At 44.1% G+C, this 60,948-nt stretch overlaps 1 long non-coding RNA gene and 14 other non-coding genes across 15 annotated transcripts; all 15 read right to left on the bottom strand.

Moving 5' to 3' along the window:
- Nucleotides 1-362: 362 nt before the first annotated feature.
- LOC142385505 (uncharacterized) lies at nt 363-2,232 on the bottom strand. Its single transcript, XR_012770194.1, has 3 exons — nt 1,863-2,232; nt 1,536-1,745; nt 363-461 (listed from the first exon to the last, which is right to left on the bottom strand). It is a non-coding gene; the product is annotated as an uncharacterized LOC142385505 (long non-coding RNA).
- A 10,833-nt stretch (nt 2,233-13,065) lies between these two features.
- On the bottom strand, nt 13,066-13,139 carry trnan-guu (transfer RNA asparagine (anticodon GUU)). Its single transcript has one exon. It is a non-coding gene; the product is annotated as a tRNA-Asn (tRNA).
- Nucleotides 13,140-13,605: 466 nt separating this feature from the next.
- Nucleotides 13,606-13,679, bottom strand: trnan-guu (transfer RNA asparagine (anticodon GUU)). Its single transcript has one exon. It is a non-coding gene; the product is annotated as a tRNA-Asn (tRNA).
- A 12,179-nt stretch (nt 13,680-25,858) lies between these two features.
- On the bottom strand, nt 25,859-25,930 carry trnah-gug (transfer RNA histidin (anticodon GUG)). The gene has a single exon. It is a non-coding gene; the product is annotated as a tRNA-His (tRNA).
- Nucleotides 25,931-26,434: 504 nt separating this feature from the next.
- On the bottom strand, nt 26,435-26,523 carry trnay-gua (transfer RNA tyrosine (anticodon GUA)). The gene is given in 2 exon segments: nt 26,435-26,470; nt 26,487-26,523. It is a non-coding gene; the product is annotated as a tRNA-Tyr (tRNA).
- Nucleotides 26,524-27,238: 715 nt separating this feature from the next.
- trnah-gug (transfer RNA histidin (anticodon GUG)) lies at nt 27,239-27,310 on the bottom strand. The gene has a single exon. It is a non-coding gene; the product is annotated as a tRNA-His (tRNA).
- A 504-nt stretch (nt 27,311-27,814) lies between these two features.
- trnay-gua (transfer RNA tyrosine (anticodon GUA)) lies at nt 27,815-27,903 on the bottom strand. The gene is given in 2 exon segments: nt 27,815-27,850; nt 27,867-27,903. It is a non-coding gene; the product is annotated as a tRNA-Tyr (tRNA).
- Nucleotides 27,904-28,618: 715 nt separating this feature from the next.
- On the bottom strand, nt 28,619-28,690 carry trnah-gug (transfer RNA histidin (anticodon GUG)). The gene has a single exon. It is a non-coding gene; the product is annotated as a tRNA-His (tRNA).
- Nucleotides 28,691-29,378: 688 nt separating this feature from the next.
- Nucleotides 29,379-29,452, bottom strand: trnai-aau (transfer RNA isoleucine (anticodon AAU)). Its single transcript has one exon. It is a non-coding gene; the product is annotated as a tRNA-Ile (tRNA).
- Nucleotides 29,453-29,926: 474 nt separating this feature from the next.
- On the bottom strand, nt 29,927-30,000 carry trnai-aau (transfer RNA isoleucine (anticodon AAU)). Its single transcript has one exon. It is a non-coding gene; the product is annotated as a tRNA-Ile (tRNA).
- A 504-nt stretch (nt 30,001-30,504) lies between these two features.
- Nucleotides 30,505-30,577, bottom strand: trnar-ucg (transfer RNA arginine (anticodon UCG)). The gene has a single exon. It is a non-coding gene; the product is annotated as a tRNA-Arg (tRNA).
- Nucleotides 30,578-31,311: 734 nt separating this feature from the next.
- On the bottom strand, nt 31,312-31,385 carry trnai-aau (transfer RNA isoleucine (anticodon AAU)). Its single transcript has one exon. It is a non-coding gene; the product is annotated as a tRNA-Ile (tRNA).
- A 14,461-nt stretch (nt 31,386-45,846) lies between these two features.
- On the bottom strand, nt 45,847-45,935 carry trnay-gua (transfer RNA tyrosine (anticodon GUA)). Its single transcript is given in 2 exon segments — nt 45,847-45,882; nt 45,899-45,935. It is a non-coding gene; the product is annotated as a tRNA-Tyr (tRNA).
- A 2,846-nt stretch (nt 45,936-48,781) lies between these two features.
- Nucleotides 48,782-48,870, bottom strand: trnay-gua (transfer RNA tyrosine (anticodon GUA)). Its single transcript is given in 2 exon segments — nt 48,782-48,817; nt 48,834-48,870. It is a non-coding gene; the product is annotated as a tRNA-Tyr (tRNA).
- A 710-nt stretch (nt 48,871-49,580) lies between these two features.
- On the bottom strand, nt 49,581-49,652 carry trnah-gug (transfer RNA histidin (anticodon GUG)). The gene has a single exon. It is a non-coding gene; the product is annotated as a tRNA-His (tRNA).
- Nucleotides 49,653-60,948: the final 11,296 nt, after the last annotated feature.

The following is a 60,948-nucleotide window of genomic DNA, read 5'->3' as shown; positions in this document are numbered from 1 at the left end:
TACGATGGATCCTGCAGAGGCGAACAAAGATGGTCTCCACTAGGCGGCAGCAGTCTGGCCATTGGGCAGATGGGGCTGTGGTTGTTAAGGCATGACGCTTCACACTTTCCACCCCAGGGGTAAATTCCTGTCTCTTTTTGGGGGACCTAAACCTCCCAGTGTTCAGTTTGTCTTGGTGCCTTGCAGCAAATACCACCCTCTGCTTGTCAAAGTCCAGCAGGCTCTGCCACAGAGCAACAATGCTGCTCACCTACACAGGGAAATAACACAACTGTACATGAGGACACAGCAATGTTCAAGTGAGCTGAGGAGTGTGCATAGTGCATGTATGCAGCAAGCAACAACACGTTACTGACCTCCTGGTTGCTCAGCGTCAGAGAGGTTTTGTTCCTCAGCTCCACCAGATACTCAGCCAAGCTGTCCACTTTGTCCAGGCCTGGTACGCCTGCCTCATCTAAACCCTAAGACAACACAACCAACAGAACAGATATTAGTTAAAGGACATTTTGTTCAAGTTTTCTTTCATCTATCTACTATTCTACAGTTTACTATATATTTCACACCTCAGACATACGGCCAGCTATGGCAGGCTGGGTGGAGGGAGCAGGCTGGGTGGAGGCAGCAGGGTGGGTAGAGGAAGCAGGCTGGGTGGAGGCAGCAGGCTGGGTGGAGGGAGCTGGGTGGGTAGAGGAAGCAGGCTGGGTGGAGAAAGCAGGCTGGGTGGAGAAAGCAGGTTGGGTGGAGGGAGCAGGCTGGGTGGAGGCAGCAGGCTGGGTAGAGGAAGCAGGCTGGGTGGAGGCAGCAGGCTGGGTGGAGGGAGCAGGCTGGGTGGAGGCAGCAGGCTGGGTGGAGAAAGCAGGCTGGGTGGAGGGAGCAGGCTGGGTTGAGGGAGCAAGCTGAGTGGAGGCAGCAGGCAGGGTGGAGGGAGCAGGCTGGGTGGAGGCAGCAGGCTGGGTGGAGGCAGCAGGCAGGGTGGAGGGAGCAGGCTGGGTGGAGGCAGCAGGCTGGGTGGAGGCAGCAGGCAGGGTGGAGGCAGCAGGCTGGGTGGAGGCAGCAGGCTGGGTGGAGGGAGCAGGCTGGGTTGAGGGAGCAGGCTGAGTGGAGAAAGCAGGCTGGGTGAACTCCGATTCATCCATCCACAAAGAGGCTGTAGACAGGTTTGTGAACTGGTGCGACAACCATAAACTACACATTAACACCTGTAAGACTGTAGAAATGCTCTTTGATCCCAGGTCAACTGGTGACCGTAGCCCTTTGACCATACACGGTAATAACATTAATCAGCTAACCTCATGTAAGTACCTAGGCATTCACATTGACAGCGACCTGAGCTGGCAGACACAGGTAGCCACTGTATGCTCTAGAATTCATCAGCGCCTCCACTTCTTACGCAGACTGCGGTTGTTTGGTGTCAGCAAAAACATAATGTTAATTTTCTACAGGGCAGCAATAGAGTCCATCTTACGGTACGGTATCACCAGTTGGTTCGGAAATCTAACTGTCGAATGTAAATCACAGATATCATTTTGAAATACCTGTGTATTTTGCTGGAGGTGTGAAGTTGGGGACGTATTCTCGGCCGAGCACCTTCAGGCTGTTGTTGTTAATGCATCGTGTCGTGTCTCCAGCATATGTGAGAAGACACGACGGCTTGCCGCTCACTGCTGCAGCGCCCCGATCCTGATTCCACCTGTTAAGGCCTTCCAGGAGATAGAGCTGGAAATTCAGCAGATTTGCACTGGTTCCTGAAAAAAAAAGCGAAAAAACAAAACAACATATTTATGTCTTAGAAAAATTGCTTGTTCATCCAGTTTTGATATTAAATACAGCTCAGAGGTGTAATCATGTAGAGAGGGACTTACCAGGAATAAAGCTGTTCAAATGGCAGTGAAATGACTCGAGAGATGTTGATCCTCGGGCACAGCGGTAGCTGGTGAGCTTGATGCCACTCTTGTTCCTGCTGCCTACTTCAGTGTACAACGGAATCCCTGGAACATCCTGGATGCATTTTATGTGCCGTTTTTGCACACGCCAGATGTGATCCATCCTCACTTCATCCAGCAGAGGAACACCCATCAGGTCTCTCCCTTTTGGACCCCTTAGCTCCTCCAGCAGCCGTTCTAGTTGTACAAGAGTTGCTTCCTCTCCCCGAGTCCTCCTACGGCAGAAAGTACTCAACTCTTTTTTAGATATTTGGCTGTCCACCATGGATCTGGTTATACCAGGTCTCTGTTCTTGCTGGAGCTGGTTTGTTTTTGATCTCTGGAGGAGGTCGAGGTCCCCTGCATCCCACTCAAAGATGCACGAGGACAGGGCCCTCATGAAAGCAGGACACAGGGGATGAGCATCTGTCGTACATCCCACAGCCAGCCGCCGCATGAAATGCCAAATGTCAAGTCGTATGTGGAGATCTGGCCACTCCCCAAACCTGGCCTGCAGCTTGCTCAGCCCCTCAGTTATACAGCAGCCACAGTCCACATAAAGCACCTTGGGAGGTGCAACCCCAGCCTGGCGGTACTGCTCCATCAGGCCAGCAGCCATCCTGTCCAGTCCTGGACCCTCCTGCACAGTCAGGACACTATTTAAGATTTGGCCCAGCTCGTTGCCCACAGAAGACACCCACAGGGCCGTTCCTTTGCTGTGTCCTGCCAGCTTCTTTGTGATCTACAATTAAAAAAGTGATGTTAAATCTCACAGTTTGTCTTGTCATTAGAAACCACTGTATGCCATAGATTTCATTGCATTTTTATGCACTTTATACAATAATGTCACACCGCGGTGAGGTCAAGTGGGTTTTTTTTGTCTCGTCTCCATGTCATGTCTCGTCATTTCCTGTTTTATTTTGAAAGAGTAACTCCCTTCTCGTTTCAGGTCACTTGCCCTTCCTCTTGTGTTCCCGTCTGATTGTCGCATGAGTGATTCCACCTGTTCCCCGTTAACCCTGTGTGTATAAGAGTTGACGTCTCCCCTTGTCTTGTGCCAGTGTGTCGTTATCGTTGTTGTCAACATACCTCACTCTTGCGTTCCAAACCAAGTTCATGTCCTATGCCAAGTTTCGAATCTCGCTAAGAGAGTTTTTGTTTCTGATAACTTTTGTATTTATAGCCTTGTTAAGAAATAGTTTAAGTTTAATAGCATTTTTGCGTTTTCCTCCTAGTGGAGTGAATTTTTGTTCCTAGTAAAGTTTCATATCTTAGTGCCTCCTATTTTTACAGGAGAGGGTTTTTTGTTTTCCTCCGTAGTTGGAGTGATTATTCGTTTAAAATATAAAGTTTCGAAGCCTTTGTTTTTCCTCCTCAGTGGAGTGATTATAATTTCTATAAAGTTTCATAGATATACTTCCCTCATTTTGGGAGAAGTATATGATAGTATCGATAACTTATATATAGTCCTTTTTTGTTCTCTCTTGGAGAGTTTTGGACAACCGTGTTCCTCCTGAAATAAAACCTTGGAATTACATCACCTGCTCCTGTGTCCTGCTGATTCTCTGGGTGTGACAGTACACACTGGCCAGAATGGACGCAGCAGGTTCCGAGTTTTTGAGCGCAGCTCTCGCTTCGCAGGGAGATCGTCTCTCCCAACAGGAGGAACAGATGGCAGCCCTCGGCCAAGGGCTCGAAAACCTCGCCCGGAGCCAGAGGGACTTCCAGGACAGCGTCTCGGATTACATGGGGAAACTTACGGATCAGATGCAGCGACTTCTGGAGCGCAATGATCAGAGCGCCACTGCATCTGCCCCCCTGGATCCCACGCCTCCACCCGCTCCGACCCACTCCGTCGTCGGAACCCGCCTAGCCTCTCCGGAGCGCTTTTCAGGAGAGGTTGGTCAGAGCAGATCATTTATTATTGACTGCGAGATGCATTTTGAATTAAACCCCCACCAGTTCTCCACAGACAGAGCCAAGATCGCCTACATGGTTACCCACCTGTCTGGAAGAGCGAGAGAGTGGGCCAGGGCCGAGTGGGAGAAGCGCTCACCACTTTGCAACTCCCTTCTGGGCTTTAAAGAGGGGCTGCGCCGAGTCTTTGACCCGGTCTCTTCGGAGCGTCAGAAGGCAAGAGAGCTGAGCGGACTTAAACAGGGCCGAGAATCAGTGTGCGATTTTGCCATTCGCTTCCGGACTCTTGCAGTGGAGAGTGGGTGGAATGACCGGGCCCTCTACGACGTCTTTCTGAAGGGGCTGGCCGGCCCCATTCAGGAGCTGCTGCTCCCTCTGGACCTCCCTGCTGACCTGGACTCTCTCATCGCACTCGCTGTCCGGACGGACAACCGACTCCAGGAGTACAAGACGCAGCGGGGAGGGCACCACCTGTCAGCGGGACATCCTCCGCCCTCTTTCTCATCTCCACGTACAGCCATCCGCGGAACCCCGTCGCCTCATCGTTCTCACGCTTCCTCTCCTGTTGGAGGAGAGGAGCCCATGGAACTAGACAGAGCCAAACTCACGCCTGCAGAGAGACAACGCCGCTTTAGGGAGAGACGGTGCTTCTACTGTGGAGAAACCGGACATCACGTCTCCTCATGCCCGGTGAGACCCTCTCAGGTGAAAACAAATCACAACAATTCAAGCTCCACGCCACGCAAAAGATTCTACACTCAGGTAAAACACAACAACACCACCTTAGACCTGGAGGCTCTTATTGACTCAGGGGCTGACGAAAGCCTCATGGTCTGGGAAATAGCCAAAAAACTGGGGCTAAAAACCAAGGCTCTACCACAGCCGATTAAAGCCAGCGCTTTGAATGGCAGCGCGCTTTTTTCCATCACCCACGTGACAGAACTCATAACCCTGGTCACAGAGGGACATATTGAAAAAATAACCTTTTTCCTGTTCCATTCACCCACTCACACCCTGGTTTTGGGACATCCATGGCTTATAAAACACAATCCTCACATTGACTGGCCTTCGGGCAAGATTCTGGGGTGGGGAAGAGATTGTGAGGGCAGGTGCCTGCAGACCAAGGCTGGCATGCCTGTTCTAGCCATGTTAAACACTGTCTCTGCTCCTGTCACAGAGTTCCAGTCCCCAGACCTGACGTCGGTTCCCGCCTGCTATCACCATCTAAAGGACGTTTTTAATAAAGACAAGGCCATGTCTCTCCCCCCGCACCGCCCATATGACTGTGCAATCAACCTCATTCCAGGAGCCACCATTCCCAAGGGCCGCTTATATTCTCTGTCAAGACCCGAACAACTAGCCATGAAGGACTACATCCAGACATCATTAAAGGCGGGTCTCATCCGTCCTTCCTCATCACCGGCCGGAGCAGGGTTCTTTTTTGTGGACAAAAAAGATGGGTCACTAAGACCCTGCATAGACTACAGCCCTCTTAACGACATCACAGTAAAAAACCGCTACCCGCTTCCCTTGATGTCAACGGTGTTTGACCAGCTTCAACAGGCTGCCATATTCACTAAGTTGGACTTACGCAATGCATACCACCTTGTTCGCATTAGAGAGGGGGACGAATGGAAGACCGGTTTTAACACCCCTAGTGGCCATTACGAGTATCTCGTCATGCCTTTCGGACTTACTAATGCTCCAGCTGTGTTCCAAGCTATGATCAATGATGTTCTTAGAGATTTTCTGGACCTTTTCGTATATGTGTATCTTGATGATATTTTAATTTACTCACCTGATTTAATTACCCATAAGCACCATGTGAACCAAGTACTCCAACGTCTACTAGAAAATCACCTGTATGTCAAAGCAGAAAAGAGTGAATTCCATGTTAACACCACTTCCTTCCTAGGTTTCATTATAGCTCCCGGCAAAGTCCAGATGGACCCAGCTAAGACCAGCGCGGTAGCCGAGTGGCCAACACCAGACAGCCGTAAGAGGGTCCAACAATTCCTGGGCTTTGCAAACTTTTATAGACGCTTCATCAGAGGGTTCAGCACTATCGCTGCTCCTCTTCACGCCCTCACCTCAACACAGGTTCGGTTCCACTGGGGGCCGAAGGAAGACGAGGCGTTCCAGCGACTCAAACGCCTTTTTACCTCCGCACCCATTCTCTCCTTGCCGGACCCCCAGCGCCAGTTCGTCGTGGAAGTCGACGCATCCAGTGAAGGCATCGGGGGTGTTCTCTCCCAGCGATCCGAGACAGACGGCAAAATGCACCCGTGCGCCTTCCTTTCACGGCGGCTGAGCCCGGCGGAGAGGAATTATGACGTAGGTAACCGGGAGCTGCTGGCGGTCAAGGTCGCCTTGGAGGAGTGGAGACACTGGCTGGAGGGGGCACTTCAACCGTTTATTGTCTGGACAGACCACAAGAACTTAGAATACATAAGGAAAGCCAAACGGCTCAATTCACGCCAGGCCAGGTGGACTTTATTCTTTAATCGTTTCTGCTTCACGTTGTCTTACAGGCCAGGGTCCCGGAATGTCAAGCCTGACGCCCTGTCCCGCATCTACGACCCTGCGCCTGCTGCCAAGGAACCTGAGCCCATCCTCCCACTGCACTGTGTGGTTGGAGCGGTTACCTGGCAAATAGAAAAGGAGGTGAAGCAAGCAAACGGTGAGACCCCTCCACCTACGGGTTGCCCAGATAATTGTCTTTTTGTCCCGGTTAATCTGCGCCCACAGGTGATCCATTGGGCCCACACCTCGCTGCTCACCTGCCATCCGGGAGTACGGAGAACCATGTATGCCATCTCCCAGCGGTTCTGGTGGCCATCCATGGAGCCGGGGGTTCGGGAGTACATTGAGGCTTGCTCGGTCTGCGCCCGTAACAAAACATCCTCCGGGTCACGCAGGGGGCTGCTGCACCCACTGCCGATTCCCTCCAGACCGTGGTCTAATATCTCGATGGACTTCGTCACGGGGCTCCCGGTCTCAGCAGGTAACACCACGGTTCTGACCGTGGTGGATCGATTTTCGAAAATGACTCACTTCATTGCTCTGCCTAAATTACCCTCTGCCAAAGAAACGGCTAGCATTATGATGCAACATGTTTTTAGAATCCATGGTTTCCCCAAAGATATCGTTTCTGACCGGGGGCCCCAGTTCATCTCCCGGTTCTGGAGGGAGTTCTGCCGGCTCATTGGTGCTTCTGTCAGCCTGACCTCAGGGTACCACCCGGAGGCCAACGGCCAGACCGAGCGCCTGAACCAGCAGCTGGAAACCGGCCTCCGGTGCTTGGTGTCACAGAATCCGACGACGTGGAGCAGCCACCTGGTCTGGGTGGAATTTGCACATAATTCTCTGCCCACCTCCGCCACAGGTTTCTCCCCCTTCAAGTGCGTATATGGGTACCAGCCTCCCGTGTTTCCAGATGCGGAACGTGAGGTCACGGTTCCCTCCGCCCACGCCCTGGTTCGCCGTTGTCGGCGCATCTGGACTGCTGCACGCCAAGTTCTCATCCGCCAGGGGGATCGGGTCAAAAGGGCCGCAGACCGCAAACGCCAACCTGCACCACCATACCAACCCGGACAGAAGGTCTGGCTCTCGGCCCGTGACCTACACCTCCAGGTCCCCAGCAAAAAGCTGGCACCGCGGTTTGTGGGACCCTTCTCAATTTCAAAGGTCATCAACCCAGCCGCCGTCCGTCTACGCCTGCCTCGCTCCCTCAGAGTTCATCCCACGTTCCATGTAAGTCAAGTTAAACCTGCCAAGGAAAGTCCTATGGTCCCGACCACCAAGCCCCCACCACCGCTGGAGTCGGCCGACGGGGGAGTATTTTATAAAGTAAAAAAATTACTAGCAGTACGCAACAGAGGGAGGGGCAAGCAGTTTTTAGTGGACTGGGAGGGTTACGGCCCAGAAGAAAGACAATGGGTTCCAAGGAGCTACATAGCCGACCCCTCCCTCATCACGGACTTCTACAAAGACCACCCTGAGCTACCTGGACCGTCAGGAGTCGGTCCTAGAAGGGGGGGCTCTGTCACACCGCGGTGAGGTCAAGTGGGTTTTTTTTGTCTCGTCTCCATGTCATGTCTCGTCATTTCCTGTTTTATTTTGAAAGAGTAACTCCCTTCTCGTTTCAGGTCACTTGCCCTTCCTCTTGTGTTCCCGTCTGATTGTCGCATGAGTGATTCCACCTGTTCCCCGTTAACCCTGTGTGTATAAGAGTTGACGTCTCCCCTTGTCTTGTGCCAGTGTGTCGTTATCGTTGTTGTCAACATACCTCACTCTTGCGTTCCAAACCAAGTTCATGTCCTATGCCAAGTTTCGAATCTCGCTAAGAGAGTTTTTGTTTCTGATAACTTTTGTATTTATAGCCTTGTTAAGAAATAGTTTAAGTTTAATAGCATTTTTGCGTTTTCCTCCTAGTGGAGTGAATTTTTGTTCCTAGTAAAGTTTCATATCTTAGTGCCTCCTATTTTTACAGGAGAGGGTTTTTTGTTTTCCTCCGTAGTTGGAGTGATTATTCGTTTAAAATATAAAGTTTCGAAGCCTTTGTTTTTCCTCCTCAGTGGAGTGATTATAATTTCTATAAAGTTTCATAGATATACTTCCCTCATTTTGGGAGAAGTATATGATAGTATCGATAACTTATATATAGTCCTTTTTTGTTCTCTCTTGGAGAGTTTTGGACAACCGTGTTCCTCCTGAAATAAAACCTTGGAATTACATCACCTGCTCCTGTGTCCTGCTGATTCTCTGGGTGTGACAAATAAACATTTCACAAATAATTAGAATTAAACAAGTTTAGTTGTTTGTGAAATTAGAAAAAAATGAGTGTGATCTACCAAACCTTTTTAAATTAGTGTACTTAATACTCTCACATTACAAAGTAGTTTTTCTAGGAGCATATGATAATAATAATTGTTATTATCATTACATTATTACTCACCTTTTTGGTGGAGTCCAACTTTAAGATGGTGCCCAAGGTGGATGTGAGGCTGGCCTTGATGTGGTCTATGCGTGACAGGATGTCTCTGCCATACACAGACAGCAACCAGCGATCAGTGGGGACGTCAGCGGGCTCTGGGGGCTCCTGGCACACAACTGGGAACAGGCTGGGCCCATTAACAAAGTTAGAGCACTCTTCAAAATAGTGCCCCAACCTATCCAGCCATTCCTCCCCGTGGTTTTCTTTCAGCTGTTTTAACAGCGGTGCAGAGCTGTTGCCCTGAGTCCGATCCCGCATCAGGCGGATGACAGGTATGTCACAGGCATACCTGGAATTCAGATTCATAAAGTATTTAGTTTACAGTTACATTTACAGATCAATTTATTTTCTATGCCTCAAGTTACCATTTTACAAAATGTTTTACTCACTTCTGGGTCAGGATAAGCCGGAACAGCTTTTGGTGCGGCAAGTCCAGCTGATCCCGGATGGTCTGGGACGTTGATAGGTATGTGAGATTGCACCCACTGCACTTGAGTGTCTCCGTCACCAGCAGGTAAAACCTATCAATATCCAGGACCTTCCGAGCCCTTTTGTGGATACCAGCACCTGTAAGATGCTTCCCACAGGCTTGGCAGAACACCCTGACCTTCCACTGATGATAGGGCATCCACACCAGAAGCCGATGGGGAAAAAAACGGTCGGGTGTTGGTACCTGGTGGTAGATCAGGGCTGGCACAGGAGGCTCATACCAAAGCTTCCAATCTGGGTGCAGTTTGCCAGAGCGAAAGAGGGATTTGAAATCCATCTTTGGTCCTGCACAGGGATGGTTTTCCTCATTTCACTCGGCAACCAGAAAGAAGCTGCATCCCCGGCTGCTGCTGACTGTAACAGTGACGTTCCAGGCTCCCCCTGAAAACAGCACAAGAGATTTGGAAATGTACATAAATATGTCTCATTAAAGAAGACCTAGAACTCCATTACTTTAATGAAGACATACTACTGTACTCACAGATGAAACAGTCTCGCAGGTGTGTGCCGGGGAAGATGGAGCAATGATAGGGCTCCTCACAGAGGACGGAGAAGGGCTGGAGGTCCTCACATAGGATGGAGATGGGATAGGGGTCCTCACAGAGGACGGAGATGGGCTGGAGGTCCTCACAGAGGATGGAGATGGGCTAGAGGTCCTCACAGAGGATGGAGATGGGCTAGAGGTCCTCACAGAGGATGGAGATCCGAAAAAGACCCACCAAAATGGGATTTAGTGAACTGAAATGACAAATGTACACTCATGTAAAGTAAATCCAATATGAATCCCAGCTTCAAAATAAGCATAAAAATGTGTTCTTCGAAAACTGTTCTTACAGTTTGTTGCACAAGGCTAAATTAATCATACAAAGTATTTAGCGGGGAAACAAAAACATTTACCATTGACAAAGATGGAGGGGACCTCAAAAAGGACCGTGGGGCTGGAGCTGTTTCAGCAGAAGAAGATGGTGAAGCCATAGAGTGTTGGGTCACAGGAGGAGGAGGTGGAGGAGGAGGAGGGGGTGGAGGTGGAGGAGGAGGAGGCTGTAGTGCAGGCTACAAACACATATATATTCTAAGTATAAAAGCCATCATTCACCAGAATTGTAAAAGACAAGACATAGCTGTAAAAATGACTTATTGTAATCAGATTTCATTTTAAACCAGTTTACCTTAGCAGAGTGAAAGCCACAGTCACAGGTCATAGACCCTCCAAAAAGGGTGGTCTGACCTCGTGTTTGCATGGGGCATTTTTCTATCTGAAACATTACAGCATCATCTCATTAATGGCAATTACTCATGTCTCTTTTTTTGTAGTGGCTTTACTTTACCTTCTGATAGAGATCATGCCATTTCTTCTGCCTCGGGGCTGGTCTATTTCCGGCGTTTGAAGGCCAAACCCCATTGCTGGCAAATGCCCTAAGCCTTGCCATCCACTCCTCATCTCCCATACCTTTATGGCTCTTTGGCTTGGAGCTCATCTGAAGAAAACATTAGAAATGAGGAGAATCAAACATAACAAAGTATTTATGCACTTTATACAGTTAACAATTGGTATGACATGAAAGCATAAAAAAAAATTAATATCAATAATATTTCTATAACAACAATAATTAGTCAATTACTTATCTATCTATCTATCTATCTATCTATCTATCTATCTATCTATCTATCTATCTATCTATCCATCCATCCATCCATCCATCCATCCATCCATCCATCCATCCATCCATCTATCTATTGACATTTTAAGGTTACTACTATGCTATAAAGTTAAATGTGTCTTTATACTTTGCTCACAGAACGCGACATCATAGTAACACTATTTTATTTAATCTATGGTATATTATTTTTAGCTGTTTAGCTATATTAAAGGCGGGGTAGGGGATCTTTTTCTGGAACTTTTTTTACGTATTGCTTGAAATACTCTTCACACCCTCATTGCAACCAATTAATTAAAAGTTTTGACACAAATATGAAAAGTTTTAGTGGCCTCTAGAACGTACAATCTAGACAAAACAGTATCCAATCATTGTGAACGGACCGTTCACAATGATTGGATTCTGATGCCGTCTATCAAACTGCAATCTGCTCCTCCCTCCCCCTCCCCCTCCTTCCCCCTGTGCGCGTACCCTGCTCCGTGAACGAAGCTTGGCAGGAAGCTAAACTAGAGCCAGCTTGGCTAGCACCTAGCATTATTAAACGTATATTTAGCATAAACTAAGTACTAAATACTAAATACGGCAACGATCGATGCTTGCTGTCAGAACAGCGCTCGTGTACCTTCGTGCTCGTGCGCGTTCATGTACTCTAGAGGCGTGCCTTCGGGGGGAAAGTGAAGAAAAGGGTTGGGACTTTTTACCTGTGTATTTTCAAAATGCAGCTTCGCTGGACTCAAAATCCAGGATCTCCTACCCTACCTTTAATACGACGTTTGTTTGAATGGAAGGATGTATAAGAAACAATATAACTTGATACTTACTGTAAGACTGTTTTTTTAAGTCGGCAGAGACAACGGCTCGATGAAAAATCCCTCTTCTGTAACGGCTAACTTTTATAATCCTCTAACCCAGGGGTCTTCAACGTTTTTCAGGCCAGGGACCCCCAAACTTATGGAGAGTTGGAGCAGGGACCCCCCTACTATTTATATGGCATACAATTGTATTTTATATTTAACGGGGCCTAGTGCCGTGTATAAACATAGCTACTCTGTTATTGTACATTCAGTACTAAGCTATTCAAATAATACACAGGTTAATAGATTCATGTTTTTATTTTAAACATGTGCAAGGTACAAGGTGGCCGTGCCACTGACATTTATAAACAAACATCTTGCATACAATACTGAGCTATTCAAATAATCCACAGATTTTAACTTTAAACATGCATGTAGATGGGACAATGAATCCTCAAACCATCTGTGGATGGCACATGTTTGCACACAATTTGTGAGAAAAAACTGTTTGAAAAAAAAAAAAAAATTTTATTTTTTTTTTAAATCGTCTAATCAACCAAAGATTTCGCGACCCCCCTGCAGTATGTCCACGGACCCCCTGGGGGTCGCGGACCCCCTGTTGAAGACCTCTGCTCCAACCTAACGAAGACAAAATCTTTAATTTGTTTTTTTTGTTGGTTTTGTTGGAGGAGGGGGAGCGGAGGTCAACTCAAAGTTAGGGCTTCACCTTGATTGGCCAATTTCCATTGTGAGCTCCGGCGTTGCTAGGCTCGTATATCGTCACGGTGATTGGCCGAGCTCCATTGTGAGCTCGGGCGTTGATAGGCTCGGTCCATTGTGAGTCGGTGAGACATTGGCTAAACCGTTCAATGTGAGAATGGAGAAGGGCGAAGCCTATTGGAGGGGAGATGCAGACTAACGTGAGCGAGGTAGCGCCACAGAGACTCTCCTGGCTTTTGTTGGCAGTGGGCGTGGCTTCAAGCTTGACTGCCCCCTCATGGCGGTAGATGCAAGCTTTCTGTATTTTTGCGTGATGACACTCGAGTGAACTGCTGCTGATCTATGTCAAACTTGAACCGAAAAGTAGGAGGTGCTATACAGCAAGATTACCAGTTACAATACAATTGTAATATCTCTCATCAAACAGCTCAGAATGCTTTGGCACCTTAACTCTTGTCAACCAAATGACAACTTGTGGGTTCAGTGGGACAAGTCACCCATTACAGCTATCGATTTGCTACCAAACCTACAACTGGTTGCTGACCGGTAGATTTGTTGGTACACACACTCGTCCCTGGGTGGGCTCGAACCACCAACCTTTCGGTTAACAGCCGAACGCGCTGGCCGATTGCGCCACAGAGACTTGCTGTAGTTGTCTGTGGGCGTGGCCTCGATCATTACCACCTCTCATCCCTTCATTAGAGTATGTGTTCGATTTCTTTATGTTTTTCATAAGGTTGATATCTGCTGTGTAGGTAACAAGTAAAGTAGCACAAAACAAGTAGTCAATAACTTCCTGCTCTGACTTGTTAAAGAGATTTAATGTCAATTTTTTTCCCAAGTGCCCTCATTTGGTCTCTCAGCCTTTTTGAATTTTTTCTTGTTTGTGTGTGACTTTCATAGCAATATGACAAAAAGGTTGTTTTTTCACTTTGCTTGTGCAATTTTGACAAAAGACAGAGGAGCCTCAAGGTTGAGTCATTCATTACACTGCACTTATCAGGTCACCCTTGGAGAAATATTTTGCCAAGGAGCGTGTATAATACGTAAGGAGAGCGTTTTGGCAGCAGAATGTTTGCTCTAATTCTCGTAATACGCATAATTTAGAACTTCCCTGGGTGGGCTTGAACCACCAACCTTTCGGTTAACAGCCGAACGCGCTAACCGATTGCGCCACAGAGACTCTGCCTGCCTTTTGTTGGCAGTGAGCGTGGCTTCGAGCTTGACTGCCCACTCATGGCAGTAGATGCAAGCTTTCTGTATTTTTGCGTGATGAGACTTGAGTGAACTGCTGCTGATCTATGTCAAACTTGAACCGAAAAGTAGGAGGTGCTATAAAGCAAGATTACCAGTTACAATACAATTGTAATATCTCTTATCAAACAGCTCAGCATGCTTTGGCACCTTAACTCTTGTCAACCAAATGACTTAAAGGATAACTTGTGGGTTCAGTGGGACAAGTCACCCATTACAGCTATCGATTTGCTACCAAACCTACAACTGGTTGCTGACCGGTAGATTTGTTGGTACACACACTCGTCCCTGGGTGGGCTCGAACCACCAACCTTTCGGTTAAAGGGATAGTTCACCTCTTTTGACATAAAGTTTTATGACACCCCATATAGCAATATCATTTTTGAACATTGACTTACCCCCCGCTGCGTCCTGTGAGCCGAATTCCAGCTGAGTTTTGCGTTCCACGAAAGTAGTCCGGCTAGTTGGCTGGGGTCAAAAAAATAAAGCATTTTACTTCTCAAAAAAATATCCGTTCAAAAGAGTAACACATTTGCATCACAAAATGTTGTCCAGGAAAAAGTCAGACCTCACTTCGCTTGGCGCTATTTTTGCCTCCCTTGATATCAATTCGTCCAATGTAAAACTGTGCAGACCTTAGAGCAGACCGAGCACTCCCTAGCCACCTAGCGATAGCTGCACCTGTTACGGTGTTTACTGCTCGGAAGCAGGGGACTGCTCGGTCTGCACAGTTTTACATTGGACGCATTGATATCAAGGGAGGCAAAAATAGCGCCAAGCGAAGTGAGGTCTGACTTTTTCCTGGACAACATTTTGTGATGCAAATGTATTACTCTTTTGAACGGATATTTTTTTGAGAAGCAAAACGCTTTATTTTTTTGACCCCAGCCAACTAGCCGGACTACCTTCGTGGAACGCAAAACTCAGCTGGAATTCGGCTCACAGGACGCAGCGGGGGTAAGTCAATGTTCATAAATGATATTGCTAATATGGGATGTCATACAGCTTCATGTCAAAAGAGGCGAACTATCCCTTTAACTGCCGAACGTGCTGGCCGATTGCGCCACAGAGACTTGCTGTAGCTGTCTGTGGGCGTGGCCTCGATCATTACCACCTCTCATCCCTTCATTAGAGTATGTGTTCGATTTATTTATGTTTGTCATAAGGTTGATATCTGCTGTGTAGGTAACAAGTAAAGTAGCACACAACAAGTAGTCAATAACTTCCTGCTCTGACTTGTTAAAGCTGCGGTCTGCAACTTTTTTTTAGTCATATTAGCTTGAACTGTCATGGGATTCTGGAAGTAGAATATTAAATAGTCTGTTTAGGAAAAAAAACGAAATCTGTAGCTCCCTCTGAAGCCTGTAATCATGCTTAAAAAAACCGAGCGCTCCCGACTGTTTTTAATCAATCAAGTTAGGGTGGAGGAATCCTACCTGTCAATCACAGCTTGTGCACACGCTGCTGAGCGTGAGTCATCACACAGCTTGTGTGCGCTCACACTGGTGTGGACTTACGTGCACAACCTCGTCCACAGAGGGGGAGGGGGAGGGGTTTGGGGGGCGATTCGGAGCTTGTTAGATGTCGGGGGAGGGACCTGACAGTTGTATCAGTTCGAATTTTCCGACTTTAGACTCGTAATATTGAAAACCTGCCGACTGCAGCTTTAAAGAAAGAGATTTAATGTCAAATTTTTTCCCAACTGCCCTCATTTGGTCTCTCAGCCTTTTTGAATTTTGCAAGCATGTCAACCAAATGACAAAAAGGTCAACCAAATGACTTAAAGGATAACTTGTGGGTTCAGTGGGAAGAGTTACCCCGTACATCTTTTGATTTGCTACCAAACATACAACTGGTTGCTGACCAGTGGATTTTTTGGTATAAACCATCGTCGCTGGGTGGGCTTGAACCACCAACCTTTCAGTTAACAGCCAAATACGCTAAATGATTGCGCCACAGACACTCTGCCTGTCTTTTGTTGGCAGTGAGCGTGGCTTCGAGCTGCCCCCTCATGGCGGTAGATGCAAGAGTTCTGTATTTTTGCGTGATGAGACTTGAGTGAACATTTGACTGCTGACTAAATCTATGTCAAACTTGAACCGAAAAGTAGGAGGTGCTATACAGCAAGATTACCAGTTACAATACAATTGTAATATCTCTCATCAAACAGCTCAGCATGCTTTGGCACTGGAGCTGGGTCATATACTCGACGTATTCGACTTATTCGACGTCATAAATTCGTCGACAGGAATAATTTGCGTTTTATGCGTCGCTAATTTTTATTTTTTTTGGTTGAAGTCCCCGTTCCAAACGACCTACTAGATGAACTCTCACTCCAGTCCAGCGGTGGCAGTAAATATGCACCAGAGTCGCCAATCGGTGTAGACGCCTTAGTTTAAAACGGAAGAAGAAGAATTCATAACGATGGCGGCGGCAAGTAGTAGTTGGAGCACTGAAGAGCATATAGCTAAAAAAATCACGCACACAGTCTTCCAAAGTCTGGGAATTTTTCACCCTTAATGCTGCTAAAAATGTGGTTGTTTGCAGACTATGCAAATTTAATTTGGCGTACCACAGCAGTACATCAGCGATGCACGAACACTTAAAACGAAAGCACCCTGGAGCTCGTCAGGATGGCAGCAAAACACCGTAAGTCCTGTTAATTTCAAGATCCTCTCTGAATAAACGCTACGTTAGACTGTTGAGTTGTTGTCCAGTTATATTCCCGGCGTAAAATTTACGTCTTTTAATTACGACTAGAACAGGTCCCATGTTTGCCTAGTTTAAAGCTGTTAGCGCTACCAGTCCCGACATGTTTCTTCTGTGTTATCTATTTGCTAACACCGGACGGTGGATTTTATACTCTGCCATTATGTAGTTCTAGTCTACCTGTTGACTGTCGAAATTCCATGATCTAGTAGCAACCAGATCCAAGTAGTAAACACGCATTACAAGTTGACAATTTAAATTACATAAATATTTTTTTAAGTTGAGCCTCTGAGATGGCTGTAGTATAGCCTACTGTTAGCTAAATGTATCATAATAACAGCAATGATGTGGACGATGCTATATTTTTGATTTGCTGCTGTGAATATTCATGTACTTTATGTTTTTTGCCTTTACAGGAGTAACCAAGCAGTGTGGCGGACTTTTTTCATAAAAAGAACCAGGCACCTTGCACACCCCAGGAGGCTAGTGTGTACACAAACAGGATCGTCTCTATGATTGTGAAGGACATGAGGCCCCTTGCGATTGTTGAAGGGGAAGGCTTCCGTGAAATGATAAACACTTTCCACTCAGGATACACCCTTCCATCCAGGCGCCACTTCACTGACTTAATGGAGAAGAAGTATATGGTTACCATGGACAAAGTGAAAAGTGAACTAGAAAAAAAGCATTTCCAAACTATCCCTAACAACTGATGCTTGGACCAGTCTGGCCACTGAGGCATATTTAGGTGTCACCTGTCATTTCATTAATGAAAAGTGGGAGCTGACCTCGTTTAGCTTAACTACAATGCCGCTTGAGGAGCGCCACACTGCTGAAAATATTGCCTCTTGGGTTGAGATGGTGGCAGATAAATTTGATTTCTCCCTTTGAGATGATGTACTGGCGATTGTACATGATAACGCAGCAAATGTTGTTGCAGCTCTTCGCATCCTAGAGGAGAAACATGGGGTAGCATCACATTGTTGCCATACGCTTCAGTTGGTGGTAAATCATGCCTTGAAGAACAACCCCATGATCGACAGGACACTCGGGGCTGCACGGTCTCTTGTGAAGCATTTCAAGAAAAGTGAGCCGGCTAGCAGCAAGCTGAAACAGAAACAAAAACAGTGGGGTACAGCTGAGCATACCCTGCTCCAGGATGTGTCTGTCAGATGGAACAGCTCATACTACATGGTGAGTCGCCTTTTGGAACAACGGTGGCCGGTGGTCCCAACACTTTCTGACCCAGACGTTACACAGCGTGGGAAGCAATACATGGATTTGAGGAATGATCAGTGGATCTTACTAGAGGAACTGGAGCAGGTCCTCAAGCCTTTCGAACAGGCCACTGTTTTTCTCAATGGAGAGTCCTATGTCACAATATCTGTTTTACCTCCACTGCTGAAGGGTCTCCATAAGTCTACAAAGAAAACCACATACGGGTCTGCTTCTGTGAACTCTTTTCAGATTGCTGCAGACCAAGAGATGAAGGCAAGGTGGGAGTCTGAGTCTGCTTTCAACTAGAATGGACAAAATGTGGCCATCATTGCTGCTGCCCTTGAGCCCCGCTTTCGTAGGATGAAGTTCCTGTCACCCGAGGATGCTTTGAAGGTACAAGTACAAATTCAGGCTCTGATAATTTATATCAAAAGAGCCAAGCAACAACTGGAAACGATTGAGCAGGAGCACTCGGCCAGTCCCCAGCAAAAGAACACCTCTTTGCTGGACATTCTGCTTGGCTCGGACTCTGAGGGGGAGGGCAGCACTGAGGATATTGGCCAGGAGGACAGTGGTGAGGGTGCATCTGTGAGAAATGAGGTTCTTTTGTATTTTGGGGAGAATTGCATTCCAAGGGATACTAGCCCACTTCAATAGTGGAAGGAAAATGCAGGAAGGTTCCCCAACCTGGCAGTTCTAGCCAAATCCTACTTGTCTGTGCCTGCAACCTCCACTCCATCAGAACGTCTCTTTTCAGATGCTGGACATATTGTAACCAAAAAAAGGGCAAGTCTGACGCCGGATCATGTTGACATGTTAACATTCCTCCACTCCAACCGTCAAACTATATCTTGAATTCAACACACACACACACACACACACACACACACACACACCAACAACAACAACAACAGCTGTTGATAACAGTTGTTATCCACATTGTTAAATAGCTAGTCCGGAAAAAAACTTACCAGGCAGCTGCAATTGCCGTCCAATCCCTGTTGTTGCGGTCATGGTAGGACTGTTGTCTTCTTCTCCTTCTGTTGACAATTTTCTCTTCCGTATCTATGTTCGCACATGCGTAGTGTGACAGGATGAGGTCAATCGCCGCGTGCAACTGCTTCAACTGTGCGAGAGCCTCAGGAGCGGCGACCAGGATTTCAAACAAGTTTGATTTTCATCCGAACGATCGGGAGGTGGTCAGGAGGGCTCAATCGTGCGTCTCGCACGATTGAGCCAAAACTCGGTCCGATCTCCAAAATAGTCGCACGAGTGAAAATCTTGTCGACATCGGGCCAAAAATCGCATAGTGAATGCCCAGCTTTAGGAGGCCAGTGCCTTATCCACGTGACTATTCAAAATAAAAAACACAACTTAAAGAAATTGGGTAAACGATCCTATATCAGAAAAGTGGACTTTGGAGGACACTCGTGAGCACACCAAACTAGTTTCAATTAAGAGATTTAGAAAGGGTTTCAGAGTTGGTCAAGTGTCAATTGTGATGCTGAGTGTTCCATCATCTTTTCCAGTTTTTTTTAATGAGAGATGTTGAGTTTGATTTGAAAATGTGTACATAGTAGAGGATGGTTTCGGTCCATCAACCTCTGGGTTATGGGCCCAGCACGCTTCCGCTGCGCCACTCTGCTACACACCTCTGAGGGGACTCGAACCCACAATCCCTGGCTTAGGAGGCCAGTGCCTTATCCACGTGACTATTCAAAATAAAAAACACAACTTAAATAAATCAGGTAAACGGTCCTCTAATCCATTTAACAAAAGTGAAAGATTTCAGTCTTTTGACACAATAATTATTTTTTCTTACTTATATCAAAAAAGTTGACTTTGGAGAACACCCGTGAGCACACCAAACGAGTTTGAATTAAGAGTGTGTAGAAAGGGTTTCAGAGTTGGTCAAGTGTCAATTGTGATGCTATGAATGTTTCATCATCTTTTCCAGGTTTTTTTAATGAGAGATGTTGAGTTTTATTTGAAAATTTATACATGGCAGAGGATGTTCTCGGTCTATCGACCTCTGGGTTCTGGGCCCAGCACGCTTCCGCTGCGCCACTCTGCTACACACCTCAGCTCTGGCCCTGTCATATATCCACGCCAACAGACACACAGACAAACAACAGAGAGAGCGAAGTAATGGTGACTATAGGCCTCCACTCTTCCTCCGGTCATCCAGGGTCTGTCCTGACTCTGGACAGTAGCACCGCCCCTTTAGCTGGGTGTGTCCAGTCTGTTTGTTTTTGTCCTGGCCACACACTTTGCAGGTGGAGTGGTATTTCTCCTTTTTCAGCCTCTTCCGTGGCTGTTCCCCCCTTGCCATTCGCTCCTCATCCTCCTGGGCAGCTTTGTTCAGCCTCCAGGCAGGTTGCCTTGGCTGGGCACCTGGAAGGCCCTCTGGAGGAGCTTGTGGTTGAGGAGCCTGAGAAAAAGGAGGAGCATGTGTAGATGGAAAGTGGGGAAATGGGGGAGCATATGAAAAGGGAGCTTGCTGGAACGGAGCTGGCCCAAATTGTGGAGGGAACTGAGGAGGTCAAAGGTCATCTGTTCGTGTGCATGTTGCACAGGGGCAGCCGGGAGAGTGCTGATTGGAGGGAGAGGCTCCATGGCCAGGTGCAGCTGTTGAGGGAGAACTGTACCTTTCAGCAGCATGTTACCGTCCTTCCTCTTGTCCCTCCTAAGCAGCTTACAAGACAAACATTCATTATTTTATATGTGTAAGCCTATCCTCCCCCCCTAAGGTTATTACATACAGTGTATTACATATTTTCTAACAAGCATGAGGTTAAATATTCATATACATGTATATACAGATACTGTCTTAACTGTATGGGGAAGGTAAATGAAATAACACATACCATGCAGAGACCGTGGTGTTGTTCACCGGCACCAGAGCCAGCGTCGTCTGGACCAGGACAACCCTGCTGTCCTCCAGCAGCTGTCTAATGTGGCTGTACACACTCACAGTGGACTGAGGGATGGGCAGGGTTTTCCCCTTCATGTCCTTGGGCCTGTTGCGTGACTGCTGGAACTCCTTGGCCAGTCTGAGGCAGACACACTCACTGACCCTGTGGACTTCGGGGTCCCGGGCTGCTTGGCCGTGAGTCATGTACAGTCTGTGGGAGAGAAGTGTGATATGATCTGGACCGTGAACAAGGTTGTAAAGCCACAAAGAACCAAGTGACAATGTCAGTAGGGATTGCAATAAAGTAATTTACACTTAATAACATGTGCTGTCTCTTAGTCAATGATTTGCATTGAACCAAAATGACAGAAAGCACCTCTCTGCTGCCTGCTGTCCAGGAGCAGAGCCACTCGGCTTCCTCGGTGCTCTCCACGGTCCTGCTGATGCCCGCGCTTTCTTCCTAGCCTTCTGGGTATAGCTAAATGGTGAAAGAGACATCCATATTCTTCATTCAGCCCATGGAGTGTATGTTTAATTCTGGTGCACAAAATAATTACTATTTTGTACCTTGAAGGCTTCTTGTCCATGTTATGGAGAGCTGTGTAGAGGTGGACTATTTCCTCCTCCTCCTTGGCTGACAAGGCTGTGATGGTGCGATTCAAGTCTAGTAGGTAGGATGCTAGGGCATCAACTGCCTCCCATCCTGCAACACCTCTCCAGTCACATTGACTGGTCTGAAAAGTGAGAAAAAGAATAACCAAGCAAATAAATGTACACTCTTGTTTCTAATATGTGAGTGTGAGCCATGCTGATTTTACATTCATTTATCTTTTTAAAATGTAACCACATTTACTTCAGTTAAATATTATGTTTTAGAGTAAGGTGTTACAGAAAGTGTTATTGAGTTCTGTGACGAGGGGTCCGGGTTTAGCGTCACCCATCACAGCACTCAGAGGATCACCAGCCCCTATCGCAGCTGACTGGCCGACAATGTCAGGCGTGCTGATGGTGTCATCCGGCTCCTCCTCCTCCTCCAGCACCTGCGAGGGGACTTCAGGGACCTGCGATGGAGCCAGGAGGTCACCTCTGTTGGTCTGGGCCAATAAATATTCCACTCCTATGCGCTCGCCTGTAACCAGTATAAACACAAAGATGAAGAAAGGACATGCATACACATCCATCTCCTCCATGAGTAGCACAATCATCCCACAACAGAAATGCATGTCCTCTGAGTAGCAGGTAGCCTAAGGAAGAGAGGAGGAGGGGACGTAATACTCTGGTCAATCAGTGTTGCTTAGTTTGTCGTGTCACCATGTCTCCTCTCCCTGTCTCTGTGTCTCCTCTCCCTGCCTCTGTGTCTCCTCTCCCTGCCTCTGTGTCTCCTCTCCCTGTCTCTGTGTCTCCTCTCCCTGTCTCTGTGTCTCCTCTCCCTGTCCCCTCTCCCTGTCTCTGTGTCTCCTCTCTCTGTCTCTGTTACAAAAAGAGGGCCATGCTACATGCAACTCAGAATCCTACACTCACAGTTTTCTCCAGAATTGTGCAGGTATATATTGTTCTATAAATAAATCCACATGCTGCAGTGGCTTATCAGGACTTAGTAAATCATTTCACCTACCTTGTGGAACCCACAGGAGCACAGAAGGCATCCCCCGAACAGATCCTTTGTGTGGTTCTGCAGGGGACAAGCATCAATTTTCTCCAGGGCTCTTTTCCACTTCTTGGCCCCTGGACATTTGCCAGTAGAGAAGTGGTATTGGCCCTGGGCATATTTTACACAGATGTCCCTCCAGTAAGCATCAGGTTTCCCTGTCTTAGTCATCTGCAAACATTAATAAAACAGGTTAATGTAAAGCTAGGCTATGTGTACAGAGGGTATGAATTCATCCCCCTTTCACAAAAATAGAATCATTATTATCTAAATGTGGTTTCATGTAGGGATGTTTGAGGTTGTTTGATTTAAAATTAGGCGAAACAAAAGCAATTACACTTAGGACAAGTCAAATTTAGGGCTGGGGTTATTACAATCACTTCAGTATATACCCAAATGTGGAAGGCAAATGAGGTCAAATTATAAATGTGTTGATATGCAGTATGCATTAAATAGCCATTCCAAATATGACCACTAGGTGGACCTACCAAGCATAAATAGAAGGTCAACTACATGAATAAGGCAGTAGAACAAGTGATGTTGAACCTGGAGACATGTTTGAAAATGTTTGTTAAATAAAGTGGAGTACGAGCTCTTTAAGGAAGCTACAAAGTTTATCGACTGAGTTCGTAAACAACACATGGTACCAGGAGTGGGGTTTGAACCCACGTGGGCAAGCCACTATGCTTTCAATCACGTCCAGTCCTCAGCATGCACAGGCAAATGGCAAAGCTGAAAAGGGGGTGCACATCATTAAACAGATTCTGAAAAAGACCACAGACAGCAAGTCAGATCCTTACTTAGCTCTTCTAGGCTACAGAGCTGCCCCGCAGAACTGTTAATGAATCGCAAAGTACGCACAACCCTTCCCTGTTACACAGACATCAAGCACAACACAGGGATACAGACAAAATTGGAGAACATGAAGTGGAAACAGAAACAACGTTTTGACAAGTCATCTAAGCCTCTCAGTCCACTCGCCAAGGATGACGTGGTGCGAATCCAGGATCAAGAAGCATGGAACAGAAAAGCAACTGTTCTCCAGGAGGTCGGACCTAGATCCTATGAAGTGAAGACTGAAGAAGGACATGTGCTCAGAAGGAACCGCCGCAGCCTTCTGAAAACAAAAGAGACTTTCACAGAGGCTGAAAATGATTCTGATGATTTCAGTGCAGACGCAGCATCAAGTGCAGACGATGGACATTTGCAGGAGGACACAAGCAATGTTCAGTCGGAATTACCTGTCCTGAGAAGATCTGGGCGCCAGACAAAAAGACCTGATAGACTGAACTTGTAAGAAGAATGTACTGGATATTGGTTCACTGTAAAAAAAAAAAAAAAAAAAAAAAAAAAAAAAACTGGTGATGTGTTGATGAATGTTTAAAGTAAGTATCAGTGTGTTAGATCTATTAAGTAAGTAAGTTAAGTATCAGTGTGTTAATGTTTGGATCTACAGAAGGGGGGATGTGTTGATATGCAGTATGCATTAAATAGCCATTCCAAATATGACCACTAGGTGGACCTACCAAGCATAAATAGAAGGTCAACTACATGAATAAGGCAGTAGAACAAGTGATGTTGAACCTGGAGACATGTTTGAAAATGTTTGTTAAATAAAGTGGAGTACGAGCTCTTTAAAGGATAAGACCGGTTTTTTGACATTGGGCCCTTGATTTCACATTATAACATGATGATCTACTCACCCCTGCTTGTTGTTGGTCATTTGGAGCTGTTCCGAAGATATTCGCGAGGCGTCTGGCTGCTCTCTTGAGATATTCAGCCATGAAACGGTTTCCTATGGACAAGTTTATACAGGCACAAACTTTGCTGTTTATAATTTATTAATTACTCTACACTAGCACTGGTAACGTGGAGGTGCGTCGCTTACTTAAAAAAATCCGGGTTACTAGTTTTGAATTTTAGCGGAATGAATAAATAGGCAGCAGGTCTGTGGGCTGTCTGTGGCAGTAGCACGACGATGACGTCAGTAACACCCACTTTACCACAAAAAAATCAAAATTACAATAACCCGGAATTCAATTCAATTAATTTTTATTTATATAGCTCCAAATACAACAAATGTCATCTCAAGGCACTTAGATAATAAAGTCCAATTCAAGCCAATTAGAATTCAATTAATTGTAATCATAATTATTCATAAAATAATCCAATTCGTTCATATAGAGCCAATTCAAAAATCATTTCCTAGCTAAGGAAACCAACAGATTGCACTGAAACTTTGTTTTCGGTCCAATCTACCGTCCTGAAGGTGCCTGAGGCGACTGTGGAGAGAAACGACGTCCTTTTAACAGGAAGAAACCTCTGGCAGAACCAGACTCAGGAAGGGTGGCCATCCGCCTCCACCAGCTGGGGTTTGAGAAGACAGAAAGGGGGGGGGGTGTAACACCATTCAAAGGATATCTGTTGGAACAGGGAAACACGAGTGCCACATATCAAAAAATGTTTCTGAGATTCAGTTCTCACAACCTGTGGATCTATCAGCAATACCATTATTTCCCTTTCTTGTAAATTTGTGTGAGTTTACAAAGGTTACCCAGGGAGTAGAAGGTTTAAAGCGATCCTGTTCTAAAGCAGTGGGAGAAGTGAGAGACTAAAACCAGCGTGCCAAGCTAGCCAGGAGTTGAACCTAGAATCTTCTGATCCGTAGTCAGACGCCTTATCCATTGCGCCACTAGGCCTTAGCAAGTTCGATAGAGAGTGGAACAGTCTTTCGTAAAACAGCATATTCCAAAAGCTTTGAAAGGATTGACGGAGTTGGCCAAAAGAGCCTCTGTATACTAAAGCTTTGCACATCCTTCGAGCCGGAATTGAACCAGGGACCTCAGGATATCTGTTGTTAGGTACCTACAGTCCTCCGCTCTACCAACTGATCTATCGAAGGGATCAAAGCCAACATCCTTTTCATGAATCCTGTATGAATGCATGTAACCAGGCTTAAGATGCGTATCATGGGACACCTGCAGTTCTCTGCTGTACCAAATGAGTTATGGAAGGGAGCCAGGCGCTTGGGCCTGTTTATCAGTTAAATAAACACAAAAAGTGATGAGAAACCATCAGTTTCAGATGCGTTTCAGATCAAATCAGCCTCAGTTTCTATCATGCATTTAGTCCTTACAAAAACATATCTGGCATCTATCTGGGAAAGTCTCCACATCGTCCAACACAGATGTTGATCCTCAATATACCCTCACATTGTCCAGCGCAAAAGTCCAGCCTTTTTGTTTTGGTTCTTTTTTTGTCAGGTCTATCCACCCATTCATTTGGCACACGATTTTCATCTTCTGTTGTTAGGATGTTTATACTTTGGGTGTGGCGGTGTGTGAAAACCCTCCCTTTAGAAGAGCTAAAAAACACAGAACATATGCGTTCTTGGCGACTCATTAAAAAGGCACTATTTCTCATTGGGGCCTGTTTGATACTTTGACCCCTTTTATGCTCTTTAAATGAGCAGACCTTCTGCATTTGTGCTGTTTGATTCTTTCAGACCTTTGATACGGGACAGAGGCCTGTAGACAAAATTATTTTTTTACAAGTTTAAGAAATCTAAGTTGAAAGTGGGATCTTTTTTCAGCGATGCAATCAAATTAGGTCGGGGGGTTGCCGTGACCCGGATTCGAACCGGGGTTGCTGCGACCACAACGCAGAGTACTAACCACTATACGATCACGGCCGGTTGTGGGTTTTTGTCGTGTGTGGCTTTGATGTGATCCGAAACACTTTCGTATCCCAAGGATAGCATATGTAGCTCTGCGGCATGTGGCTGGCAGGCATGTTTTTTTTTTTGTGTTTGGAGCAAAATCATTGACAGCAGAGATAAAGAGGAAGACGAGCTTTCCTTACGGTGTGGGGTCAGCCACATGTGTTGCAAGACGACACACTGTGAGGTATCTTTGGGGCGTGAGTGAGCTGGGATACCCAGGGAGTAGAAGGTTTAAAGCGATCCTGTTCTAAAGCAGTGGGAGAAGTGAGAGACTAAAACCAGCGTGTCGAGCTAGCCAGGAGTTGAACCTAGAATCTTCTGATCCGTAGTCAGACGCCTTATCCATTGCGCCACTAGCCCTTAGCGAGTTCGATAGAGAGTGGAACAGTCTTTCATAAAACAGCATATTCCAAAAGCTTTGAAAGGATTGACGGAGTTGGCCAAAAGAGCCTCTGTATACAAAAGCTTGGCACATCCTTCGAGCCGGAATTGAACCAGCGACCTAAGGATAACTGTTGTTGGGCACCTACAGTCCTCCGCTCTACCAACTGAGCTATCGAAGGGAGCAAAGCCAACATCCTTTTCATTAATCCTGTATGAATGCATGTAACCAGGCTTAAGATGCGTATCATGGGACACCTGCAGTTCTCTGCTGTACCAAATGAGTTATGGAAGGGAGCCAGGGGCTTGGGCCTGTTTATCAGTTAAATAAACACAAAAAGTGATGACAAACCATCAGTTTCAGATGCGTTTCAGATCAAATCAGCCTCAGTTTCTATCATGCATTTAGTCCTTACAAAAACATATCTGGCATCTATCTGGGAAAGTCTCCACATCGTCCAACACAGATGTTGATCCTCAATATACCCTCACATTGTCCAGCGCAAAAGTCCAGCCTTTTTGTTTGGTTCTTTTTTGTCAGGTCTATCCATCCATTCTTTTGGCGCACGATTTTCATCTTCTGTTGTTAGGATGTTTATACTTTGGGTGTGGCGGTGTGTGAAAACCCTCCCTTTAGAAGAGCTAAAAAACACAGAACATATGCGTTCTTGGCGACTCATTAAAAAGGCACTATTTCTCATTGGGGCCTGTTTGATACTTTGACCCCTTTTATGCTCTTTAAATGAGCAGACCTTCTGCATTTGTGCTGTTTGATTCTTTCAGACCTTTGATACGGGACAGAGGCCTGTAGACAAAATTATTTTTTTACAAGTTTAAGAAATCTAAGTTGAAAGTGGGATCTTTTTTCAGCGATGCAATCAAATTAGGTCGGGGGGTTGCCGTGACCCGGATTCGAACCGGGGTTGCTGCGACCACAACGCAGAGTACTAACCACTATACGATCACGGCCGGTTGTGGGTTTTTGTCGTGTGTGGCTTTGATGTGATCCGAAACACTTTCGTATCCCAAGGATAGCATATGTAGCTCTGCGGCATGTGGCTGGCAGGCATGTTTTTTTTTTTGTGTTTGGAGCAAAATCATTGACAGCAGAGATAAAGAGGAAGACGAGCTTTCCTTACGGTGTGGGGTCAGCCACATGTGTTGCAAGACGACACACTGTGAGGTATCTTTGGGGCGTAAGTGAGCTGGGATACCCAGGGAGTAGAAGGTTTAAAGCGATCCTGTTCTAAAGCAGTGGGAGAAGTGAGAGACTAAAACCAGCGTGTCGAGCTAGCCAGGAGTTGAACCTAGAATCTTCTGATCCGTAGTCAGACGCCTTATCCATTGCGCCACTAGCCCTTAGCGAGTTCGATAGAGAGTGGAACAGTCTTTCATAAAACAGCATATTCCAAAAGCTTTGAAAGGATTGACGGAGTTGGCCAAAAGAGCCTCTGTATACAAAAGCTTGGCACATCCTTCGAGCCGGAATTGAACCAGCGACCTAAGGATAACTGTTGTTGGGCACCTACAGTCCTCCGCTCTACCAACTGAGCTATCGAAGGGAGCAAAGCCAACATCCTTTTCATTAATCCTGTATGAATGCATGTAACCAGGCTTAAGATGCGTATCATGGGACACCTGCAGTTCTCTGCTGTACCAAATGAGTTATGGAAGGGAGCCAGGGGCTTGGGCCTGTTTATCAGTTAAATAAACACAAAAAGTGATGACAAACCATCAGTTTCAGATGCGTTTCAGATCAAATCAGCCTCAGTTTCTATCATGCATTTAGTCCTTACAAAAACATATCTGGCATCTATCTGGGAAAGTCTCCACATCGTCCAACACAGATGTTGATCCTCAATATACCCTCACATTGTCCAGCGCAAAAGTCCAGCCTTTTTGTTTGGTTCTTTTTTGTCAGGTCTATCCATCCATTCTTTTGGCGCACGATTTTCATCTTCTGTTGTTAGGATGTTTATACTTTGGGTGTGGCGGTGTGTGAAAACCCTCCCTTTAGAAGAGCTAAAAAACACAGAACATATGCGGCCTTGGCGACTCATTAAAAAGGCACAATTTCTCATTGGGGCCTGTTTGATACTTTGACCCCTTTTATGCTCTTTAAATGGGCAGACCTTCTGCATTTGTGCTGTTTGATTCTTTCAGACCTTTGATACGGGACAGAGGCCTGTAGACAAAATTATTTTTTTACAAGTTTAAGAAATCTAAGTTGAAAGTGGGATCTTTTTTCAGCGATGCAAACAAATTAGGTCGGGGGGTTGCCGTGACCCGGATTCGAACCGGGGTTGCTGCGACCACAACGCAGAGTACTAACCACTATACGATCACGGCCGGTTGTGGGTTTTTGTCGTGTGTGGCTTTGATGTGATCCGAAACACCTTCGTATCCCAAGGATAGCATATGTAGCTCTGCGACATGTGGCTGGCAGGCATGGTTTTTTTTTTGTGTTTGGAGCAAAATCATTGACAGCAGAGATAAAGAGGAAGACGAGCTTTCCTTACGGTGTGGGGTCAGCCACATGTGTTGCAAGACGACACACTGTGAGGTATCTTTGGGGCGTAAGTGAGCTGGGATACCCAGGGAGTAGAAGGTTTAAAGCGATCCTGTTCTAAAGCAGTGGGAGAAGTGAGAGACTAGAACCAGCATGCCTAGCTAGCCAGGAGTTGAACCTAGAATCTTCTGATCCGTAGTCAGACGCGTTATCCATTGCGCCACTAGCCCTTAGCAAGTTCGATAGAGAGTGGTACAGTCTTTCGTAAAACAGCATATTCCAAAAGCTTTGAAAGGATTGACGGAGTTGGCCAAAAGAGCCTCTGTATACAAAAGCTTGGCACATCCTTCGAGACGGAATTGAACCAGGGACCTCAGGATAACTGTTGTTGGGCACCTACAGTCCTCCGCTCTACCAACTGCTCACATTGCTTCCCCTGTGATCCGTTCCAGGACAAGCAGCATCAAATATATTGATATATCTTTAAAAGACATGTGTTATGGAAGGTGCTGTTTTTGCTGATGTTCGTGGCCAGTATGGGGATAGAACCCATGATCTTGGCGTTATTAGCACCACGCTCTGACCAGCCAAGCTAACCAGCCTGATTTTGAGTTGCGAATGCATAAGGGCTGAAATCATCTTCCACTCTGTGGTGATTAGGCTCACCCTCTTGGATCAGGGTGATAGGCGTAGTCATCTGGAATACGCTGAGAATACAGTCTCTGCCGCTGTTCTTTGAATGAAGCCAGATCAGGCGGTATGGGCATCTGGTCAGAATATCATGTAGATTCCCCCCAGGGGAGATATTTTGGATCAGTTGCACGGTGAGGAGGCCTGAGGGAAGGTCCAGGACTCACAAGAAATAAACCATGCTGGTCTTGCATTGGTATTTCTGTGTGTCCACCCGAGAAGAGGTGTAGATTATGTCCTGTGAGAAGCGGGGCAAGGGATGTCTGCTCAAATTGCTTCCATTGTGATCTGTTCCAGGACAAGCAGCATCAAATATATTTATATATCTTTAAAAGTCATGGGTAATGGAAGGGCGCCTACACATGTGCTGTTGTTGCTGATATTCGTGGCCAGTATGGGGATTGAACCCATGACCTTGGCCTTATTAGCACCACGCTCTGACCAGCTGAGCTAACCGGCCTGATTTTGAGTTGCCCTATGAGCAAATTTTTGCGAGAATAAGTGCCCTCAGTGTTTTCTCTGTTACCTATTTAAGTCACACAAACATTCTATACAGCTTGCCTTTGGTATTGCGGATTTGGATGTTGTCAGCAGGTGAGTTGAAAGACTTTTAGTTCTTCAAAAAATTGCTTTCAAAGCAATTATTTTATCATTTGTTATATGCTACAATGACTCGACGTGATAGAACTTACTCATTCTTGTCTCTCATCTTTTTGTATAGCTTGAGTGTAGGCAGTATGGGGAAGCCAAGATCAGTGCGTAACATCAGCTTAACTTTGGATTTTTTTACCAGTAACAGACTGGTAAAATCCTCCGACTTTAATGGCATCCCATTCAGAGGATTTCTGACATGGAGTACAACTAGCAAAGTACTTACCAGCTTTCACCATGTGTTTATTTGGTTAGTACTCAGTACAGTGCTCTTGATTTCTGTACATATATGACAGCATACAACTAAACAAGACAACCACGAAGGGACTCGAACCCTCAATCTTCTGATCCGAAGTCAGACGCCTTGTCCATTAGGCCACATGGTCTCACATGAGTCATCTGGCCGGTACAGGGGTGGTCTGCTGCCAAGTGTGAAACAGCCAGGAATAAAATTGTGCCTCCAAGTCTGAGGCTCTGATCCTCAGTTGGAAAAGGGTTGAGGGCCCTCTTCTTGCTTGGAACCAGTTGCTGCCTCAAGTGGAAGAGTTTAGGGATCAGACCATTTTGACCACGACTGGAGGAGCTCGTTCTACCAGTCGATCTTCCTTCCAACGCTCACCTCTGGTAACTCCTTATGAGTGGTGACTAAATGAATGAGATTGCGAATGCATAAGGGCTGAAATCATCTTCCACTCTGTGATTAGGCTCACCCTCTTGGATCAGGGTGATAGGCGTAGTCATCTGGAATACGCTGAGAATACAGTCTCTGCCACTCTTCTTTGAATGAAGCCAGATCAGGCGGTATGGGCATCTGGTCAGAATATTATGTAGATTCCCCCTAGGGGAGATATTTTGGATCAGTTGCACGGTGAGGAGGCCTGAGGGAAGGTCCAGGACTCACAAGAAATAAACCATGCTGGTCTTGCATTGGTATTTCTGTGTGTCCACCCGAGAAGAGGTGTAGATTATGTCCTGTGAGAAGCGGGGCTAGGGATGTCTGCTCACACCGCTTCCCCTGTGATCCGTTCCAGGACAAGCAGCATCAAATATATTGATATATCTTTAAAAGTTATGTGTTATGGAAGGGCGCCTATACATGTGCTGTTGTTACTGATGTTCGTGGCCAGTATGGGGATTGAACCCATGACCTTGGCGTTATTAGCACCACGCTCTGACCAGCTGAGCCAACCGGCCTGATTTTGAGTTGCCCTATGAGCAAATTTGTGCGAGAATAAGTGCTCTCAGTGTTTTCTCTGTTACCTATTTAAGTCACACAAACATTCTATACAGCTCAGAGACCTGCACGGGTCCGTTTTTTGAGACCCGCACCCACCCATATCCACAGAGTACAGCACCCACCCACCCGCAAATCCGTGTTTTTTTCAAAGTTAAATCCGTACCCGCCCGGACCCGTTAACATTCTACCCGTTACCCACCCGTGCCCGTGAAAAATCACACAAATCGAACGTATTCCCATAGAGCACTTTATTTTTAAATGCGCCTCTGAAAAAACAACAACAACAACAACAACAACGTGGCGCCAAAGAGGCTTCTATAGGAAGTAAGTGCCAAGCGATTAACTGATAACATGAAATTTTGTACAAGAGGAAAGGCCATCTATCTCAGGTTACTGTGCAGGAACAATATATCGTCCACAGTCCCAGGTTTGAGCTGCGTTCTGCGCTCTTGGATCACAAATCCAGCGGAGGAAAAATCTCTCTCACTGGCAGCGCTGGATGCGGGGATTGAGAGGACACCTCGCGCAATTCTTGACAGGTTGGGGAAATCCTCTTGGTGTTCTTTCCACCACAAAAGGACATCGAATGAATCGCCCTTTGGAGGCTTGAGTTGGATGTATCCTGAAACTTCATCCTCATCTGACTCGGTGTCATCGCAGGAATCCTCAACATCGGACAACTGATCAGATGGGGCGAGACGGGGTCTTTTCGGTGCTTGGTTCAAAACCTCGGTGCTGGGGCCTGGTGTAGAGTTGCGTCTCTCGCGGAGTTCTGTTAAGAATAGAAATAATAATAAACAAAATAAATAGATGTTAATCAACATGTCCGTGGCTGCGGTAAAACAAACATGCGTGTATGAATAACTGACTGATTCATGAAGATGCGGGTGAAGATGGCTACTGTAGGCTACTAAAATAATAATAACAGGGCCGTTTCTAGCTTTGTGGGGGCCCTAAGCAAGATGCTGTTTGGGGGCCCCTAGTTTGTCAAACTACAATGAAGAGATTCCTAACCATTTAGATGGAACACTAAGATCTATTACACTTCATGAGCAAAACAGGCTAGAGTTTAAATTAAACATCTTAAGTTGAACCACTCAGGCAAGTGAAACTAATAAGAATATATAATACAAAGAAAACAATAAATAAAAGATTTTGAGTTTTTTTTAAAATATTAAACTGTAATGTACAGCATCCCTTTAAAGATTGTACCCGGGGTCGCCGGATGTGCTTTGCCGTGTGAAGACGTGCGTGCGGAGGCTCCGTGTAAATGTTGTCAAAAAATATTAATATCGCCATATTTCTATCAGTTTGGGGGAGTGGCCGAATACTTTTTGTTTCGGGAGCTAACAAGTGCGCTCTCGGTGCATTTTAAGACCGAAAATGACTTCAAGATCGACTCGGACGGGTGGAGAGAAGCAGCAGGTGGTTAGCAACGTGGCCTCCTCTGCTAGCAAGGACAATGTTAGCCCATCACAGGCCGACGACGTACCTCAGTGGGCTAAGGACATGATGTCCGAGATTAAAAAAGCCAACGCTGGAGCTACGAAATACAGAGAGGAGACGAAGACCGAGATCGTGAAATGTAAGGAAGAGATAGAAAAAGGAAGAAAGGAGATGATGATTGAGATGGAAAAATGGACCAAGAGTTTGGAAGAGAGCACGAAAGCCCAGTTTGAGTTGCTACGCGGGGAGGTGAAGCTGATTGGGGACAAAACTAGCAGTCTGGCTGATAGGATGGAAGAACGAAAAAAGGAGGTGGATGAAACGTTAAATGATCAGTCGGACACCATAACCACCATGGAGACGAGACTGAAAGAAATGGAGAAGGAGGTACTGAAGCTGAGGGGACGGAGTGAAGATCTCGAGGCACGATCACGGCGCAACAATATCCGTGTCGTAGGGGTAAGAGAAGGGGCCGAGGCAGGCAAAAAGCCGTCGGAGTTTGTGGCGGGCTTACTGAAAGAAAAGTTGGGTCTAGCAACAACGCCGACGCTGGACCGTGCGCACCGGACACTCGGCGCGAGACGAGACGGGAACGGAGTTCCGCCGAGAGCATTTGTAGTGAGGTGTCATTACTACACAGAGAAAGAGGAGATACTGAAGAGGGCGAGGGAAATGGAGAGAACACCCGAGGGTCGGAGCGGACGGATTCACATCTTCCCGGACTTCACCCAGGAGGTAAACAGTAAGAGAGCAGCCTTCAGAGAAGCAAGAAGCCTCCTGCGGACCTGCACCGGGGTCAGATACGGGCTGCGTTACCCGGCAACACTGGTGATTACGCCAGAAGGAGGACAAACGAAAATCTTCGAAAACCCAAAGGATGCCACGGATTACATCAAGAAGGAACTGAGCCCCGGGTGAAACCTATGGACTGATTGGACTCTGGCTAAGTAGAAATTACACATGCTTACACTGTTGAAATGGGGGGATTAATATGGGCAGGATATTGTTGACCAGTCCTTGCAATATTGACAAAGTATCTGGTTCCAGTGTATATTTAAAGGGAAGGTATACATATATTTATAACCCCCATCTCTTTCTAGAAGCTATTTTCGTTCTCCCTCATATTATTGTTTTACTCTATTCAAGGTTTAAGGGTTGTATGTTCCCCCTTGACCACTGTTGCCTACCCTCTATGGTGAATAAGTCAGAAGGGTGATGTTATACTTTGCAGACTAAGAGGATGATATGCACGGAGCTGCACACGATAGGCTGTGTGTGCAGTAGATGGTGGACCGGTTGGCCACGAGCGAGCTTCTTAAGAGCGTTATGTGTGGGTTAGCGTTCATATATGTTATGTGTTATGTATTGGTTGTGTCTGTGTGCGTGATGCCCCCCTCCTTCCTTCCCAGACCCCCTCCTTTTAACTTTCTGCTTTTGCTGCCTAATCTTCAAGGTGTGATTCGGATAATGGGTACCATAGGGGCGCAATGGTGACATCAGGCTACGATCTCCGGACATGGCACCAACCATGGATCCGAGCAGAATGGCCACAAAACTGATGAGCTGGAATGTAAGGGCGATCAATAAGCCAGCTAAACGGAGTAAGGTATTTTCACATTTGAGAGACCAGGGAGCAGAGATAGTATACTTACAAGAGACACATTTGTTGAATAGGGACCACACCAAGCTCTGTAGGGGGGGATTTAATCAGGTTTATCACTCAAATTTCAATAGTAAGAGTCGGGGAGTGGCCATCCTCATACACAGGAATGTACAATTTATAGAAACAACTACTATAAAAGATAAACATGGTCGGTATATTATTGTAGTTGGAAAATTATTCAATATGCCAGTGGTCCTGGTAAACATATATGCACCCAACTGGGACAATGTTCAATTTTTTAAGGATCTATTCTCATTATTACCAAATTTAGATACTCATAATTTGATTCTAGGGGGAGACTTGAATTGTGTCCTAGATTCAACTCTGGACCGCTCTAGCTCAACATCCAATGTATTAAGCAAATCAGCACAATGCGTTAACTCCTTCTGTAAGGTATATGGTATATTTGATCCATGGAGATACATAAACCCAACCTCCAGGCAGTACTCCTTTTACTCCCCACCACATCGGACGTATACTAGGATCGACTACTTCTTATTAGATAATAAATTGACCACTATAGTAGCAGGTATAGAATACTCTGGTATAATAATTTCTGACCACAGCCCAGTCATATTGAAACTTCACTTTCCTGAGAATACACCACCTCAGAGAGTGTGGCGCCTTAATAACAGGCTATTGGCAGATGATAATTTTACAAAATTTATAAATTCGCAAATAACCTTTTTCTTAGAGCTTAATGATACCCCTGACATAAGCAGTACCACTTTGTGGGAATCCTTAAAAGCTTATATTCGAGGACAAATAATTTCATATAATGCTGGTGAAAGGAAAAGAAAGATGAAGCGTACTACAGAACTAACAGAGGCAATAAAAGAAGTTGACTTGGCAAACTCTACTGCTCCCTCTGAGGAGCTACATAGAAAGCGTATTTTGCTCCAAACTGAATATGATATTTTAATAAATCAACGTGAGGTGGATCTATATCTTAGGTCGAGACAGGATCTTTATGAACATGGTGAGCGCGCAGGTAAGCTCCTCAGCCACCAGCTGAAGCAGTCAGCAGCTGCTGGTATGATAGTGGAGATAGGGGATAATCTGGGAAATAAAATTATAGATCAGAAAGGTATTAACAACCAATTTAAATCTTTTTATAGGGATCTTTATACTTCCGAAGTAAATGACAGGGAGAGAGTGAAGAATTTTTTCGAAAATCTGGAAATGCCGTCCCTAGAGAGGGTAGATAGGGATAGATTAGAGGGACCCCTGACTGCAAGGGAGATAGAGAATGCGATTCGAAACATGAAGACAGGTAAAGCGCCGGGCCCTGATGGGTTCCCAAGTGAATTTTATAAAACATTTGCTCCTAAACCGATACCCCTGCTCTGTAGACTATATAAAGAGGTCCTAGATAAAAAAACTTTACCTCAAACAATGTCACAGGCTATGATCTCTGTGCTCCTTAAGAAAAATAAGGATCCACTTAAATGTGAATCATATCGCCCAGTGAGTTTACTTGGGTGTGATTATAAGATTTTGACCAAAGTACTAGCAGCTAGGATTGAGCCTGTTATAAGTAAGATAATACATCCTGACCAGACAGGGTTTGTTGCTGGCAGACAACTTTCCAGTAATCTTCGTCGCCTCTTTAATGTGATATACACTGCCGAAGACAACATTGAGCCTGAGATTGTGATAGCCCTAGATGCCCACAAAGCCTTTGATAGAATAGAGTATTCCTATCTGTTCACGGTCCTTGAGAGATTCGGATTTGGTCCTACATTTCGTTCGTGGATTGAGATAATATATGCGAACCCCCAGGCCATGGTCAGAACAAACAATATAATATCTGAACCTTTTCCTCTGTTCCGGGGAACAAGGCAGGGGTGCCCCTTGTCACCCCTGCTTTTTGATATGGCAATTGAGCCCCTCGCTATAATGCTGAGGAATGCTGCTGGACTGGGGGGAATGCGCAGGGGGATGCAAAACCATAAACTTTCGCTATATGCTGATGACCTCCTCCTTTTCCTGTCGAACCCTGTCACAAGCATCCCGGTGGCTCTTGCTATCATTGAGGACTTTGGGAGGGTTTCGGGTTATAAAGTTAACCTAGAAAAAAGTGTTCTTTTCCCAATTAATAAACAGGCGAGGAGACTATCATTCCAGGCCTATCCCTTTACAACACATAAAGATAAATTCACCTATTTAGGCGTTAATGTAACAAGTAAATACAAAGACTTATTTAATCATAACTTTAAAGTAACGCTGGATAAGGCAAAGTTAGATATGGAAAGGTGGTCATCTCTCCCACTATCATTAGCAGGGAAGATAAATTCTGTTAAAATGACTGTAATGCCACGATTCCTGTATTTGTTCCAGACAATACCAATTTTCATTCCTAAATCATTTTTTAAAGAACTGGATAAATGTACATCTACCTTTATCTGGAAAAAAACAGTCCCCCGGATAAGAAGACAGTTCCTTGAGAGACAGAGAGAAGAGGGAGGCCTGGCCCTACCAAATTATATGCACTATTATTGGGCGGCTAATATACATAAGCTGTTGTTTTGGGTCTCTCAGTTAGATGATGATGAAACCCCAGTGTGGGTACATATGGAAAGATATGCATCTAGCCCGGTATCCCTACGCTCCCTGATCTGTGCCCCTCTGCCCATAAGCAAGCACCTTTACACGAACAATCCGGTTGTACATGAATCTATCAAAATCTGGGTCCAATTCAGAACTCATTTTAAAGACAGAAATGCCCTTCCGCTCCCGTCTATGGCAATCACTTGTTCTCTCCGGCCCTTGGGGGGACAGCATTTAGAGAATGGTATAGAGCTGGGGTGGAATGTGTTAAAAATCTTTTTAAAGATGGTGTGTTTATGTCTGCTGCTCAGCTGGAGAAGGAATATGGAATCCCCTCAAGGACTAACTACCTCAGATACTTTCAGATTCGAGATTTTGTGAAAAAGACATTCTCCTCATCCCTTGAATTGCCGCGGAGTGGGTGGATAGATGGGCTGTTGGACTTGAACCCGACTCTTAAAGGGATGGTTTCTATGCTATATGTAAATATCCAGAAGGTGGCTTCCCCATCCCTTGATTACATAAAAAGGAAATGGGAGGAAGAGTTAGAGCTGGACATATCGGATGTTGACTGGGGCTGGGCAGTAGAATTAATACACTCTTCCTCTGTATGTATTAGACATGGACTGATACAGTTTAAGGTGTTACACAGGCTTCATTTCACAAGGGACAAACTGTCAAGAATTTACCAGGGTGCTGATCCGACTTGCCCTAGATGTAAACAGGTGCCAGCCAACATATCCCACATGTTCTGGTCTTGTCCCAGGCTCAAAGAGTTTTGGACCAAAATTTTCAAAACGTTCTCATCCATATATAACAAAAATATAGAGCCTGGTCCTCTTGCAGCCATTTCTGGTGTGGCACCAGGGGAAACACAACTAACGATGGCTCAAAGGAAAGCAATAGCATTCTCGTCACTGTTGGCCAGGAGATTGATCTTATTTAACTGGATAAAGGCAGCACCGCCAACTCACAAACGATGGGTAGAGGAGGTGATGGCACACCTTAAATTAGAACATCTTAGATTTACTTTACTGGGCAATACTAAGAGATACTCTAAGATCTGGCAGCCTTTTATTTCTTACTTTGAACATGAGTTTTCATCTGCTCAAACATAAGTGGCAGCTTCTGAAACCCCCCCCCCTTATTTTTTGTTTTTGTTTTTATGTTTGAATGAATATCACTATTGTTATTACTGTTGTCATTTTTACCATTTTTATTTACTTATTTATTTTTAACCCGAGAGTGTCTGGACCACACGGGTGGTGGCTATGTCTGTCGTCTAGTAGTAGTAGGATCTGTCTTGTTACTGTTTTGTCTGTAGTTTAGACCTGTGTTTGTGGTATATATTTTGAATCCTACTATTTTGTCTTGTTTGGGATGTTTGATGTCTGTGATATGAAAATCAATAAAAACACTTTGATTATTATTATTATTTCTATTCTACTGACACTCAAACATTGCATAAGGCAATTAGCATCACCAGCAGGTTCGTCCACCGTTTGCAGCGAATAGGAGCGAAAACCCGATGGCTGAACCGGGAAAAATTCACCTATGGCCCCATTTCCACTTGGCGACCGACCAACCTAGGTCCCGCTCCAAACAGCTGAGTCACCCCACTGGCAATTGACATTCTAAAAATGATTCATTATCAGCCTTTCAGAGGAGACATATATACGAGGTGTAACCGGGGATACGGGGCTCGGGCTGACGGATTCCTGCGAGAGTTCTGTCAGACTGAGACCAGCGCTGAAATGCTCCACTTGTTGCCTTACCAATAAAGACTTCATTTTCACTTGAATTTACTCCGGTCCATTCTTGAGCCTCCTACTAAAAGAACCCGATCTAACAAATGGTGCCGTGACACGAGGTTCGAAGGCTAAAGGACCACCGTGCCGTGCGACCGACCCCGTCCGAGGGAAGACGCCTCGAGGTGATTGGAGGGACAGCTTTTTTCAGACAATCAGCCGCCAGAGAAAAGGTGAGCAGAACACCACTTAATGACTAAATGTGAAATATCTGCATATTGGGTAAACTAAATGAAGTTGTCTAAATTAAGTTGTCCTCTGGTCATAGTGAATCCAAGTGTTAATGTACTGTCTGTTTGCATTGAATGGTAACACGTGAAGTATAATACACACAGTCTCACATAGGGAAAGTGAATAAGTGTCCTGACAAGTGAATTCGAACAAAGTGACAAGATAAATTCATTTTATAAATGAATGTCCCATGCGGGGAGCTTGTCTTCAAATTGTTTCCGTGCACTAATAGCTAAGTGTGGCCGAAGTAGTTTATAAAATCCCCAAATTGAGGGGGTCAACTAAATAAATAAATAAAATTAGTGGAATTCCGACACGGAAGGTTTCTCCTCTGACGAAAGTTAGAACGAGGGATTGAGACCTCCGGGGTGCGAAGCGGTCTATAATCCCGAGACAGTCGGTCTGACAAGAATAAATTTATACTGTAGGACACAGGGTCAGATTTTTTTTATTTTCATGCAACTGTGGGGTGGGGTTCGCCGCTCGAAGATATTTGACTGCGCCAGCAGATCTTGAGTGGTTTCTGTTCAATATTGGGGTTGGTATAGATAAAAAGAGGGGAGAACAAGTGGCTGCACGTGCTATACGGGTCACTTTGTTTGGGGAAATCAGTATTTTTATGGTGTGACCCAAAGTTTTGGAATAAACAAATGCTTTGATAAGTGGGGTAACCCAGAGAGGTGGAGCGCACAGAACACAGCGTTCTGCGTAGAAGTTTCTTCACTACTTTCAGCATTTGGGCAATTACGTCTTCCATATAGGCTACTTTGATTAACACGTGTATAACTTTTGAATATGTCACAAAAAATTGAATGAAAGATGGAAGAAAATGGTCCCGGGGTGAGAAGTAAAACGATGGACAGATAAATTGGACTGGAGAAATGCAGAAAAAAGAGTGTGCGAGTTTGCTCCACTGAGGCTGAGTGTGTGTGTTCAAAATGTTTTCAAAACAAACGAGAGAGTAAGAATCAAGCACATGCAGGATACAGAAGGAAAAAGTTGATGATATATTTGATCCCAAAGTTTATTGACAAAAGTTAATAATTGTTTTTCAGCATCAACGCACTAATAAGAGACCTGTAAGAAAGAATTAACAGATTTGGAGGCTTGACCTGAGGCCTGAGGTTTCTAACTAAAGATCAGCTGTGCAGCAGCATTACAGGAATAATGAATAATGAAAAGCCTCAAACACTTTTTGAGCCATAATATTCCCAATTTAATTTATAGTTGTTCTCTTTGTCATAAATGCGCACACCCTAAGATTGTCTCTTCTCAACCCTGTTTTTCCTCTCATTCAGACCTGAGAGTGAGAACAATCCAAACAGACTCTGAGTGATCATTGGCCTGTGTTTATAATGATATACTGATTATAATAAGGGTTTAATTTTGTACTAAAGCAAATAGTATTGATTCATCCATCTATTTTAAAATGCATATGATTAGGAAAGACACCAAAGTATGTAGATAAACTGAAAACAGCTTTAAAATGAAAAAATCACAGAGATGAGATAAGAAACAATAAATCCAGGAAGAACAGTGTTTGAGACATTCATACAAATTGTTGCTGACATAGGATTTAACAGCTCTCTTAAAGAGCTAAAGTAAAATACACAAGCAGAGTGTTTAGGAGATTTGCTCCTTTAATTAAAATATAATCTGAAAAATGTTCTACACCTGAAACAGGACTGAGAGCAGGCAGTCAGACCATGTGACACAGATTAAACAACCAGGATTTAGGATTTAATATCACGGCCAGACAATCAAATGTCAAACAATTTGATAACATTTTAAAGTTGTTAAAGCTTAGCCTTTATTGTTATTAGGAGATATTAACTTGACTTTAAAATTTTAGCTGCTCGGAATTTCCTCTGTCTCTGGTCACCAATTCAATAGTCAATAGTTATCAGCAATATTTAGATTCAAACTAAAACATTTGACTATTTAACTAAATCATTTAACTACTTAACTGCAGCAGATCTATGAAACAATTAATATGCTCTTTTAACAAAGAAGCAAATAGGTTTAAAAATACAGAAAGGACAGCTGCAGCAAAGACTGAGCCATAACAAGACAAGTCAAGGTTTGTTTTTATGGCGCATTTAAAAACAGTGAGCACAGGGCAGCTTAGAAAGCCAAAATAAAGATCTATGCAGACACAGACTTAACTTTGTCTGAAGCTATCCCTATTATGCATTATATTATGCATTATTTAACCTACTATTTTATATGATATATAATATATGACCTATATATGAATGTTTTCAGGTTGTCCCACATGAGGCCTGGACGGGGAGAAAATACCCTGTCCATAGCTTCTTTGGGACACTATGATGACCTGTGTGAATGTGAGAAAAAGGTTCGGTTGCCAAGCAACAGCCATGGTGAGTGGGGGCTGAGGAGATCCCAAAGGGGGAGTTCCCAAAGGGGGCACTAACGGCTTGGGGGACAAGGGCTACCTGAGGGAGAAGGAGAAGGACGCCAATAGGTGGCGTGATGGTTGAAAGAAAAAGGATATGAATGGGATGAATGAAATGTTCTGTAATTAGTTGTTTTGGGTCATCGGAAGACGTTCCATTAGAGATGACCAGAAAGTTTTTAATCTACTACACTAAATCGATCAATCAATCAGACGTTATTTATATAGCACTTTACATAGCACTTCTCATCCAAGACAATATGTCAGATAAAACAAAGCAGTGAAACCCAAGGCCACATACAGACACATGCACACTCACATATAAAGCCACACACACACACACACACACGCACACACACACACACCACACATACTGGAAGGAAAATCAGGAGCAGGGACCACAACGTGATCCTCAAAGAAAAATAAAGGATATTCTGTCCATAGTGAGTTCAGACTCAAATAGTGATTTTTCTCTATGTGCCTTTTGAGGCAAAGATGGATCAGCAACATTTGTTCTGCATTAGTTTGAAAGAAGATTTCAAGAACTGTACAGGAGTGGGTTATGCTGTGATACTAAATGATAGAGAAGCGGGTTTATGGGATGAGCACACAGAACTCCATTGGACTCTGGACCAGTGGCTGCAAGGATACATACACAAAAGCAACGAGAGCAACTTCACACTTCACAAAGGCACTGGCTTACAGCTCCTTGACAGACAGTCAGGGATTTACTAGTAAGAAATGAGTAAATAAGGATCATTTAAAGTCAATGAAGGGTCCAGTTTACATTAAAAGTCTACCCTCAAATGACACAATACACTTATTTATGCATGTGTAAATGTGAAGCTTCATACATAAAAAAGATTTTGCCAATAAAGGTTGTCCCACCGGTGTTTTACAAATATAATTTGGAAACCAAGGTTGCTGCTTTAGACATGGTAGTGAAAGAGAACATTGAAAATTTAAAACTGCTTTATACCTCCTTCAGTCTTTTGGGAAGATGAGCTTTTTCTAATTTCTAATTAGGATAAATAAAGAACTAAAATGAACCGATGTTTTTAATATCTGTATGAAAACATGTTATGGTATCATGTGATGTTAGAAACAGCTCTGATGTCACACCGTTGGTACCACATGAGGTGTTTCTGATTCAGTTAGAACCGGAAAAAACTTAATGCTGATCCTGAACTATCTGTGTACGGCTCAGCATCACGAAACACAGCCACTATTAAGAATTAAACAACATTATTACTAGCAAACAAGTAAGAATAAAGCAGATTATGCTGAAATTTTATTTTTAACGCTCTGACCTGAATTAAGAGAGGACAGACAATATTTAGCCTCAACAAGTTAATCAGTTAGGCATTGAAAAGAAATGTCTGCTTTCTTGATGCTGTGCTGCTCCCAATATGAGAACTAACTACAAATATTTCTGTCTTGCAGCAAACAACAACACAGGAGGAGAAACTGCAGTGGAGCAGTTTGGCAATTAATTAACAATTAATCATGGTTTACTAAAACTTCTCCAATTTTCCCAAAAATTCTGTGTGTGTTTGTGTCTTCTTTTGCATTAAGACTTCCCGGACCTGGAAGAGGAAGACATGGAATCAAACTCATAATATGAAAACCACTGTTTGTTTACTTAGGCCCCAATGAAAATATGACGTTTGCTTGAGCAAACCCAGATATGCAATATATGTTTGTCATCTGTTGTCTGTCATCTGTTGTCCTAACCTGTGGTGTCTGGTGTTGAGTGTTGTTTGTGTGTTGTCATGATCCCAAAACTGAACGATGATTTTTCCACAGCAGAATAATCCTTAAAACAAGGAGTATACCAACTGTGCTGATGTTGATGTTGATCGTGATGATGTGTTCCCTAAATAATTTGAAGTTTTTTCACAGCAAAAATAAGGTGATGGTACTGGATTTCTCATTAGGGCTGCACAGCAGCTTGATGACTATTCTGGTTCCTAAAAGCAAAGGTTATACCAACTGGCCAGTTGTTTTGTTTTGGGTTCTGTTTATTTTATGATTTTTTATTTGATTTTTATTTATTTTATTTATTTTGGTTTGGTTTTGTTTGGGGTCCATATGAAAAATAAATTAAGAATGAATTGGGCATTGAAATTGAACCTTTCAAAGAGAGATACCCTAAGTATAAAAATACAGTGCAAATGACATTTTGCACTACTGCGCTGCGAGATTTGCTAATATTATTCCACAGATTCAGAACCACTACAGGATGTACGGCCGGAGGACTCATAAGCTTGAGTTCTGGGAGGCCTTTCCCATCATGCCAAGATGATGGTGGAGAACTACACAACGAAATGATCCCAAAACAAAATTAGTTAGGGAGGGGATGCTGAATATCCCTCAGGGAAGTGATGTACTGGTGACCTCTCCTTCCAAGATTAGTTCCGGATCAGAGTACTGAACAGACGTTCAGCCAAGAGGAAAACCGAGCACCGACAGGATTGGACCACAAGTGACCACACGACTCGTCATGTGGTCATCTAAGAAAGATATATAATCTAAAAGAAAAGTTAATCATAATTGTTCAAGAGGCTAATATACTCATATAGTCAAGCCTTGGTTAAAATTAAATGTGTTGTATTTCAGTTGTAAAGTGTTTAGTTGATTCCTCTTAAAGGCTGATAATGAATCATTTTTAGAATGTCAATTGCCATTGGGGTGACTCGGCTGTTTGGAGCGGGACCTTAGACTTAGAACGGTAATAAGTTGGTCGGTCGCCAAGTGCAACTAGGGGCCATAGGTGAATTTTTCCCGGATACATCGGGTTTTCGCTCCTATTCGCTGCAAACGGTGGACGAACCTGCTGGTAATGTTAATGGCCGTATGCAATGTTTGAGTGTCAGTAGTATGGAAATGATGTGAATTTTTTGGATTAATCAGTATTGTGTTGTTATGGTACTTATGGGGAAGCAAGGCCTTGCTAACCACATAAGGTTTTAGGCCATTATGAACAAAGATTCCACACGGAGGATGGGTTCGGGGCCACATACACACAATACATATAGCAAATTATTATTTACATATAATCTATCAAGAAATGTGCTCATTTGCGGAATTATTATCAGTTGAGTAAGGAAGGTTTTAAACTTACTAGAAAAGAGTCTCTGTTTCTAGAATCTTGATTAATACTCCTGATATAGAAGGTTTTGCTAACGCATCACAATTATTTTCTAAATGTGCTTATTTGCAGAGTTATAATCAGTGACTTATGAAGGTCTTAACCCTCTCGGAAAGAGGTTCTGTTCCGAGTAAAATGATGGAATAGTCCTGATTTGAAAGTGTAGCTTAAGCATTACAATTATGTTTACTAGTTCCATGCCTGTGCAATGAAGATTTGCTTGCTGCTTTTAATTGCAAAGAAGACCAGCTTACACATGAGCTTACATAATGATACATGAAGTCACATCAAAAGGGGGATGACAGACGTCTCCTAACTGGTTGTGCTACATCTCAAAAGGTAAGTGGCTCTTGCAGGTTGGGGGGTGGCTGCTAAAGTCTTGCTACTGCTAATACAGATGTGACACAATACAGAATATTACATTCCTACCTCAGTTATTTGACTGAATTAGTTGAAATGATAAAATCACTTCAAAAGGGGGATTGTTATAATTGGCTTTGTTCTTAGACATTATGAATGAAATAAGTCTCAGTACTTTTCCATATGACCTTAAGTGATGCAGGAGTAGACAGACAAAACAATCAGGAAAGTCTGGGAAACCAAGGGCAGATTGATACACACACATTATTATAATTCCTCAGAGACATTATTTGAGTTAGACAATTCATATCCAATCACATTTGATCAACAAGGGATCCACCTCGGGAAACTAGGAGACATATATACGAGGTGTAACCGGGGATACGGGGCTCGGGCTGACGGATTCCTGCGAGAGTTCTGTCAGACTGAGACCAGCGCTGAAATGCTCCACTTGTTGCCTTACCAATAAAGACTTCATTTTCACTTGAATTTACTCCGGTCCGTTCTTGAGCCTCCTACTAAAAGAACCCGATCTAACACTTTGACCCCTTTTATGCTCTTTAAATGGGCAGACCTTCTGCATTTGTGCTGTTTGATTCTTTCAGACCTTTGATACGGGACAGGGGCCTGTAGACAAAATTATTTTTTTTAAAGTTTAAGAAATCTAAGTTGAAAGTGGGATCTTTTTTCAGCGATGCAAACAAATTCGGTCTGGGGGTTGCCATGACCCGGATTCAAACCAGGGTTGCTGCGACCACAACGCAGAGTACTATGTATACAAAAGCTTGGCACATCCTTCGAGCCGGAATTGAACCAGCGACCTAAGGATAACTGTTGTTGGGCACCTACAGTCCTCCGCTCTACCAACTGAGCTATCGAAGGGAGCAAAGCTGACATCCTTTTCATGAATCCTGTATGAATGCATGTAACCAGGCTTAAGATGCCTATCATGGGACACCTGCAGTTCTCTGCTGTACCAAATGAGTTATGGAAGGGAGCCAGGGGCTTGGGCCTGTTTATCAGTTAAATAAACACAAAAAGTGATGAGAAACCATCAGTTTCAGATGCGTTTCAGATCAAATCAGCCTCAGTTTCTATCATGCATTTAGTCCTTACAAAAACATATCTGGCATCTATCTGGGAAAGTCTCCACATCGTCCAACACAGATGTTGATCCTCAATATACCCTCACATTAGGTGCGTTTATATGGACACGTTTCGTTTAAAGAGATTACATGTAATCGGTTTATTAGAATTCGACGGAACTATACATGAGCCACAAATAAAGAGATTAAATTTCTTCCGAGTTTACATGTTACAGCAATTTAATCCGATAGGACGATGTTTTAACAAATGTTGCAGTATGTCTGAGCTGTTTCTTTGCTTTGTGTTACATGAAAAAATGAGGTGCTCAGTTTTTTTTTTTCTTTAAAAAAAATAAAATAACATTTAAAATCCCGACTAGAACTCGCACGCAAAGATGTCTATTTGGTCGCGCGAGGCTGTCGGTTTGTTTTTCTAACCGTTTCATACACTGGAGTACGGGAACCTATGAAGGAAGAAGAATGTGATGCTGATGCTGCCAGCCACGTATGACTCTGCCTGCCTGCCTGCCTGCCATTAATGTTAATGCCCTGTTTGATTTTAAATTATGTTACACAACGCCTCTTCTTTACAAAACATAATACGCGTTAAAAATGACATCTGCCGACGAAACGGATAAACTGAGAGGATTGTACACAACTGTTCAGTTGATGAGGATGCTAGCACGTCTGCAGTTGCTTCATCTTCGTAAACCAAGTGGATTAGTTTGACATAATTGTGAGCTTTCCTGTGACCGAGACACCGATTTCAGGTAGGACAGTTGGATTTAATGGGTTTGATTTTATTAATTGTATGGACAACTTAAAACATGTAGCGGGTTGTGGTGACACAGGCTAACTTCCACTCTTGGTCAGACAGGCTGTTATAGCCTACATACTGGTGCTACACACATAGAAAAAAGATCTTTGGCTACTTACTAGTAACATTTATCTCCTCCTCAAATCCGACATCGACACCATGGCTGACGTCCGAAAGGGGTCTGCCTCCCAGTATGTCGTCCATTTCCGTCTGGTACGCGAAATTGGCTGGGCTTGATCCGCTTTTACCATTTTGCCTTTTGGCATTGGAGTAGGCGGCCTTCAGGGCTTTCCATCTTGACTTAATCTGTTCAACGGACCGGTCAAACCCTGCCTCTTTCAAGGCTGTGTGGACATCATTAAAGATTTCCGAGTTCCTCATTTTCCTCCCGTACAGTTTTGACATGATATTTTGCTCCTGCAACGTTTTCAATAAAAACACCGTTTCCTCCCCCGACCAATTTTTGTTCTTCTTCACCGTCGCCGTCATTTTAACTTCGATATCTTCCGTTGTCTGCCCTTTAACTAGAACTACACAGTCTTTATTAACGTTATCTCGCGCGCCCTTACACTTGCGCAGTGCCATGAAACGTGTTCTAATAATCGTTTTATCCAGGTGCGCCTGGATATATGGGGAGTTTCCTCCTTCAATAGGATTATATGAACGGTCCAAACCACCTATTGTAATGGGCTTAAATATTTAACCCGTTTATATTTAAAGAGATTATTTGACTGTTTACATGACGCATATTTAATCTCTTTACACGTGTAATCGGTTTAAACGTGCATTTAATCGGTTTAAACGTGCATTTAATCAGATTAAACGTGTCCATATAAACGCACCTATTGTCCAGCGCAAAAGTCCAGCCTTTTTGTTTTGGTTCTTTTTTTGTCAGGTCTATCCACCCATTCATTTGGCACACGATTTTCATCTTCTGTTGTTAGGATGTTTATACTTTGGGTGTGGCGGTGTGTGAAAACCCTCCCTTTAGAAGAGCTAAAAAACACAGAACATATGCGTTCTTGGCGACTCATTAAAAAGGCACTATTTCTCATTGGGGCCTGTTTGATACTTTGACCCCTTTTATGCTCTTTAAATGGGCAGACCTTCTGCATTTGTGCTGTTTGATTCTTTCAGACCTTAGATACGGGACAGGGGCCTGTAGACAAAATTATTTTTTTTAAAGTTTAAGAAATGTAAGTTGAAAGTGGGATCTTTTTTCAGCGATGCAAACAAATTCAGTCGGGGGGGTTGCCGTGACCCAGATTCGAACCGGGGTTGCTGCGACCACAACGCAGAGTACTAACCACTATACGATCACGGCCGGTTGTGGGTATTTGTCGTGTGTGGCTTTGATGTGATCCGAAACACCTTCGTATCCCAAGGATAGCATATGTAGCTCTGCGGCATGTGGCTGGCAGGCATGGTTTTTTTTTTGTTTGGAGTAAAATCATTGACAGCAGAGATAAAGAGGAAGACGAGCTTTCCTTACGGTGTGGGGTCAGCCACATGTGTTGCAAGACAACACACTGTGAGGTATCTTTGGGGCGTAAGTGAGCTGGGATACCCAGGGAGTAGAAGGTTTAAAGCGATCCTGTTCTAAAGCAGTGGGAGAAGTGAGAGACTAAAACCAGCGTGCCGAGCTAGCCAGGAGTTGAACCTAGAATCTTCTGTTCCGCAGTCAGACGCGTTATCCATTGCGCCACTAGCACTTAGCAAATCTGATAGAGAGTGGAACAGTCTTTCGTAAAACAGCATATTCCAAAAGCTTTGAAAGGATTGACGGAGTTGGCCAAAAGAGCCTCTGTATACAAAAGCTTGGCACATCCTTCGAGCCGGAATTGAACCAGCGACCTAAGGATAACTGTTGTTAGGCACCTACAGTCCTCCGCTCTACCAACTGAGCTATCGAAGGGAGCAAAGCCCACATCCTTTTCATTAATCCTGTATGAATGCATGTAACCAGGCTTAAGATGCGTATCATGGGACACCTGCAGTTCTCTGCTGTACCAAATGAGTTCTGGAAGGGAGCCAGGGGCTTGGGCCTGTTTATCAGTTAAATAAACACAAAAAGTGATGAGAAACCATCAGTTTCAGATGCGTTTCAGATCAAATCAGCCTCAGTTTCTATCATGCATTTAGTCGTTACAACAACATATCTGGCATCTATCTGGGAAAGTCTCCACATCGTCCAACACAGATGTTGATCCTCAATATACCCTCACATTGTCCAGCGCAAAAGTCCAGCCTTTTTGTTTGGTTCTTTTTTGTCAGGTCTATCCATCCATTCATTTGGCACACGATTTTCATCTTCTGTTGTTAGGATGTTTATACTTTGGGTGTGGCGGTGTGTGAAAACCCTCCCTTTAGAAGAGCTAAAAAACACAGAACATATGCGGCCTTGGCGACTCATTAAAAAGGCACTATTTCTCATTGGGGCCTGTTTGATACTTTGACCCCTTTTATGCTCTTTAAATGGGCAGACGTTCTGCATTTGTGCTGTTTGATTCTTTCAGACCTTTGATACGGGACAGAGGCCTGTAGACAAAATAATTTTTTTTTTAAAGTTTAAGAAATGTGAGTGGGATCTTATTTCAGCGATGCAAATAATTTCAGTCGGAGGTTTGCCGTGACCCGGATTCAAACCGGGGTTGCTGCGACCACAACGCAGAGTACTAACCACTATACGATCACGGCCTGTTGTGGGTTTTTGTCGTGTGTGGCTTTGATGTGATCCGAAACACCTTCGTATCCCAAGGATAGCATATGTAGCTCTGCGGCATGTGGCTGGCAGGCATGTTGTTTTTTTTGTGTTTGGAGCAAAATCATTGACAGCAGAGATAAAGAGGAAGACAAGCTTTCCTTACAGTGTGGGAGGAGAAGACATCTACCTGGCCATTAAGGAAATGCTATCAAAGCGAGGAATAGAGCCAAAACAAGTCATATCAATAACCACTGATGGAGCGAAAAGGGAGCTGTGCCAAGGTTTAAAGAAGACAACGCTGACCTGATCTCTTACCACTGCAATATTCATCAGGCTGTCCTTTGCTCCGCCCTGTCAGATGAGTATGCTGAGGTGATGAAGACAATGATGAAAATCAAAAACTTTCTCAGGGCATCTTCTTCTTGTCAGCATTGCAGGCTCAGGGAATTTCTCAAAGAGGTTGATGCAAACTCTGATCATCTTTTGCTCCACAACAATGTGAGATGGCTCAGCAAAGGCAGGGTGCTAGAGCGATTTTTGGTCAATTAGACGTGAAGTAACAGCTTTCTTGGAACAACTGGAAAGTCAGAAAGCAGCCAACTTTTTCTGTCTTTCTAAATGATGAGAAAAACATGGATATCATAGCTTTTTTGGCTGATATCATGTCACACCTGAATGGGCTTAATTTGCAGCTGCAGGGAAAGAACAATTCCATTTGTGATCTGATGACAGCAGTCCACTCATTTCAACGAAAACTTCAGGGGCCTCATGTACAAAGACTTGCGTGGATTTCCTACTGAAACATGGCGTACGCTCAAACCCAAATGACCTCCAACGTCGGATGTACGAATCTGTGCGCACGCATTAATCCAAGCACATTTCGTTTGTACATCCCAATCAACGTGGAATTGAGCGCACATGTCGGAGCAGCCGACTCCTCCCTGTCCACGCCCCTACTTAAATACGCAAATCATATTTAAATGAGCTCTGCACCTGCAATTCCCCTCTGTGTACGGTCAGAAAATAAAGAAAAAAGACTGAATAAGACGGGAAAAAAGAACAACTTCACGGAAAGCGATATGTCGGTGCTAAGTGGAGGCCCGCAAAAATGTGTTCTTTGGCACGCTGTCCTCCGGCATAAGCAGCAAGCTAAGAGGAGTGGGTGGGAGAGCCTGAGGCTGTTAATGCTGGGGGGTCTGAGAAGCCTCACAAGCAGAGGTGAAGAAGAAGTGGTCCAACATTAAGGTGGAGGTGAAGCGTAGACTGGCTGCCCACAGCTGCAGTGTGGCCAAAACAGGCGGGTGGGGGGGTGACCGACTCTGTTTGAACAGAGAGTCGGGGCAACTATGGGTGACACTGCTCTCTCATGGGGTGGTGGGAGCTCATGTGGGGGACTCTGATTACCCCCAAGCTAAATACCGATGTTTCTGTGTAACTCACAACAACGTGTTCATACAGTAACGTGCAGAAGTGCGCCGGGGAAAAGGTGAGGCTGATTGAGACATTTCACACTTTACGCACGGGGTTATTAATATATGCCCACAGAGACGATCAGGGGCTTGTTAGAAAGATCTTAAACTGAAGTTTAACCAGCAAAAAACAGCAAGAAACTAACTTTAACCACCGACTAATATATATAATATAATAATGATGCTGTGAAGATGGGATAGAAATTGGGGGCGCACATGCTCAATGCGCGTCACGCACAGTGCCAACTTGCTGTTACTCAGAATGTATGAATCGTGCGTTGAACCAGGGCACCTCGCCACAATGTTGGTTAATTGCATTTATGCATCACATATGATCTGTACATCGATCGAATGAAAATGTTTCCTGTTAACATACAAATTCATCATGTGATGGCGCTTTTATAGCAATGTGTGCGCAGTCGATAGCTCCGATTATAAAATCGGCTCTCGCTTTTATGTTGGCCTGTTCAACTGCATTGTGGGAATTTTATATACGTGGCCCACGCGGCTGGCATGGCTCGGCTCAGGGTAGACTGGCACAGTCCCAATCGGTTGGCCAGCTCCCTCTGGGATGCCCCGGTTGCTATAGGAACCCCAGTGTGCACATCACCTGTGGGCACAGGCAGCGCATGGCTCCTCGCTGTGTTGCGCTCCAACGCCGGCCGCAGCTCTGTGCACAGTTCCAGGAGGATTTCCCTCAAAACGGCTAATGAGTAATCAGTCGCCATCATGTGCCAGCTAATCCTCTCTGTTGTAGTGAACACACGCTCTCTTCGAATTGCACCATTTGCAAAGTCTTCTAATACTGCTAAAGCAGCCATTGTTTTTAATGGTATGTATTGCACCACTTTGCGCTGCTTTTATATCCACTCGTGTAAATGGACACATGGGTGTATTAATTGTTTATCAGTATTAATTGTTCATGTGTCTCAGATGTGCACATAACTGTCTGAGGACTAATTGTTTTCACATTTATTTATTATAACAGTTTCCCAACATCACCTTAGGTGTCGCCAAAGAATCAACAGCTGCAGAAACGTGCGTACGCCAGCCCTGAAGCTGCCGTGAGGCACCGCACATTTCCACGGTCTTTTCGTTCTTGATACATCTGATCGTTGACGTGAAAAGGTGCGTACGCTACTATTTTGTGAGTACGCACCCTTTGTACATGAGGCCCCAGGTGTTCAAAGAAGATCTGCAAGGAGACTACATACACTTCCCAAAAGTGAAAGAACAGGTGCAGGGCCATAGAGATGTCTCCTCTTTTGTTGACTTTGTTGACAAGTTGATTGAAAACTTCAGCAAACGCTTTGATAGCTTCAGCGTTGGAGAGGAGCTCACCCTCTTCATACAGAATACATTTCTGATGTCAGAGCATTCTCAAATGATGTCGCACATCACTTCAAGTGGGCAAACTCTGGGCCTCTCCAGATGCAAATGATTGACCTCCAGACAGATGTGGCCCTGAAAGAGCAGTTTGAAAGAACCGAATCTACCACCTTCTGGCTCCAGATGGTTTCTGAGACAGCTTTCCCAGATCTGAAAAAAGTGGCCCTGTTTATCTTGACCATGTTCGGCTCCACATACAGTTGTGAGGCAGCGTTCTCTACAATGAACATAATAAAAACAAAATATCGTTCCACGCTCACCAATGAGAATCTGCACATGTGCATGAGAATGGCCCTGACCTCCTTCAAGCCCAGATTTAAAATGTTGGCAGGGCAAGCCAAAGCTTAATTCTCACACTGAGCAGGGGAAATGAAGTATAGGGGGGAAGACAGATGTAAGAGAAATCCTTAAGAGAAATAGTTCAGGTGTTTTGAGAATGTTTTGTTCAAGAGAAATATTGAGATTGTTCAATCAAAAGGAAACTGAAGCTGCTATTTTTTCTTAAGCACTTTCTTTGTTTTTGAATACATAATTTAGTTATTTTTTATTTAAACTGCAGCCTCAAAAGGTTATCATGTGTTTCAGTGCTAATAAACCTCTTTGAAATGATTCTAACCTGTATTATTATTTTTTTAAACACAATTTATTCCGATATCGTCATACTGCAAATAGACTGCTTGAGGAAATTTATATGAACTGGACCTCCTCACAGTTTTCTCGAATAGCCCTGCAATAGACCATCAGGGACAGTACACACGTACAGGTTGCAACACTGTGGTAAACTCTTCCTAACTGGCAAATTAATTGGCACAGTGCATTGTACTGAAGTTGTGAACATTTTAGCCTTAGATGAAAGCAATTGTGCGCATCTGGAGAATGAATCCAAGCAAGCACAAGTTTCACGCTTTAGACTTCTCTCTTATTTCAGGGAGAAATAGAAAGATTCCTGAGTAAGAGTGAGTGTGTCATAGCCCTGCAAGAAGAACAGTTGATAGATGACTAAATAAGGGTCTGTCAGGGCATTGGTGGTATAGTGGAGAGAATAGCTGCTTCCCACAGCAGGGCCAGCCATGTATAGGTGTAGAACTGTGACAGCCAATTAAATTACTGCATTTTTTTCAGTTCTGCATATAATTAATGTCATTATGTAGTTCATAACCCTGCAGGTTCGAATCCCGTCAGGAGCACTCTAAAATAAAGAAAATAAAAGAGGAAGGTGTTGGAAAATCACAGTTTTATTGCAACTGCCACTTACATGGTTGTACCCACTGTCATATTCATGTTATAAGGGTCAAGAACCCTTTTGGTCTTCATTTATTGATTCATTTGTTCATTCCTATCTATACTTGTTTTTTTCCCTTTTACAAAACCACTTGGCTCGTAGGAGTATCAACATGAAGGAGACCACACACAGTTGTGCAAATGAACCAGTACATGTTTATTTAAAGAATAAAATACAAATCAGTAATGTGACAGTGTACTGTGTATCACTAATGCAAAGATGTGGTGCAAGCAGCAACGCAGGGAGCACAGAGCTGGCCAGGTCACACCTCCTCCTGTAGGTTTAAAGATGAACACACAACAAACGCAGGGAGAACAAAGCTGGACAGGTCACACCTCAACCTGTCAGTTTAGAAATAGACAGTGTTATATTTTTCCATTCTACCTTTATCTTAAAGCTTTCTATGCTTTTGCCAAAAACCCTTTGTGTTCTTTTATGAATGAGAGTCTGGGAGTGTGACATCCATTTCTGGCATCTAATAAGCTAATTTACCTAATAATATATTAGTGTCTTACAGTAAATATAGCATACAGAGCTCTGTGTTTGATCATCTTGCCTTCACCAACAAAAAGGCTGTCAATTTGGAGGATCAGAACTGTACTACTCTTCCACAAAACAGGTGTTTATACTAACACAGTTTTCATATCTAATCAAAAGTCATTGTGCGTGCGCTCGTCCAGGCCCTCTATCTTGTCCTTGACTCTCCATAGCTCCCCCTCGCCTCGGCTTTGGTTCTCATGTCAGCCACCTACAGAAAACATAAACTCACATATACCCACACACATAAAAAAGAAAAAGAGACAAAGAGCATATACAACACGCATCCTTCCAGTGATCTGAGACAGCGACACACTTTAACACACTTTAACACTGACATTCAAGTTTGTACAATCAGGGTCATATTAACAACACACAGGGTCATGTTAACAACACACAGGGTCATATTAACAAGTCCTTCCCACCTTCCACCTGTAGATATACAGTATGTATCTATTATTCTTATGATCCCAAGACTGTGTTTCCTTTACCTAAAGGAAATAGTTACATCATTTGAATCAACACAGGGAGCACAGAGCTGGCCAGGTCACACATCCACCTGTAGGTTTAGAAATGGACAGACAATAAACAACACAGGGAACACAGAGCTGGGCAGGTCACACTCCTACCTGTAGGTTTAGAAATGGACAGACAATAAACAACACAGGGAGCACAGAGCTGGACAGGTCACACTCCTACCTGTAGGTTTAGAAATGGACGGATAACCAACAACACAGGGAGCACAGAGCTGGGTGTAGGTTTAGAAAGAGAGAGACAACAAACAAAGATAAAGTGCTACAACACTGTTTGTACCAGAGCCCCGTCAGCCAGAACACTTTGCAAACATTGTGCTTGCAGTCTTCTGTTACCGCCTCCTACGACGTGGACGTGGGGTTGGATTTTAGGAGGCAAACATTTGGAACTATGTACAACTATTTACAAAAAAATATCAAATATTTTATATAAAATGTATATATTATATATGTGTGTATATATATTATATATGTGTGTGTATATATATATATACACACACATATACACCCTTATGTCTACATATGCCTACACATTTGCATAGCCCCTACTTATATACACTCATTTATATACTCTTATACTAAATTCTATTATACAACCTACACTGTTTTAAATAATAAAAAATAACCTGATATCACACACGATAACAAAACACAGGTGCATAAACACAGAATAACAACAAACGATGTCCGCATTATACACTACTTCAAAGGGAGACAAAATATGCTCATCATGTATACCAAAGCTACGGCAAGATCAAAGTACCACATGTTTTAAAATCATCATCTACTGCACATAAATTGTCATTTCAATCCAATTGTTTTAAAGCAGCCAAAGACACAGCTAGTGATGCGTTGAACTTTAAGATAGCCTCTACATTACAGTCTTTGATATAATAGTTTGACACATAACACGCCAAATGGAGACGGTACTTGCATGTACCGGACAGCTTTGTAAAGTTATACCATCATAAAACACACATTTTGACTTGTTGACGTTATTTACTTACCTCAGTAATTAATCAGATGATGAATGATGATGAACGGTGCTAGTGGCAGCAGCAGCCTGGCGACCCGGTTATCTATGGCCGTTTCTCAACTAATACTTTGTAATAAGAGATGTATAACAGACATACAACACATACATATATAACATTTGTAGAAATGAAATACTGTTATGACTAGCAATACCGTGTAACAAATTTCCGCGATCTCTGTTCCTAGCGGTATCTCTCCTCACTCTGGTCTGCCTCTTTCTGTCTAGCAACTGCCGTACTCTATTCTGATTGGCTAAGCAAACGAGTCTACCTGTAAATGCGCCAAAATATCCCCCAGAGGCCAAAGAGTGCAATGCATCCGTGGTGTAAGAACTTCCATTGAAAATGAATGAGAAAAGTTAAGAGAGTTAATCTTAACTATCGGAGACTTGACCCGCAGTTGACCGGGGTTCGATTCCCGGCCAATGCAGTCTCTGCTCCTTGAATAATCAGCTTTCAAATGTACCTTGCTATCTCTACCTCTGTTCAGACAATGGCTGGCTTGTAGGGAAAACACAGTCTAAAGCTAATGCACTCTAGCAACACTTCAACCAAGAAAGCATTTTTTGCTATGACTCTTCAGTTAAAGTGATGGTCTGTTTTCTCATGTGCATTCTAAGTTCCTCCTCTACAAAGCAAGTGGGGAAGATTAGATTCCACAGTGCCGTACGACACAAAAAACGGGCCTCCCTCAAACTCGATCCAAGATGGACGGACGGATGGACGGCCAGCACCTGCCAGATCACCAAATGGTCCAAGTCCGGGGACAAAAACATTTTGTCCGACAATAGACCATGAAATTTCTCTTTTTCCGTATCATTCGTGGATGCCCATGTCATTTAATGACAAATAGCATTTGTCTTTGCTGCTCAAAATGTTATTAAGCACCGTGTTACACATCAAAGTAGCAGAAAAACTTGATTATTCTTTTAGTTTTTAAAAGCCACAATGGTCCTAGAGCTGCTGGAAAGAGTTAAGCGAGCCCTTCTCTAAAGAGAAGTAGTAAATCTGCTGGCTGTAAAGTGTTATTTCACATCAAGTGGTGCGCATAGGATGACTCGTTACAAACCAACGTCCTATTGAATTTGTCACAGGGCTAGATTAAATTGACATTCTAGTCATGTCATTGGAAAACACAGCAGAAATGTCGTTGCTTTACGCTACTCACAGTGCCAAATCCTGGTTCCCTCATTTTTTTCAGTCCTGCATATAATTAATGTCATTATGTCGTTCATAACCCTGCAGGTTCGAATCCCGTCAGGAGCACTCTGAAATAAAGAAAATAATAGAGGAAGGTGTTGGAAAATCACTGTTTTATTGCAACTGCCACTTACATGGTTGTACCCACTGTCATATTCATGTTATGAGGGTCAAGAACCCTTTTGGTCTTCATTTATTGAGACGGTGCTTGATTTATTTTTTCATTTGTTCATTCCTATCTATACTTGTTTTTTTTCCCTTTTACAAAAACACTTGGCTCGTAGGAGTATCAACATGAAGGAGACCACACACAGTTGTGCAAATGAACCAGTACATGTTTATTTAAAGAATAAAATACAAATCAGTAATGTGACAGTGTACTGTGTATCACTAATGCAAAGATGTGGTGCAAGCAGCAACGCAGGGAGCACAGAGCTGGACAGGTCACACCTCCTCCTGTAGGTTTAAAGATGAACACACAACAAACACAGGGAGAACAAAGCTGGACAGGTCACACCTCCTCCTGTAGGTTTAAAGATGAACACACAACAAACACAGGGAGCACAGAGCTGGACAGGTCACACCTCCTCCTGTAGGTTTAAAGATGAACACACAACAAACGCAGGGAGCACAGAGCTGGCCAGGGGTCCGTTTCACGTAGCAGGTTCAACCAACTCTGAGTCTATTGCTGATCTCTGAGTTGATCTACTCTGAGAAAGAAAACCCTGAGTTTTCGGTTCCACAAACGCTGATTTGAGTGAGGTTAATCAACTCTGAGTAAGTTCACCTTGAGTTTAGCGCGTGCACCACAACTTTAAAAAGCCAGCATCAATGGAGCCCCGATTTGACGAGTCACCTTGGCAACGGGGAAGAGGAGGGGCTACGTTTTTCACCAACCTCGAATTGGAAATCTTAATGCGCTCATACGGCGAGTTTCAATACGTTTTTAGAAATAAGTGCAACACCGCTGCAGCAGCAAAAGTGTAAGTTTAAATGTAGTCCTTTGCAATCACAATAATATTACAGGGAAACTGCTTGAATGGTAGCCCATTCATTTATTTCATTTAGGTGCAATCCCGCGGGGGAGAAGCGCACTTGGCAGCAGTTTAAGATGAAATATAAAAACATTGTTCAAACAGGTGAGACCTCGGCATGGAGGTACCTCATTTTGATCATGTTTTACACTGTAAAATAAATATTAAGTGGCTATTTGACTGTGCAGTTATTTTATTCCCAACATAATGCTGTTTTCACACACATAAACTATGTCTTCTCATCTATACCATCCATTCATCCATTATCTATACACCGCTGAATCCGTCATTCGGGTCGCGGGGGGGCTGGAGCCTATCCCAGCGGTCAATGGGCAAGAGGCGGGGTACACCCTGGACAGGCCGCCAGTCCATCACAGGGCCACATAGAGACAAACGAGACAAACAACCATACACACTCACAGTCACTCCGAAGGACAATTTAGTCACCATCTATATCATGTTCTGTTAAATAATTAATCCTATTTAAACTAACACAGACTTCTACTGAGCCAACAGAAAGAAGGCAGATGCCCGTAAAATGGGTGGTGCCCAGCACCGCCACCTCTAACGGGAGGGCAGTGGCTGAGGGAGTCCACCCCCAAGACACGAGTGCCTTTATAAAATATAATAGACCTATATATGTCTTTTTTAAGCCTATTCATACAAATATTTATTTGTCTTTTATGTCTTTTCTTTCTTTTGTCCCAACACATTCTGATGGTCCCGCTCAAAAAGATAATTGTCTTTAAATGCAAAAATCTGTGCGCGGCCTGATAACCATCTCCGACGAATAGTTATTTCTCTGTGCAGTAATGCTGCACCTTCATCCACGGGATCATTGTCAAAAGGACATGTTCGTGAAAAAAGTTGCCTCCTACTGTGCCTAATGGACTTCTAGAAGTAGAAGAACTCGCTCTGCTGACTGAATGAATGAGGAAATCAAATGGCGTGTGTGGCTGAAAGAGGGCGGAGACAGAAAGAAACTCAAGGTTTCTTGAATAAAACCTGGTCCCGACCAGGTTAGGTTCAGAGAGTCTGTTACTCCGGTAACTGACCGAGAGGTTAAGTTACCTCTCTTTGTGAAACAGGCTAGAGCTACCCCTCTTTCTCGGGGTTGAGTTACCTCCCTCTGTGAAACGGAAAACTCAGGGTTTCCCTCATTTCAGGGTTAATAAACTCAGAGTTTTCACTAAACCTGCTACGTGAAACGGACCTCTGGTCACACCTCCTCCTGTAGGTTTAAAAATGAACACACAACAAACACAGGGAGAACAAAGCTGGACAGGTCACACCTCCTCCTGTAGGTTTAGAAATGAACACACAACAAACACAGGGAGCACAGAGCTGGCCAGGTTACACCTCCTCCTGTAGGTTTAAAGATGAACACACAACAAACACAGGGAGCACAGAGCTGGCCAGGTCACACCTCCTCCTGTAGGTTTAAAAATGAACACACAACAAACACAGGGAGAACAAAGCTGGACAGGTTATACCTCAACCTGTCACTTTAGAAATAGACAGTGTTATATTTTTCCATTCTACCTTTATCTTAAAGCTTTCTATGATTTTGCCGAAAATCCTGTGTGTTCTTTTATGAATGAGAGTCTGGGAGTGTGACATCCATTTCTGGCATCTAATAAGCGAATTTACCTAATAATATATTAGTGTCTTACAGTAAATATAGCATGCAGAGCTCTGTGTTTGATCATCTTGCCTTCACCAACAAAAAGGCTGTCAATTTGGAGGATCAGAACTGTACTACTCTTCCACAAAACAGGTGTTTATACTAACACAGTTTTCATATCTAATCAAAAGTCATTGTGCGTGCGCTCGTCCAGGCCCTCCATCTTGTCCTTGACTCTCCATAGCTCCCCCTCGCCTCGGCTTTGGTTCTCACATCAGCCACCTACAGAAAACATAAACTCACATATACCCACACACATAAAAAAGAAAAAGAGACAAAGAGCATATACAACACGCATCCTTCCAGTGGTCTGAGACAGCGACACACTTTAACACACTTTAACACTGACATTCAAGTTTGTACAATCAGGGTCATATTAACAACACACAGGGTCATATTAACAACTCCTTCCCACCATCCACCTGTAGATATACAGTAGGTATCTATTATTCTTATGATCCCAAGACTGTGTTTCCTTTACCTAAAGGAAATAGTTACATCATTTGAATCAACACAGGGAGCACAGAGCTGGCCAGGTCACATATCCACCTGTAGGTTTAGAAATGGACAGACAATAAACAACACAGGGAGCACAGAGCTAGACAGGTCACACTCCTACCTGTAGGTTTAGAAATGGACAGACAATAAACAACACAGGGAGCACAGAGCTAGACAGGTCACACTCCTACCTGTAGGTTTAGAAAATGGACAGACAATAAACAACACAGGGAACACAGAGCTGGGAGTAGGTTTAGAAAGAGAGAGACAACAAACAAACATTGCCCTTGTAACGTCACCGTGGGAATATATGACCAAGGACGATCCACACAACAATAACAACAAACGATGTCCGCCTTTTATACACTACTTTTACGACTAATATTTACAGCCAAAGGCAGACAAAATATGCTCATGTATACCAAAGCTACGGCAAGATCAAAGTACCACATGTATTAAAATCATCATCTACTGCACATAAATTGTCATTTCAATGCAGTTGTTTTAGGGCAGCCAAAGACACAGCTAGTGATGAACTTTAAGACAGCCTCTACATTACAGTCGTCTTTGATATAATAGTTTGACACACAACACGCCGAATGGAGACGGTACTTGCATGTACCGGACAG

This window comes from Odontesthes bonariensis, chromosome 8, assembly GCF_027942865.1.
Source record: "Odontesthes bonariensis isolate fOdoBon6 chromosome 8, fOdoBon6.hap1, whole genome shotgun sequence".
Lineage (NCBI taxonomy): Eukaryota > Metazoa > Chordata > Actinopteri > Atheriniformes > Atherinopsidae > Odontesthes > Odontesthes bonariensis.
This window is presented reverse-complemented; position numbering and strand designations above follow the sequence as displayed.